This window comes from Pinus tabuliformis, chromosome Q, assembly GCF_031772625.1.
Source record: "Pinus tabuliformis cultivar Carrire ecotype Pingquan chromosome Q, CPIR1, whole genome shotgun sequence".
NCBI lineage: Eukaryota > Viridiplantae > Streptophyta > Pinopsida > Pinales > Pinaceae > Pinus > Pinus tabuliformis.
In genome coordinates this window covers 1,031,301,020-1,031,373,108 of record NC_142296.1, presented here as the reverse complement: position 1 = coordinate 1,031,373,108, position 72,089 = coordinate 1,031,301,020, and the positions used below count along the sequence as shown (strand labels likewise).

Below are 72,089 nucleotides of genomic sequence, written 5' to 3'. Positions count from 1 at the left end.
AACACTAGTTGAAAATGAGACACAAATCACCAATTTATAGAATCACTTTATGAATGATTGCACAAATAGTGGCACAGAGTTTCAGGTTTTTATATCAATTAGAGATTATATTGATGTTAGGATGAAACATAGATCCCGAAACATAGACCCCGCACAAGTGATAGAGCACAAAATTATGGTTTTAAGAAGAAAGTGGGAAAATTGACTCTCCCATATTATGATGGTTGAGGGAAGCCTTCAACGCACACATGGGTTCATAAGGTTGACGCCTATTTCTAACTCAAACCAATGCCGGAGGAAGAGGCCATGAAATATGCGGCTATACACCTTGATGGCATAGCACATGAGTGGTGGCATCATAGGATTATCACGATGGGACATGATAGGATCACTTCATACATAGATTTTACATAGAGGTTGAGTGAGAGATTTGATAAGAAGGATCCAAGGCTTCATTTCAAAGAGTTGACACAACTTAAGAAATGCGGTTTACTTGACACTTATATTGTAGATTTTTAGAGGCTTGCAGTGTTAGTCACTGATATTTCAAAAAGAAGATTCATGGTGTTATTTATGGATGGTTTGAGAAAACCTTTGAGAGGTTGGATTAAGGTCCTCAATCCACCTACCTTACAGGAAGCCATAAAAAATCAAAGGACATGGAGGCTTCTACTTTTATAAGCAAGTTTCCATGGAAATGGTTTGCATGGAATGGGTATAAAGACAAAAAGTAATTTCAAAGAGAATCACAATAGCCATGAAATGATTCTAATAGGTTAGATAGTGAGCAGCTAAATGACCTCAAAAGGAAGAACTTGTGATTCTATTGTAGAGAGCCATGGCACCCCTCACATAAATTCAATTTGAAACCAAAAGATACGTAGTTAGAGTACTTTTTGTTGAAGAATCAACATTTGGAAAAAATATAGATCAATAATATGATTTAGAGAATAGTGATGAGGACGACACTTTAGATGAAGAGTCCCAAGACGATAGGGCCATAACATGACTCTCTAGTGCACAAAAGGAAATCATATTCAAGGTAAGAAGTGTAGTTATTGCTTAATTTATACAGGGGAAACTCAAAATTTCATTGATGACAAGCTTGAGACAAAGAGGGGTTTGCAAATAGAAGAACATAGTGGTTTTAAGTTAATGGTAGGTAATGAGTGTAAGACTCCTTGTACCTGTAAGATTTCAAATATAAGTATACATTTGGGTGATTATTAACTGCAAGATTAATTTTATGTGGTACACACGGCGGACAATGATGTTATTCTTGGTATGGCATAGACGATGTTCGTTGTAGAGTTCTCTTTCAATATACAAAAGTTCAAATGAAGTTTGAACATCAAAGTAGGACAGTAGTACTTTGAGGACTTTCATATGGAGGGCCTAGAGTGGTACCACTCAAGAGGATGGAGTGAATAATCATACATGACCAAATAGAGTGGGCGATAGGGTGTCTCATCATGTCAATAGTTCCTATAATGTCAAACCAATAAAAGAACAATTACCATCCTAATATTCAGGGATTGTTGTCCAAACATAGCAAGGTATTCAAGAGTATCCCTCAAGGAGTTCCTCATGAGAGGGGAATCAAACATGTCATTGAGCTATAGGAAGGAACTAAGTCGATGATCACTACTCCTTAAGGAATTCCTAATAGGTACAAGGATGAAATAAAAAGGGAAATTAAGGAGTTGTTGGAGATGGGTCACATAAGACCCATCAAAAGTCCTTTCACATTAGTAGTAGTGTTGATAAAAGAAGAAGGAAGGAACAACATAGATGGGCATTGATTACAGGGACTTGAACCAGAAGAAAATCAAGGACAAGTATCCAATTCCCAGGATAGATGAATTTATCAATGAGCTGCATGGGGAACAATACTTTTCTAATACATATTTGAGGTCAAGGGATCATTAGATTCAGACGAGAGAAGGCGATATTGAGAAGATTTCTTTTAGATTCCATTTTGGGAATTTTGAGTTTTTGGTAATGCCCTTTGGATTAATAAATGCTTTAGCCACTTTTGAAAATTGTATGAATTAGGTGTTTAGGGGACAGTTGAGGATATTTTTTTTGATATTCTTTGGTGACATTATGATTTTTATTAAAACTTGGGAGGATCATATCGAACATATTGAGGAGGTATTGAGCATCTTAGAGAGCGAGTCTTTGTATTCTAAGGAGTTTAAATGTGAATTCAAGATAATATAGCTTCTTTATCTCAGTCATATCATCATTGAAGAGGGAGTAGGAGTAGATCTTGAGAAGATCAAGGCTATTCTAGAATGGGCTACACCTACAAATTTCACCTAGCTTAACGGATTCGTTGGTCTTTATGGTTTCTATAGGAGATTTATTAAGGGATTTTCACAAAATGCGACATCACTTATAGATTTGATTAAGAAGGGTGCCTTTGAGTAGTATGATTCAACATATAAGTTTTTCTATCACTTCAAGTAGTTGATGTCCATATGCCTTGTGTTGGAAATACCATATTTGTCCAAACCCTTTGAGTTGGAGTTTGATGCTTCGAGAGAGGGGATGGGAGCCATTTTGATGTGAGATAAGCACGCAATTGCTTTTGACAACATACAATTTAGAGGCGTGGAGAGGAGTTATTAAGTTTATGATAGAGATATATTGGTCATTATGCATGCCTTGGCTAAATTCATATCATACCTAGTTGGATGTAAGTTTATGACTAAAACATATCATAATATTTCAAGCAATAGAAGAGGGTATGGTAACATGAAATATTTCATGAACCAAAAGGATTTAAATTATAAGCAACAAAAGTAGGTCAATATATTGCAAGCATATGATTTTGACATTGTATATGTCAAAGGGAAGAAGAATGTAGTTGTTGATATACTTTCTAGGAGGCCTCACATATGTTCGTTGGTGATTGGAGGGAGTTAATTACAATAGAGTATGCTAAATATTCGTGGTAACAGGGGTTATGGAAGGCACAATTAATGATGGAAGATATATAGTGGTAAATGATTATTTATAGTATAAGAATTATTTGTTGCCTTCTTTATAGCTTAAGGTAAATATATCGAGGACGTTTCATGATGCACCTATGGCTGATCACCCAGGTTTCTTTAAAACATATAGGAATATTATAGAGAGATTCACACATAAATGACTTAAAAATGAAATCCTTAAGTATGTTAGAGAGTGTCCTCGTCAATTGAGTTTTGACTAGTTGTTATCCTCTCGTATGTTGACATGTTTATTCTCTGGAATAGAGTAACTTGTTGCACTCTTAAGTGAGTCTATATTGAGGGCTAGCCTAGTACCAGCAACCTCTCTCTTTCCTTCAGGCTAAGAGGGAGGCTAAATTTCTTCCTCGGGCGGTACCCAATGCCCAAAAATGTTAGAGAGTGTCCTACTTTCCAACAAAACAAGAATGAGCATACTTATCTAATGGGTCTGCTTCAACCCCTACCCATTCCGAATCATAAATGGGAATCTCTCTCTATGGTTTTCATCCTAGGGCTACCAAAGGTATCAGGTAAATATTGCATCTACGTGGTGGTTGATAGGTTGATTAAGTTTGCACACTTATTTGTCATTTCAACCACTTATACAACATAATAGGTAGCTAATTTGTTTTTCAAAGTGATTTTCAAGTTGCACAAGATGCCCAAGAATATTGTTAATGATAGGGAAAACAAGTTCTTGAGTATGTTTTGGCAGGAGCTCTTCAGATTGACTAAGACCAAACTCACTCCTAGCACTAGCTACCACCCATAGACAGATGGTCAAATGGAGATAATGGAAAGATGGGTGGAGGGCTATTTAAGGAAATATGTTTCTGGATAATAAAGAGCTTGGATCAAATGGGTAAATTTTGGTGGGTATTTCTATATTACTACTTATCACACGCTCCCAACTTCATGGATCTATTGTTTGGGGATAGTAGAGTGCCCAAGAAAAAGGACTTACAGTGAGAGAGTCAATACATTATGAATTCACTAAAGGAAAATTTGCAATAGGCACAAAATCAATAGAAATTGTATGCTAATCAACGTTGGATATAGAGTAATTTTGTGGTTGGGGACATGGCTTATTTGAGATTGTAGCCATATAGATAATCTACTCTCAATAAAAGTGGAGTGTAGAAATTAAAGCCCAAGTTTTATGGACCATTCAAAGTATCTTAGAGGGTTGGAGAGATTGCTTATGAACTTGAGCTACCAACTAGTAGTAGGGTTCATAATGTATTTCATGTATCTTGGCTCAAGAGGGAACTTGGTCATAACTTGGTTCCGACATCCGAGTTACCACCATTGGATGAGGATGGGAAGTTAATATTGATTCAAGTGGCCACCAATGGTATTAAAGAGATGACTCTTTGTAAGATGGTCATCAAAGAGCTTATGGTCAAATGGAAGAACTTTCCAGTAGAGGATGCCACAAGGGAAAAGAAACAGATATTGTAGCATCTAGATTTGGGATTGCTTGAGGATAAGCAATTTTGGGAAGGGAAAAATATAATTTATACTTCCTAACTAGTGGAGTTGGTTTCGAAAACTAGGCAATTACTAAGAAGGTGGGGAGGGGGTGTGAATAAATAATTGTGTCTTTTAAATAACTAATTTCAAATTATTTTAACAACCTTTTAACCTATTATTTTACAATTAGCAAAGTTATACAGGTGTTCAACAATTAATCATGAATTCAAAAGAAAACACACAAGCAACACGTTCAACACATTCAACACATGACACCAAATATAAGTGGAAACCCATAAAGGGAGAAAACCATGTTTTTGTTGTGATGTAAAGACAAGCACCAACTCCATCTTTTACATCAATTTTTGTAGGCTTCAACCTCTATTTTCTTTTGCAAGCTAGAACTTTCTATGAGAACCCATTCCCTCTTCTTATAGGATCCTATCTGTTCTTTTTCAAGCTACAACAAAAAAGGAGACACCAATCCCTTAACAAGATTACAAATTTACTTTGTTGGTTTACCTAGTCTTTAAATTCTGAATTTCTCTCTCTTTGTTTCTGTTTTATACTCTATCTCTACCCTCTTTATAGTTGCTTATCTCCTCTGCTCCTCTTCCTCAATTTTGCTTCACTTTTTCTCCTCTTCCTCAAGTATTTCTGTACATTTCTCTTTACAAGGCCATTCACAAACTAAGCCTCATGAAATTAAAAAACTAGCAACCCTTCCATCCAAAAATACATCTTTTTATATACATCACTAATTGGTTGTTTGTATTCTTATGCAGGGATTTGAAGTGTTTGGGTGGTCCAATTTGTTTCACTTTCTTCCAAAATTTTAAATATAAGTCAAGACAAATGGACCTTGAAATATTAAAAGAATTATAGTAATATAAGCTAACAACAATGATTTCATAAGACAAGGCCCAAAATTTTCTTTATCCATGCTACAAGACACAGACATTGATTCCCCATTGGTAATTTGGGTTGTGGATGCTAATTTTCCACTGGCAGTATGCTCTGCAAATGCAATTAGTTAAGCTTTAATCTGTGTATATTCCCTGAATTAGGGAAAAATAAAAGTTATTTTCCTAGATCTTCAACCATCTGCATCACAACAACTTCAAGCACTATTACAACACCTTCAGCACCAACAAAATGATTATGTGAATTTGATTGCAAGTTGGGTACTAATCAGATAATTCATGACTCGAATATAAGCGAGGAGAGTGCACTTATTGGAAATGTTAATTCAACATATAGCATATTGTAAGCTGATGATAATATTCATGTTCAATGGAAATAAAAAATTCTCAGGACCTTTTATGCCATGTATTTACTTTGCTTATGATAAAAAAAACATCACAAAAGTTGCTTATGAAACAAACACCATAACAAACATTACTTATGAAACAAACAATATCACAAACTATTGGTTTGAGTTTAATTTTCTTCCAAGTCGTGATTCTTCATTGGGACTTCACCTTGAAGTGTATTCATTTATGTTGACCTTCATAACCATTTGACATTAATGCGAACACTATTAACATTAGTGTGATTGTCACAAACAGACTGATAAGACATGCTTATGCCCAAAAATGGTTACATACCTATGAGATTTCCCTTTTTTTGGGTTCTTGATCATACTGTTCACTAGCCTTATAACAAACAACAAATGTTTCTTCCATCCTAGTTAATAATTCCCTAAACCTCTGTAATGTTTGCATTTCAATTTTATCTTGTTCAACATTCTAGAGGATGTAGTCTCTGCTATGGTATTAACGCCAATTATGTCACTAGGGAGATGCCATGTCTTCAAGGAACACTATTAGAGTTGCTCTCCCCCTGATGTGCTTCACACTATATGACTGCTACTCCAATAAAAACACTGACTAGATTCATCTTTTCTCATGGTTATCTTCATTTCCTTGAGTAGTTCCCCCTGGGCTTATGCATTTTGCCTTATCCTGCAAACCTGCCTTTGGCTTTTAAACACTAAGACACACCATGCCTCTACTAAAAAAGTCATCTCAAATGATTCCTCATGCTACTTAAGAAGTTGCTACATGCTCCCCCTAAGACCGTTTTGACTTCAATTTTTCATTGAAGTCACTTGCTGCTCTTCCTTCCTTTTCCAAGCCTAGGTAAGTTGTTTCCTGATAAGAGCATCTTATTTTCTCTTGCATACTTTAGTGGGATGCTTTCTAATATGTGCACATCCTTTTGGCTTCTTGTTTAGTCTGCTTTGAATGACCTCCTCCATTTTTCTGGTTTGCTTTAAAGAATTGGATAACTTGCAGCCTTTGGCCATATGGCCAAGATTGTCACATATATAGTATCTTATGTGATCGAGAAAGGGGAAAATGACTTGTGTCTTCTTGTATTATTATCCACATATGAATTTCCCTTTACATGCAATGCATTCCTACTTTTCTTTGCCTAAGATTTGCAATCAATAGCCTTATGGCCAAATATATTGTTTGAATAACAATAGGCATAAAAAGAACTTGTGTACCTGCTGGTATATGATTTTCGTGAGAGGAGTGATCTTCCTTCATTGCTTGCTTGAGAGAAATTCCTTTTCAGCTACATATTTTGCTGCGTATATTGTTGATAAACCCTAATTTGACTGTTCCTACAATTAGTTGCAAAATGCTCAAGTGTATGGCAATTGAAGCACTTAACATCTTCTAATAGAGAAGAAAACAAGTTGTTATTCCTCCTTTGTAATATTTCAGGCTTTCTAAATTCATCTCTAGAAGCAGATGGCATTCTTGCAAAAAAAAAATTCTTTGATTCATTCCTCATATGTTGGTTTTGTTGCTTGTTCTTGCTTCCTTCCTTCCTAATCATGTTGCTATCATCTTCGAATGCATGCCTTTTAGATACCGCTCCATTATCTCCCATAGTTTCTTTTCAGCAAGATTTTCTATTTTATTATTTCTTGTTGAAACTACCTCGACTTATAATGTTTCACATTGTTCCTTTCTTCCCTTCAACTATCTGCCCATTATCTCTTCAACTATCCTTGCCTCCTCTAACTACGTTTTCAATTTAATAATTTATTCTTTAAAATCATGCTCTCTTTCTTCAAGTATTTGAAGAAGTTTCTTCCAGTCTCTTTTTTCCATTGAGAGTGTTTCTATTTCAATCAAGGATAAGTCAACCTTAGCTTGCTATTTATCTGGTTTCTCCTCTTGATAATCAATTGCTTTCACACTAAGAGAATAGATCTCATTCAATTGAACAATTTCTTTCTGAGAGGGATTTTTTATCTTCCTTTGGGCACATATTAGAGGGTTGCTTGTGAAATTCTATGGGCATTTTTTTGGCATCATGTGGATGATATACTAGCAAATATAGCCTCCATCATGACCTACAAACATTGAGCAAACCATGATAATAAGAAAAGGCTATTGAAGTGTCTTTTATGGAACAATTATGGACATATTTTGAAGAGTTTTCAATAAGTAAAAACCCTAGCATTGTCCCTTCCTTAGGTTCATGCAAAAAAATAAGTAAACTCAACAATATTAGGTGTTGAACCCAAGGGAAGTGCTAAAGGAATATTGTGGCAGCTTGCAACCATTTCCAACATTTGTACCTAGGCAAGTTTGAATCAATGAATAAGAAGTATGTAGAAGCATGTACCACTGTTTGTTCCAACATAAATACATGTTTAAATACATGTTTTTCTTAACATAATTTTGGGCCTAGATTACAAAACAATGCAAAAACATTAGGGCACATTATTAGGGCATGGATTGTGAGCAGTTCTATGGAAGTAGAATAACCCTAGCACAGGGTTGAAGAAAAGGGGTTTCTTTGGAGGAGTCATCATTTGATTTTTTTCCCCAGAAACTGTGCATCCACTCTTATAAACTGAGGATGAAGCCTTACGGTAAAGAGGCTCGGTAGATGAATCCAAGCAAACCACCCTTTTGGAGAGAATTTTTTCACATGTTCAGTACCCACAATATGTAATGCATTAACTTGTTGAAGGGCCTCAAATAAAACCTTATACATCCCCCATAATGAACAAATTTTGGTGACATACATCATGTTCTCATCCAGTGCAATAAAGAAAATCATAAGATTGACAATCCACATGTCACAAAGAAATGGCTTTGGAGCATGACTCATTTTTATGGAGCTTAAGTGGCAAATGGAAATTTCAAACAATGAGCAACAAATTGAAGCATAATAACCTCAAAAAGTAATAGTCAACACCAATAAGAATGAAAATTCATGTAAGAGGTAGATAGATAAAATCACCACACAGTTGGGCCATAAGAGTATAGTAGTAAGGATAAATTACAAAGACGGTGAACTCATGGAGATTGTTCAAATCTCAATGATGCTTTGAGAATTGCAAATCTAGGAAGACAAGAAAAGAAAGAAGGGTTTTAGACCAGTGATGACAAACTCAACCAATACTAGTGTTGTCAAGCTTAACTATAGAGGGTGACTAACAATCAAATACAAATATACATAGCGATAAATAAGCAAATGAACATGGTGCCTCCATGTAGGGGGAGTTGCATGAATAAACAATAATGAATGAAAAACAATGAAAAAGTTTTCCCCATGCAAAGAATGAAAGAGTCAAATTAATGAATAGCCAAAGGAAAAGATGTTGCCTTGACGCAAAAATGACAAAGTGTCCAAGATAATTGGCTCACATGATCAATGGTACAATAATTAGTGGTCAACTAACAGCAAATAGGGGAAGTGTAAATATGACTCGGGCAATGGGGCATCCTCAACAAATAGTACAGTAGAAAGGACATGGAGCATTCTTGGAACATATTTATCTTACTAATAGATAAAAAGCATAAATGGAGCTAACCAAATTGCAAAAATAGTTTAAATGAAAAATTTATAATATGAAGGTAGATTTGAAAGTTCATGCATAAAAACTACACATTAACCAGAGTGCCCACATCTATACAATTCTCTGGTAGGAGAGAACATAACTTCCATGGAAACAGAAATAAAAAATACAACAACCCATGCAAGGAGGGAGCAGTCAAGATGTAAAGGAATGCATACCACCCTACTCAGAGGAATACATCCAATCATAAAAATAATGTTAGTTTGAAGAATTGCAAATATGCAAACTGAATATTCTAGGAGCAAGAGTAATGTGTTTCTAACATTAATCCATTTGTTGTGATCCATTATATAGTCTGCGAATGTGGTGTCTCTATTATCAATAAATAACTTTTTGTAATCAATGAATCAAGTGCAGATGGTGCGGTGAATGTGGACATGACTAAATAGGAACATACATATGTCTGTTACATAGCCTGAAGAGGACTTGAGGGTATGCAAACTTGATGCATACCTTATGATAATGGGAGTGTCATTGTAGTATAAATTTAATTAGAGGATTCTACGAATCTTTTGCCAAGTCTTAGCAATTGATGCCAATTGTGAACCTAAGGTAGTATGCGTTACAATTCATTGAACCCGATGTGCACCTCATGACACATCATTACTTAGTCAAGGAATCCAGTCGTTATAAGGATGGATGTTAAGTCACTTGTGTTACATGGATGCCAGAGTAGTTACAAAATGCCAATAACTACAACTATGTGGATGCTAGATAAGAGAATCTCAGACCTGAGGGCATTAATGTTAAAGGGTGAGGTGTAATAGATCAAATTAGTGTTGCCATTAATGCCAAAAAGGGGGATAATGTTAAAGTTTTTTGCATTGATGTCAAAGGTTTTAGCTAGATGTCACAATGTCAGTAAGGTGAACCAACTCAGGGTCATGAAGAAACTTTCACTGATAAAACTTCTCTTGGAATATATTGTTTCGAGCCCAATAACTTACCAATCTTTATAAATTCATTAGTAGTTGGTTTAACTATGAGATTGCCTTCATCATTAGTGTGTAAACAAAAAGCGAGTGATCATGTTCATCCTAAATAATTTACACATGGAGGGCATGTAGTCTTTGTTGAAGGCCAATTTTCAATAAGATTAAAAAGAGATACATAGATCTTTGATGTTTCTCACAAAGGGTTTATCTATGGTTGCATAGGAGGCATGCATATAAAAACCACTTGAAATGCATAGTTGTGGAGTAAGATGCTTGAATACACAATTTTTTGTTGGGAAGAGATTGGCAATGTTGGGTTGCAAGATGCCTTGGTTGTTGCGGCGAACACTGGCTCTATTGATAGATGTTAGAAAAAAAAGATATGGATACTAAGAGGTGACAAAATATGATCATTGACTTATTGAAAATAGACATGAAAACACATATTTGGTGAGTTCCAAATAAGGTCATCTAAGATAACATGCATAAATAATGCAAAGAAAGTAGAAAAAGATTCTTCTATATTATAGTTCTAGTGACGCAAGAAATTTAGTCCCGGAGTCTTTCTAATTGCAACAGTGAGTCAAAATATTGATGAATAGGGTGCAAATATTTCCTTCATCCAATGTTTAACACTATTTCAACCTTGAGGCTTTGCAACTTTTTTGTTATGACATTTTTTTTGGTGGTTCACTATACTGGAGATTAATACTAGCTACAACCATGGAAAACCCACCTGTCTCTAGATGAGATGATTATCTTTCATGTAGATATGACTCCCAAGGAGCAAGCATGTCAATCTCGGTGGGACTAGAACCTAGGTGGGGAGGATAATAACGAGTCATCCCTACCACCTGAGCTACACCCACTTGACTGCTGTTATGACTTGTTGCTAGAAATGTATCTTCTTTGCCTTTTTTCCTCTATAGATACATTTATGGTATCATGTAAAGGGTTTCTCTATGGGCAGTGATGCAATTTGAATGAGCTCATTTTATCTAATTCAAGGACAGAACAATTATTTGTTTTCTTTGATGATGCCCATAATTCAGAAATGAATAATGATCATCCATAACCAAAGGATGAACTGAGGTTGCAGAGGAGAGACATGATGTATGTTTGGTTGGAAACAAAACTTGTACAAAATGGTCTTGTAAAGCCTCAACCTAAACAACAAAGTGGTTCATTGTTGCAAATTGGAAGTGGCATACTAAGTATGTGATGCCTCGATACCTTACAATTGTACAAGGAGAGTTTGTGCTCAGGGGATTGATGAGAACGACCTCAGGACTAAGCTCAAAGAGAATCATTTGCAACCTATTATAACTCTTATTCTAATAGAAATAACAAAATTTTTATGCAATGGTTTCCTTATAGGAGAAGCAACTCTGTAAATCTGCATTAATGGTGGCAAAGGAACATATATGCAACTTGTGTCAAGTGCAAAAGTGGCTCAAGATTTTGTTGCAAAAGTGTCCTATAATTTATTAGTGTAGTATACCATGCCCAATTGAAAGTGATCTTAGAATTGTTTTGTGGAACCAAACTTTGAAAGAAAGTGTTGAAATGTGAATGGGACTGGAAGAAACTTGAAAAACTTGAGATGGCTAAAGTATCATCATAGTTCATCAAGATGTTAGTAATATATTCATTCAAAGCATGCAAATTGTATGGTGATTGTATCTTTTGTGAGAGGAGTTTTGAAATTTCAGACTTAATTTTGTGTGTATATTCTTGAGTAAGAGGTGATGAATTGCATAACATGAAAATCCTTAACGAAAAAGGCTTATCGCTAACTCCAAAGGCTAAAGACTATTCATTTTCATGCTAGGCATTTGGAATACAAACAAACTTTTGGAATATTATTCAATTGGAAGACCATTCATTCCCTTGCTAAGAATTTTGGTTATGCAAATGTCAATTCCAATTTTTAGAAGAATGTGAAACAAATGAGTATACCACCTTTTCATTTCAAATCCCTGCATAAGAATACAAATAGGAAACAAATTATATAAGATGGGCTTTTGGAATGCAAAATAACTAGTGAATTGAATTTTGTGAGATCTAGTTTGTGAATTTCCTAGCAAAGAGAGAAAGAGGAAGAGGAGAAGAAGTGGAACATAATTGACAAAGAGGAGTAGAGGAGATAAACAACTATAAAGGGGGCAAAGACAAAGTACACAGCTGAGGTAAACAGAAGGAAGAACTCAAAATTTAAAGACCAAGTAAACCAACAAGGTAAATTTTTAATTTGTTAGGGGATTGGTGTCTCCTTTTAGGCAGTAGCCTGAAAAAGATAGGTTGGAGCATATAAGAAATGGGAGTGGGTGCTTCCAGCTAGTTGTAGCTTGCAAAAAAAAAAATTAGGTTAAATTTTCTTGTAGGTGGGCGCCTACAAAAGTTGATGTAAAAAACGAGTGGGTGCTCGCATATCTCACAAGTCGGTGCTTGCATACTGGTTGGTGCCAATATATTGTAAAAGAAGATTGATAAGAATAATAAGAAGACAAAATGTTCAGTGGTTTTTATCCCTGAAGAGTTTCCACCTAAAATCTCTGGTGTTCATATGTTATGATTATACTGCTTATGTGGTTTGAGTTTTCCTTTTTATGTATTGTGTTTTTGATATGCTGTTCATATGTTCTATTGGTTTATTAATGGATAAATTAATTGTTTAAATGAATTAAAAAGTGTTTAATGACGATCCAATCAATGTTATACCGATTCACCCCCCTCTTAGTGTAAATACATTTCCAATAGTTGGTGGACCTCTAGCTTATTAGTTGGTTCATGTAGACTATTGGGTTAGGGTTAGAGAACCTTAGAGGTGATTAATCCAACAATTTGACAATGTTTGATGGTTAGTTAAGGTCTCATCAAGATTATGAGCATGATGCTTTTTTTTAGAATGATTTTGGGATAATTTTCCAATACTTACTATTTTTATTAAGTCAGTTTTGAGCGCTGACTAGGCTAGTTGGTAGGGTTACTATTTTTAGTATTGTTGGTGGGTTCAGTTTTGATTACTATCTCAACATTTTATATAGTCCGATGGTTTTAAATAAATAACAATAAGTTATTAACTGCTAAATTTAAATCAAAGATTTAAGTTTAACATTATTTTCATATTTTTAATGAAGGGACTATGAGGACCAATTATAAAGTGAGATATTTTATTTAAAAAAAGAAAAGAAAAAGAAGAATGAAGCCTTTAATTAAGAGACTAAAATTAATTTTGTTTAGTCCCACATGGCTTGATGAAGAGGGTCAAACTTCTTGGGAGAGTATAACAACAAATTTGTGGAGTTCATTACATATGTTGGTTTTGATATTTGATATGGCCATTATTTGGAGGAGATTACTTCTTCTTGGTTTGTAAGGATGAAACCCCTTGTAGGCGACATTCTTCATTCTTCATGTTATTGAGAGATTTTCATGTAAAGATCATAGTTGGCTTGATATCTATAGTCTAGAGTAGATATTTGTGGTAGACAAAAAAGATTTTAGAGCTTTGTGGTAGACAAAAAAGATTTTAGAGCTCACTACTGCTACAATACCATGCTACAATACTACTACTATAGTAACAGTGCTACAATGATTTTGTTGATTTCAATTAAAAATCAGAATTATGCATTTCCAATAAATTTGTGGTAGGCAAAAAAGATTTTAGAGCTCGCTACAGTGCCATGCTACAATACCATGCTACATTACTGCTACTATAGTAACATTGCTACAATTATTTTGTTGATTTCAATTCAAAATCAGACTTATGCATTTCTATATTTATTGGGTATGCTTGAATTGTGTCTTTGAAGCATTTTGGTTATCTGGGTATTGTTCGTTTTGGTCATACGTTGTAATCCAAAATCTAAAAATAAATCTGAGTTATATCAGTTTGTGAGTTCCTAAATGTTATTTTATGAGTTATTTCATTGTTGCCAATACTACCATTGTCAAACAAATCCTTTGCACATCTCTATTTTATAAACACGTTCAAACAGAAAACAAAAAGGAAAAAGAAAAAAATGGAGTATGTTATAGGGCTTAATGGTTAAGAGGATGCATTGCCTCCTAAAAGGTCACAAGTTCAAATCCAAAGGGGATACAATATGTATGCCTTCATAAAATTTAGTAGTCACATCGTTGCGTGAAGATGGGTCCCTTATCCCACAAATAAAGAAGTGTTATAAACCAATTTGGTATCTAGCTTAATCGTGACTTTAAAATTGAACTATAATTATTATTAAAACTAAACAAATAAAAAATTTAAAAAAATTACACATCATCCCAAACCAATAAAAAATTTATGTAAAAAACATATATCATTATCATAAAAAATGTTTTGGTAATTTATGTAATCTCCACTTTCATATTCTAAAATCCCTTTTTCAATCCTAATTGCATTACTCTCACATTTCTATATTTTATTTATATCATGATTAATTTTTATCACTTTTATTTTTTACCACTTAAAGGTCTTAATTCCTTGAATTGTGAAATAAAATCATGCATGTGATTTCATTCTCTATGGACCTTCACTTTAATCACCCATCACCATGTAGTTATAAGGAGTATATACAAATATTTACAGTATGCAAGTGTTCAATTCCTAAGGATATTTTATGTAATATATACATCCTAATAATGTACTAAAACCAATTTAGATCCATCTTAACTCTGGGTCTCTTACCCCACAAATTAAAAAGTGTTATACACCAATTTAATATCTAACTTAACCGTGACTTTAAAATTAAATTATTATTATTATAAAAACTAAACAAATAAAAGATTTACACATCATAGCAAACCAATAAAAAATTAAAAAATAAACATATATCATTATCATAAAAAATATTTTTGTAATTTATATAATCTCCCATTGTAATATTCTAAAATCCCCTTTTCAATCCTAATGGCATTACTCTCACATTTCTATATTTTATTTATATCAAGATTATTTTTTATCACTTTCATTTTTTACAACTTAAAGGTCTTAATTCCTTGAATTGTGAAATAAAATCATGCATGTGATTTCATTCCCTATGGACCTTCACTTTAATCACCCATCATTATGTAGTTATAAGGAGTATATACAAATATTTACAATATGCAAGTGTTCAATTACAAAGGATATTTTATGCAATATATACATCCTAGTAATGTATTAAAACCAGTTTAGATCCATCTTAACTCCGTAGAGAGGGATCAAATCTCTCAAGGTGAAAACCTCTTTAAGAAAGGTTTGCACCTGCAGAAATTTGATCCCTCTAGAAGTTAAGATGGATCTAGATAGTTTTAATTATTAATTTTATTTTTTTAGTTTAATTTTTATTTTTATATAATTTCATTAAGTCAAAATGTTTTAATTAATATTTTTATTTTTATGTAATTTGACCCGGTCAAAATGTTTAGATAACATAATATAATTGGACATTACAACAACTCTTCCATACTAGGATGGAGAGTGTCTCTTGGCCCAAAAATGTAATAAAATTATATATATATATATATATATATATATATATATATATGATTGCTAAATGAGAATGGATTTTGACCATGTGGTATTGATGGCCCATGGTAAGATTTGGTTAATAATATCCATGGTAAAGTGGGGTGAGTATCTATGGTTAAAAGTCTTGTTAATTGTAAGTATTATTTTGATTATAAAATAAGGGGCCCATGGTATGGTATTCATGGTAAAGTGGTGGTGAATATCCATGGTTAAAAATATTGTAATATTGTAAGTATAAGTTTTTTTTGTGCTTAGGAATGAAATTTAAATATGGTTACAAAATTATTATTTTAATTTATATGGTGGAATGAACCTTAATTTATAGCACTATTTATATCTTATATATTTTCATGTGATAGAGGTATAGATATATCTTAAAAGTAATTATAATTTTTTTCCTTTTAAATTTAATAAAAACATATAAAATTAAATTTAAATAAATTATTTATAAAATATTTTGAGTGTGAAATGAGAGATGGTTTTTAGGCATGTTGTATTTATGAGTCATGGTATTGGCCCATGGTATTGTAACAATGCCTATTTATAAGGGGGTTGTCTTTAGTGCGACTTTTTGGAAGCTTTTCTGGTGGATTTTTCTGGTCTAATTTTTGTAAAATCTGGGAGAAATTCATTAAAATCACAAACTTGATGGGTAACCCCTGCACAATAGAAGTGCCCTAGGGATTTTAAACGCCAAAAAATCGCACTAAAGACAACTCCATTTACAAGTTAATAATATCTATGCAAAGTGGACGTGAATATCTAGGTTAAAAATATTGTTATATTGTAAGTTTATGTGCTTATTAATTAACTTTAAATATAGTTACATAATTAGTATTCTATTTTATAAGGTAAAATAGATCTTATTTTATTTTATAAGGTAAAATGGATCTTAACTTATTGTTGCTATTTATATATATATATATATATATATATATATATATATATAATGAATTTTTAAAATCTAAAAAGTTATTCATAATTTTATTAATAAAAACAAAATTACAATATAACAAATTTGAATTTTATTATTTTGATTATTTTTAATATTTTAAGGACACTATAACATCTCCTTTGAACTCTATATTAATTTTAACAGATATATAAATATTTACCAATTTAAATATTATAAATTAGACATATTAATATAAATTCAATATATTAAACTGACATATAAACTTTTTTGGAAATTTTCTTACATTAACCTATACTAAACTGTAAAAATTATTACATTTACCAATTACAAAACTTGTGAATTACTATTCTTGAATAATGTAACACTCATATATCAAGGAAAACGATAGTAAAAATGACTTCATTATGGTAATGTCAAGTTTCCCCTGTGTTAACAATGTATAACGCAATGCACCCAGACATAACAATGTACCAAGCCAAAGTAATGTTAATGGCAATGATGCATTAGAGCATTACCACAAAAAACATGTTGCATCAAAACGCACTTGACTTGTGACATGTCGATAACACATGTCACACAATTTTCACTCATGGTTGAAATAGGCCTTTCAAGGAAGCTTCTAAAACTTTTAGAGAACCTCTCTTATCCCTAAGGCAAAAATCTCATCCGAATGATTTGGGTAAGTTACCATCCACGCGAATGTACTTGTCTAAAATTATAAACAGGGCTTTAGATTTTATGGTGGCATAGCATGATAATAGTGTGAGGGGCATAGAGAACTACAAGATATCTCTCATAGACAACTTTCCATGTATCTTTTTGTGAGACTTTGGAAATTGTTGTGGAGAATCCCAGACTGAAACATCTTTTTAGTGCTTCTTCTATCTTGCTCATTGTTTTTTAGACAAAATCTGTATATCCAATCAAGTGGACATCATTCTTCCTATCATTATTTTAGGTAGTAGTGGATTGTTTCTTGCAGATATCTCAGAATATGCTTGGCTGTTATCCAATGAGCATGCTTTAGCTCCACTTGGAACTAGGTGCTTAATATAATTTAACTTTTATGAAATCCTAGTTTGTTATCCAATAATAATGGTTGGTTAAATATATTATCAAATAATGATTGTTCGCTATATTCTATTAACATTATATTATGAATTATAGAAGTATCTAATTTGAGAGTGATTATTATTATTATTATTTTTTTTTAATTGAGAAATTTGTAAAATTAGTTTATTATAATAATAGAGTTGTTTTTAGTGTGATTTTTTGGACTTTTTGTGCTGGAAAAATTTGAGGTGAAATATTGATTTGTTTTTTTTCTTTTTGTGATCCATAATGAATTAAGCAAAGTCTTTCGGTGGAAGTGGTTCATCATCCAACAATGTGGATGAACCACACTTGTTAGTTCGAAACACCTCTGCCAATAATTTCTCTTATACACCTTAGCCAATAATTTCTCTTATGTGATTTCTACAAAAAGACTTTGCTTAATCTTGATTTGTGTTATTTAAACTAGTTTTTTTGACTGTATACATGGATTCAACATCCTGGACAAACCTCTAAGCACTTTGATTGTGCAGTGTTAACCCATCAAACTTGTGATTTCAATAAAGTCTTCCTAGATTTTAGAGAAATGTATATATGGATTCAACATCCTAGAAAAACCCCTAGGCACAATGTATATATAGATTCAACATCTTATCAAACTTGTGATTTCAATAAAGTCTTCCTAGATTTTAGAGAAATGTATATATGGATTCAACATCCTAGAAAAACCCCTAGGCACAATGTATATATAGATTCAACATCTTGGAAAAACCCCTAGGCACTTCGATTGTGCAGGGTTACCCATCAAACTTGTGATTCCAATAAATTCCTCCTGGATTTTAGAGAAATTAGACCGGAAAACCCCACTAAATTTTTTTCCAAAAATTCTTATTAAAAACAACTCCTACAATAATTTAGGATTATATTATTGCTATTTAATTTTTTTAACATTAAAAAATTTCTAAAATTAATTCATTACAAGATTATGTTATTGTTATTATTAAGTTCATAAAACTTTGTTTCTATTTTTTTTTGTAACCTATGGTAGTTCCTTCTTTTTTCTATTTATAAAAGCAAGTTGTTCTAGATACAGAATCTTGGTGGCCTCAACTTGCCCACTTGGGAAACCAAGTCTATTGGCCACCTTAGTCTGTTATAAGCCATCCAGTAGCAAAATTTTACAAGTCTTTCAACCCAGGCTAGATACACTTCACAACTAGATACACATTTTAAGGTCTGAACTAACATACAAAGACAAGAAAAGTAAAGGCTATCCGCTAAAAAGACTAGTAAAACCTGGAAGGTAAAAAGCTATTCCTTGCTATCATCTTGTTTGGAGTCCATGATAGCCGATGCTGCAGTAGAGTCTCCCGACACCGGTGCCAGCTCCATCATTCGTTGTTGGATCCTATCCAGCTTGCTATCTTGCATAAACATTATCATTTGCAGATTCTTCATTTCCTTTTTGAGGTTGGGCATGCCTTGGGCGATTTCCGCCATCTCCCCCGCCACCTGTTCTAGAGCTCTGGCCAACAAGCGTTTCATGACCCAGTAAATGTGCAGGGTTTGTTTGAATAGAGTCATCCTGCCCCTGGTATGCCCTGGGTCAGGAACAAGGTCCCCCCATTCCTCCATTTCCGGCTCTGAGTCTTCCTCCATGATGCTATCCTCCATTTCCTAGATCAGTTTATGAATGTCAGCATCCGTTCCATCATTGTATGCTCTTGCTGCTTCATTGACTGCCACCTCTATGGGTTTCCTCCCCTTTCTGGGCCCTGCATTCTCCCCTCGGCCCCCTCGTCCCCTGCCTCTGCCTAGGCGAGCCATCTCTTCGTTTTCAGACTCCTGGAAATACCCCAGCGTTTGCGCAGCCCTGCTCCCGTCTTCCCTTCTCCGCGTTCTGTTCTCTCTCCCTGCTCTTGCCATCCTCATGTATCCCGTCCCACCTACCCCACATCCCATCCGTCTACCACCATCGTTCTTGCCAGCCTCTCTCCTCATGATCGTGCCACTTCGCTCCATCGGTGCTCCCACGTTCATGCAGGACGCCACCACGCCCTGCTGTTCAAGCATGAGGACTGTGGTCGGCCATCCTTGTCGTCCTCTCATAATGCCTGTGCCCTCTTCTTCGTCACCCCGATCCAGGGAACTTTGTTTCTATTTTTATTAAAGTGTATTAGTGTCATTAAATACAAATATATATGGTTGAGAATCTATTTACTATTTACTAGATTTGTCGATATCTTTATTAATTTTAGTTTAGTGATTATTTTTTTCTCCATGAATTAAAATATGAACATGTTTTAATATTTTATGTTTTTGATGTTTAAAAAAAATTATTGTTAAAATTTAGTTATTGGATTATTGAAGAAATCATATTTTTTTATTATTTAAATTGTATTTTTGAATATTTAATTTGTTAAAAATTTTAATTTTTTCTTTAAAAAATTCATAAAATTTGATCTTATTAATTAAAATATATGATTCTAATTATTTTTCTAAAATTTTAACTAAATTTTAAATAAAACTATGAAAATACAATTAAAATATAAAACATTTAAAAAACACATAAAAATAATGATAATGTAAAGTGTAAATTTTTTTCATCTTTTTTTTGTACAGTGGTAAAACTTATTATCACTCAGTTGTCAAACCATCAGTGGGAACAATTTCATCGGATGCTATTTGCTAATGCAAACTGTCTCATCAATACTATTCAAGGAAAACCACACCACCTAGAATTATCCCACCGCTGTTTTGTAAAGGGTAAACTTTCACTCTTACCAGATACCTTTTAATCTTGGCTATTAACTTTTTTTTTCCTTAACCTAAAAAAAACACCTCTTAACCAAACATAAACCATTTTAAAATATATTCTAAACTTATAATTTTTATTTCAATTTCATTACTTCAGAGGAAATAAATAACTTAAAAATTTGAAAACACACTTCACCTAAAAGATGCAATATGATGTGTAAAGTGAATTGTTCCCTTTTAGAAATCACATATTATGTGTAAAGTGAACTGATGTATAAAGTGAATTGTTCCCCTTTGAGAGATCACATATTGAAATTTAGAAAAAGATAACCACTGTAAACAATGTATAAAATCCAGACGTGGAAAGGTGCCTTATCTCACAAGAAGGAGATTTCAATTATTTAATTATTCCTTTGTTGACACCACATGATAAATAATAAATAAAAATGATTAAATATTTATGTTAAAAATCATCAAATATTTTATTTATTGGAAAAATCATTAAATACGGCGTGAACATGACGAAACTTGCGTAAAATCGAACTACATTCCTTCCAGCCTTTCCCACCCATAACATGCCGCCACGTACTCGACGACCTTAATGTGGAATCCCCAAGGGAAAAAGTAATGTCCAATGGAATAATAACACGTCCAGAGTCGTGGGATTCCGCTCCACTGGGGAAAACGGACAGTTTCCGGTTTCGTCTCTCCCAACCCTCCCTCAACGGCTATCATCTGTCGTTGGCAGGACCGGCTGAGCCCGTTGACTTGTCCCCAACTTCAGAGACTATATAGACTGACTTCATCCTTACAGCCCCTTTCTCCTTTTCTTTCTCTCTGTCACATGCGTTTGCACTACATTGACTCCCCTTAGCAGGTAAATTCAAACACTGGAAGCTCATTCATTCAATATGAATACCCTTTAACTATGCTTAAGTCTGGTAAATTTTATCTCACCCATGGTTTATTTATAGACAGCTTGAGCTGGTTAATACGAGGCTCAGATCGTTTTTTTCCTTATCGAATGAGCGTCTTCTTCTTCATCGTCTCAGTAAGTGGCTTAACCAACCTTAATTTAAGAACATGCACATGTTCCTGCAGCGTTTTGGGTTTTTAATTTTCTGCTGGTAAAGGGCTGCTTTTGTATTAGTATAGGTTAGATCTATATTAAAATCAGATAATATTACCAAAATTGGGGTGGGCATCAGATCAAATTAATTGCGTCAGGCTATGCCAGATTGTGTTCGCATTTCCTTATCTTGGTTGTTGTCTGTCAGTTATTTTGAGCTGCAAATTCTAATGCCCATAATTTTTTACTACCCTACTTGACGTGGGTTTTGCCTCATTTTTCTATATATCGGCCCTTAAGCTCATTGAAATAAATAATTTCACTTCCAATTATAAGCTTAGCTTTGCTCCCTTAAGCTCAATGAAATAAATAATTTCACTTCCAATTATAAGCTTAGCTTTGCTCCCAAAGTAATTTATGGTGATTTCGAGTCTTTACTGGGGTATTTCATCTTAGATCACATTGAATTTTTACTGATGGATGTCCTTGACGGGGAGATCTGGGTATTTCATCCATCTGTGATCACTAAGGCTGGGTGCCCTTTGACAATCGATTGAATTCATACTGGGATTTGTACATCTCTTTTCAAATGGATATGATCAATTTTTGATGCAATCCCTTTTGGAACTTAAGCCAGAGGGTTGGACTGATCTCAGAACCGATCAGTCTGTTAACCTGTTGGCTAGTACAATGTGAAGCAACTTTATGATAAAGCAATAGACCATGCTCTGCCATGGTATAGCAAGGAGGTTGGTACTTTGTATTGCCTTGTGTAAATTACCCGGGATGGTGTTTCCATGCCAAGGTGCAACAGATGGCCCCCACGTTTGCTTGTTCATCAATCAAAATGTTTTGAAAACATGGAATGAACGCATCACTTATGAATGACTGTTTCAGTGGGAGTTCCCTATCTTTGGGAGATGACATGCAGTGCCCGGTTTTCAAAATTTGCAATCGTATAATTTTCACTGATTTGGACATTTTTAGCAATATACAGTGAGAACCTCGGATAATAATGTCTTGAGAGCTGAATGCTCTATTTTTAGCCAAATATTCTTGCAAGTTTACAAGGTGTTTTCTTAAACGCGCCTTCTCTTGAAGAAGCCCTAGTTTGTCCTACCTAAAGCATTCAGAGGACGCTGCAGGTTCTACTCTTTGGTATTGTTCTCAGATAGAAATGCACCTGTTGTATGGTCCCAAAACATTCTATAATTGACCAAGTTTATATACTTTTTTTTCAAATGAAGCAAGTCTACTTCTTTTGTTGTTAAAATAAAGTAGTATATTTTCAGTGGCTGTTTGACTAATTTAGAAGTTGATAAAAGACATACAAAATTTAAATAAACAGTAGTTCCATAAGGGTCAAAAGATTGTCTGAGCGTAAACGGAACTGATATCTTAGTCTTGGACATTTCGAAGAGTGCTGCTGAAGACTAGAAGGTTTTAGTTGGTGTATTTGAGGAGAAAGGACTTGGTTAATAGGCTTCATGATGTGTTGTGGGCCTATTGGACAACAAGGAAACAAGCTACATGTTGAACACAGTTCAAATTGATGTTCATAAAGGAAGCTATTACATTGATAGCATTTAGGTCTCCTCTTTTAAGGTTGATGTGGAATAGAGGTGGTAGATATTAAAGTCGTTGAAGAACAAGTCGGAAGAGCTTGAGAGATTGGAAGAGGATAGGTTATGGTCCAAGTTCCATTATGGCAAAAGCCAAAATGAAGCAATATTGTGAGAGCATGCTCTCTTTTGAGGAAGGATAATTAGTTTTGCTATATGATAATCATAGAAAGGATAAGATAAAGAATCTCAAGCACAAGTTACCTAGACCATACAAGTTGAAATGGTTGTTTGAGAATGAGTGAACCGAGTTAGAGACATTGTACGGTTTGCCATACTTTAGTAGCTTTTTAAATGTCTCTTAGTAGAGGACATTTCAGTAGAAGGAAGACGTGGGGCTGGCATGAGAAGCCCCACTAGAAGAATAAGAAGGAAAAACTGAGAGAGTGAAATCCCAATATGGGTTGGGGGGAGGATCTAGGATCATCGAGGGACAAGAAGCATTAATCCTTGCAACACAGTAGGGGCTAGGTAGCAACCGAGGAGTCAACTGACGTGTAAGGGTTGCAAGGTCAAACTAAGAATTGAGATTTTGACTTAGTTCACCATCTAGGGGAACCATTGGTAGTGGATAGGGACAAGAACAATAGAATGGAAATCGATGGGGAAGAGATGAGGGTGGATGAAAAAGTGCCATAGCGAAAGAGCCCAAGTATCGATTGGTTTCCAACTTTCCATGGGATTAGCTCATTAGGAATTGTAGCAAGCATTAGCTTGTTTGGATTCATAATGATGAGGTTTTAGTGGAAGAAGAAGAGAAGTTTTAGACAAAAGGGAAATAATTGGTTGAGGAGTCTTGGTCATTCAACAACATAGATAATGATTGCAAAACATAGATGAAGGGGTTAGTTAGAGTTTTTTAGATGGAAATTTTTTTGATAATTGAAATCAGTTTTGTGGAAGGATGAGTATGTGGGAGTTTGGAGATGGTCTATAGGGTTGTCATTTGGGCAAGCTGAGCAAGTGACATTTGAGAAAATAAATATATGAGACTTGAAATCGATGAAAGGGGCTCCAATGGTGACATTGAGAAAATTTGGTCGAGGATAGCAGTGCATACTTTTTTCTATTGACTAGGATGTTGGATTGGGTAAGGATAGAGCTATAGAGATATTGAGAGTTCTGAAGGACAAAAGGATCTCAAGATTTTCAATAGAGGGATTTTGAGTGATTTGATGCAAGTTGAAGTAGATAAGTAGAAATGATAATGGTAGATTTTGAATATGGTCTAGTGAAGACAAAGGACATGTGTTAAGAATGGGAAATGATGCAAGGCCATTAATAGTTCTAATAGGGTGAACCCGATGGACACTGATATGCGGACTTTACCACTGGTGGACAAAAATGGGAGCTCAGGTAAGTTCTTGAAAGAGGGCAAGGTATAAGCATAAAAAATGGAAATGGGTACCAAGGCCATTGAAATTTTTGAGAAGGGAATCCAAGGGACATTGATAGCAGGGAAAAGCTAGGGAATTGGGATTCTCTAGAAAAGGATTCAAGATACAATGAAATTGTGGAAGAAGGAGAGGAGTTCTTGGATATCTTGGGAAGATGTAAATCACTCTTAATGCCTTGCACCTATGGGTGAATGCAATGTTATTCCAGAACATGATATTTTTGAAATACAATCAGATGTTAGAGTAGCTATTTGGAAAGAATGGAGATGGAGTTCTAATGAGTCCATCTTCTATTATGAGTCTAAAAATTTATATAAAATGGTTAAAGCTAATCCCCCAATAGAGGAAAGGCACAAAAAGGGACGAATCCTCATGTTGCAAAAGATATGTGGATTTAAATATGTGATATGGATAGAAAGAGTTGCTTTCATATCCTGAGTTGGTGCATGGTTGATAATCAATCAAAGTATATTTGTCAATTCCAAACTTCATAAGTTGGGCATAACCAATAGAATGTGCATAATTTGACAGGAGGTCTATCAAACATGTTTTTTGGAGTTGTATAGTTACTGAAGTTATGTGGGAAGGGATCTTTTAACAATATGGAAAGGGATTCTTTGGACAATTATGCATGGTCAAATATGGTAATGAAATTTGGTGTACACTATATGATCAAGAGCGATAGCTTTTTCTGGAAGAGAAGATTTTAAGCAATTTTTGATGATGACTATGCTAATCTTTATCTTGGAAACTTGACATATAAAACTGATCTAGAGGTACAAATGGCAGGCATAATGAACATGTTTGGTAAAGATGTAGATTCTCTGAAGTTAGGTGCCATGGAAGATGCTTTGGCTGATGTGATATTCGGTAGCAACAAAACACCAAAAGTAAAGAATTTTGGAAAACCACATCAACAAGATTACAAGGAGCTATAAAATAAAAGAAGAGGAGCCAAAACTACACAAAAGTACAAGAAGCTATAATGTACAGAATGTGTTGGATAGGCATGCCAGCACGACTTCAAAATCAGTAGCATATCTTCAAGACATCAAGAAAATTTAGATACAAATAGAAGAAACCTGGAACTTCTTCATTGTTAAAGACCCATTAGCCTGAACCTGAGCATGATGATGCTGATTATTTTAATACTTTCTTCCAACTACCCTTCACTAACTTGATCAATGCTATAAGTTAAGGAGGGGCAACGTAACCCTAGACGATAATATCATTTGATTTTTCTTACCAACAAATTTTAAATGTAGGACTAACAAGTCAGGACATAAAATTCAATGATATGGGAAATCATGTTTGACAAAATAATTCCCCTTCATTGACTTTGGTTGCCTATTTTGGATGAGAGAGTTAATTGCAGTATCTTTTTTTTTGCTTAAGCAAGAGTAGTGCCTTCTATTTCATTATAACAAGTATAATTTACAAAATTTACGCCAAGCCACCAAACAGAGTGGTAAAGGGCTTGGAAGGATCGGACTCGACAGAACCTAAGACGTCATACCCCCAAAAAATACCTTCCCCTCCAATGGGAACTCACAAAAATAAACCATGGGACCCACAGGTTCCGCGGACCCTACCCTCAAAATCCACTTCATGAACAACCTAATCCTACCTTGAAATCTCCACCATCTAAACTTCTCAAGAGATCAGGAAGAAACCCGAAGGAAAACCCCCCGACCCTCACAAAACCTTTCGATTAATTCCGACCATTGATCTGCTTGATCCCATCGGACGACTGAACTGTGACATCGCACGGCCGAAGTGATCGCTCTTTAGCGTGCGATGAGGGTGGTTTTCAGACCCTGTCCACATCCACGCGTCAAGAGTTGTATGGAATCGTTGCCCGAAGTTCAAAACTGCCTTCCGTATGTAAGTGGTGCGATCGCACCTAAACCGCTTTGGAAGCGGTTTAGTGACCCGCCACTGAAACTTGTGAAAAGTTTCCCGCCAACTATTGTTCCATTCTTCCTCCCTGCTGAAAGAGATAACCCTGCTCCTGACCCCGGGACTGTGCAGGGATGAGATTCCCCCAGAAGCAGAGATCGACTCTGATCGATCTTCCTCCGATCGATCTTCCTCCATAGGTTTGCAGACCTGGAAAGAGAAGCGTGCCTAAAACTGATCATTGCTAATTAGCTCCCTGTGTTTTGTTCCTATACACCTCTTTGTCCTCTTCCTCCTGATTATAGCAGAGCCTTTTTAGGTTGCTCGGTGGCATTGCAAGCCAATCCATCCAAACTCTGCTATCCTTACACCTGACACCTTGGTTGGCCAGAATATCAGCCAACTTGTTGGCATTTCGACGCACATGGATGAATTCAAGAGTGCGCAGTCCCTGAAGATGTCCTTGAATTTTCTGGAGAACCTGTATTAGCCTCCAATGTTTTGAAACTTTCTTCGGCCCTGTTCCATGACTGATTCTTTTGGCTGCGTTGATGACTAACACTGAATCGACTTCTATTATTACATTTTGGCAATTGTTCTGTTTCAGAAATTCCAGGCCTTGTTCCAATGCCATTAATTCAGCCATGTTGTTGGTGGCTTTTCCTAGATGCCCATAGAAGAGGGAGATAATGCTTTCGTTTTCATCCCTAAGCGCCCCTCCAAAGCCTGCTATGCCCGGGTTGCCCTTTGAAGCCCCATCAATATTATACTTTAAAAAGCCTTCCGGGGGAGGATTCCAGAACTCCTTACCCGGTTCCCTCATGTTTATTTTCCTGTCTATACCTTGTCGACTCAGCCCCTGCATGCCTAACTGCCTGAGAATTGCAAACTCTGCATCTGAGGGAGGATTTTTAGGGAGATCCCTAACTGTAGTGCTGACTGTCTCCTTAAGTTGTTTTGAGATTTTCTCCAACACTCGAAGAGCGGACCTCTTCTCTTCTTTGAATATTCTTTTGTTTTGCTCTTTCCACACATTCCATATGATGAAACTTGGTAACAGAGCCCAGGCAGAGTTAAGAACTTCATATTCCGAGAAATTATTCCTCCAGTTGGTCAAGGTATTTGTGATGCTGTCTTTGTCTCTATCCGACTGTTTGAAGATGGTGGCAAAGAAATCCCATAACGTGGAAGTGAAAATGCAGCTATTGAGAAGATGTTCGAAGGTCTCCTCTTGGACTTCGCAGAGCTGGCATCTGGAGGGTCCCAGAATACCTTTCTTCCTGATATTATCCTAGGTTAAGATTTTTCTATGGTGAACCAGCCACATAAAGAGTTTGATCTTCATCCAGCCCTTGTGCCTCCATAGCTTCTGCCAAGTTCTATCTGTAGCTTGGGATTCCATCCCAAGGAGAATCCCTTTTGCTTCCTTAATGTTAAAGTTGCCTTCATTGTTAATGCCCCATCTTAGTTGATCCTGCCCTTTAGTAACTAGTATCATCCTCTGATCCAACAACCTCTTAAGGGTCTCTGCTTTACTGTTCAGGGTTCTATTATCTCTAACTTCTATTTCCTTCCATGTTCTCCATTTTTCTGTGTTGTGAGAATGCTCCCAAAAGTCCTTAACTTTCCTTAATCTTTGGTTGTCTGTCTCCTGTTTGAGGCCCGTAAAATCTTCTGTCAAAAGAGTTGGTTCTTGTTGCCATTTGTCCTCCCAGAATAGTGCCAGATCTCCATCTCTGATTTCCCAGAAACAGTTTTCTTGGACAACCTCTCTGTTCTCCCAGGCCTTATTCCATATGGGCGAGCCCTTTATATATCCAGACATTCTTATGATATCATGAGGAAGCCAGGCACTAGCATATTTTTCCTTCCAGATGCTTGCCCATTGTGCGTTAGGATCCTTAACCCATCTCCACCAAAGTTTGGCCCTAAGAACCTTACTTAGAATCTCTATATCATCCAATCCGAGGCCCCCTTGTTTCTTGGGTTTACAAATCTTATCCCATGAGACTAAAGCCCATTTTTTCCTAGTTTCCTCTTTGCCCCAGAGAAAATCTCTTTGGATGTTTCTAAATTGCTGTAAAACTCCTTTTGGCGTTGGGAGAGCTGATAACATGAAGACAGGGATAGCTTGTAGCATTGCCTTTGTGAGAACCAATCTACCCGCTAGATTTAGAGACCTGTTTGCCCATTTCCTGACCTTGTCTTGCATCTTGATGATTAACGGTTCCCATATGCTTTTGAGCATAGGTTTAGCTGTTAGAGGAACTCCCAAATACTTAGAGGGGAGAGAGTCTCTTTGAAATCCAAGGATTCTAGAGACATTCCTTTGGATGGCTATATGCGTATTAAAGAATTTTTTTTTTGATTTGGAAAGATTAACTTCCATACCTGAAGCCGAAGCAAAGTCTTTCAAAATTTGTTTGTAAGCTAGCGCTTCTTTGACCGTGGGAATCCCTTGTAACATGGTATCATCTACAAACTGTTGATGCGTCAGTGCTTGTCCCTTCTCCGAAAGTTGTAGTCCTTGAATTTTTCCGGTAGCTCTAGCATATTTGATGGACCGCCCCAGCCCTTCCATCATGAGGATGAAGAGAAAAGGCGAGAGCGGATCTCCCTGTCTGAGACCACGAGAAGGCAGAAAAAGTTCAGAGGGAGAGCCATTAATTAAAATTGAAAAGCTGGAGGAAGTCACCAGGGCCATGACCCATCTGATCCAATTATGGTCAAAACCAAACGCACCAAGTACTTTCCTGATATATGTCCAACTTACTTTATCATAAGCTTTGGCAATGTCCAATTGCATTATCATGCCTGATTTCCTTTCACTGGTTAACGAGTGTACCACCTCGTGTGCTTGTATGATGTTGTCTAGAATTTGTCTGCCCTCCACATAACCTGATTGTTCCCCCGAAACCAGCAAAGGCAATAAAGGTTTGAGTCTGTTGGCCACAACTTTGGAAATTATCTTATAAACAACATTGCATAAAGCTATAGGTCTGTACTTCTCTGGAGTTTGTGCATTATCCTGCTTCGGAATAAGGGAGATAAAGGAGGTATTGAGAGCTCTCAAAATGGTTCTGTTCAGCCTGGAGTCTTCCACAACCCTTATAATATCCTCTTTGACAATACTCCAACAAGCTTTGAAGAAATCTACATTGAAACCATCCGGACCTGGAGCCTTACCATTTTTCATTTCCTTGAGGACCTCACAGACCTCCTTTTCTGTAACCGGTCTGTTGAGATTACTGTTATCCTCTCTGGACACCAACTTGGGGATATGCTTTATGAGGTCCTTGATGAAAGGATCCCTGTCTAAAGTGTTTTCTTGAGCAATACCTCAGAAGTGCTTAACTAACACTGCTTCTATCTTCTCATGAGATTGATGTATCTGCCCTTCCTCATCCTTGATCGAAGAGATTCTGTTGTAAGTCCTGTTTGCTATAGTGGATTTATGGAAAAATTTAGTATTTCTCTCTCCTTCTTTTAGCCATTGAACTCTTGATTTCTGTTTCCAAAAAATTTCCTCTTGATGGCACAACTTTTCCCACTCCTGGTGATGTTTCTCAACTTGGTCATTTTTGTCCTTGTCAAAACCTTCCTTGATCAAAGCTTGATTGAGCTCCATTATTTTATTTTCCACCTCTTTCTTTCCTGCAAAAATATTACCAAATTCATTCTTATTCCAGGCTTTAAGCTTCAGTTTGATGTACTTTAATCTTTTGTGAAGCAGGAACATTGTTGATCCTTGGGTTTGCAGATCCTCGACCCACCATTCTTCGATGTTACTGAGGAATTCTGGGTGAGAAAGCCACATATTTTCAAATCTGAAAGGTCTATTTCTTGGGGTGCCTATTCCCTTGATTTCCATTTGAACCGGCCAGTGATCTGAGCCTCCGAAGGGAAGAATTCCAGCTATTATTTCCTTATCTATAAGCATGAGATCCTCAGAGATCATGAATCTATCTAACTTGGAGGCTACCTGAGAGTCACCTCCTCGTTTATTGTTCCAAGTGCAGTGTCCATTGTTTGTCTCAATATCAACAAGGTCCATGTTTTCTGAAAAGATTTGGAAGGCTAAGGAATCTTTATTTAGAGTTCTTGTGCCTCCTTTTTTCTTCGATAGAGATCTGATCATATTGAAGTCTCCTCCTAGGACCCAAGGTAGTCCTGCATGTCTGGCTCTTAGATCCACCAGGGAGTCTATGAACTTGATTTTGTCATCTAACCTTTGAGGGCCATAAACATTCGTGACTAGGTAAGTGTCCCTATCTCCTACTGGCTGTATAACAACTGATAAATAATTCCTTGATGCCTCCGCATCAATTATACCCATTTTTTGGGGATTCCAAAGAGTGAGGATGCCCCCTGCTGTATTTTCTGCTTTTACTTCTAGAAACTCAAATCTACTGAGCCATTTACTATGGATTTGCCTTAGTTTCTGAATGGAACATTTTGTCTCTTGGACAAAAATTATGTCCAGAGCTGCCTGTTTCATTCTATTATTCATCATTCTCTGTTTTCTCTTGCTACCCAGACCTCTAATGTTCCAAGTTGTGAACTTCATAATTAAAGATTGGTAAAGGAGTAACTGGTTAGGTCTTTCATCTTACCTGAGTTCACCATAAGCTTTCCACATTCCATTAGTAGCTCGTTTTGTTTTTTCCGACCTCTTTTTTTCCCTGGATTTCTCGGTGCTAGCCCCAGAGTCATTTTCGCTGCTTTCATCTCGTCACTGCTCTGTCTTTCAATGTTATTAACTCCCTCTAAACCCTTTGCCTGGGTTTTCCATAAGAATAGCTGCTGTATCCGATTGAGCTCTTCTTGTGGTAGTGATTCTACCCCTCCAGTAGTCCCCTGAGCCAAGAATCCTTCTAGATCCAGGTTTTCTTTGTCCAGAATCTCCTGAAGCTCATTGTCCTCCATATCCATATCACTCTGGGTCATATCCTGATCCATTTCCAGCTCTGATTCATTCAACATAATCCCCTTCTGTTTTTCGTTTTCCTGTGTCTGATCTCTTTCTTTATTCTTTTCCTTCTTCTCATTCTCTTCATTCATAGCTTGATCTTCTACTGTTATTTCTTCCTCCTCTTCAAGAACTTGGAACTGGTTCTGGCTACCCGTTTTACCTTCAGCATGATGTTGCTTTGTCCCTTTTTTTCCGCTTTTTCCTTTATGAACTACTTTGTGAAAGCTTTCTGTGTCTTTCTTTGCGTTCATCTTGCTTTTGTTCTCTGCTAGACTGAGGGGGCAGTCTCTTAGAAGGTGCCCATGTTCATGGCATCTACGACATCTAAAAGGAATATGTTCATAGTCCACTGTTTGCACCCATTCCTCATCAAACACCTCCAAGATGACTTCATCCGGGAGAGCTCCGGATAGGTCCATTTCAACACAAATCCTAGCAAAAGAAGTGTATTTTCCCCTTCTTGTGGCTTCAGAGGCTTTAATAAATCTTCCTAATTTATTGCCTATGGCCGCAAGGGACTCAGCTTGCCAGTAGTCAAGAGGTAGAGAATAGAGTCTAACCTAAACCGGAACCGAAGTAAAAGTTTCCCGCTCTGGTACAAAGTTCATCGTCCAAGGTCTCATATAGAGCCCTGCTGCTGCATAGAAGTAGGGCCCGCCTTCAAACACGCTGTCCTTATCTTCAATGTTAGTGAACACCACAGTGAAAAAACCTTTGGACCCCAGATGTAGATCAATGCTACCTTTGGGCTTCCAGTGGTATCTTATCCATGTTTGTAAAGCTTTTTCAGTGGGCCATAGTCCCATAAATTTGCATATGATTGCGTAAGTCTGCATGTGCTCTCTGTGCTCCTGCAGCGCTGGATTATTTAAAACTACTCTAGGAGTAATTTCAGCTCTGGGTTTGCACTGACTCTTCTGATTTTTGTCTTTTGTTTCCTGTATTTTGTCATTTTCTTCCTTGTCTTTTGTGCCATCCTTCTCCTTCGCTTTGGTGTTTTCTGATTCCTTTTCCCTGTTAGTTCTACCTTCCTCCGCCTCACTGTTTCCTTTCTCCAGAGGCCTCTTACCCTTGTTGGCCACTGCTTCCTTGTAGGAGGGAGTGGAGCTCCCTCCTCTGCGCCGATCCATGGCGAGAAACTCGCTGTAGAAGTCATAAACCCTGGTTGCCTCTACCTCTGCTTTGCCTCTAAACCCTGGTCGCACCCACTATCCACCGTAGACATCAACGAATGCCGTTTTTCATCCAATCTCAGAGTTAATTGCAGTATCATCTAGCCAATTGATGGACTTAATAATGTTATCATATTTATCTTTTACTTGTTTCTAATAATCCTGGCATGGCAATTTTTCCCTTCCTGGAGAGCTTACGTTTACTATAGCCAACTTAATGTTGAATTTTCTACAAGATGCACAGTAGAAACCGATATTCTGATATGATAATTACTACCTAATGATCTTCAAAAATTAATCTCATGCCATTGATACCATTGAACAATTATACACAGAAAATCTCAACAGTAAATGTAGCAGAAACAGTGAAGATCATAAAGAGACAAGTTACAACCACGCACAATAGAGACAATATTTTTCCCCTGGGAAACCCAAACTTGGGAGAAAAGCCAATAACTTTTCTTAGGAGAAATTATTCTTCAGTAAGGTTTACAAATCAATAATTTGTCTAGAAATCTGTGCCAATACCCAAGTCAAAATACCAGACAAATTTGGTCAAACTCTAGCCAAGTCAAGGCTATTCAAACTGTCCAAAATAGTCAGAAGTCAATGCTGGTCAAACTACCCAAAATCTGTGGTCAAACCAGCCTGGTCAAACTCGGACCTGCAGTCAGCTTTGCAGTGAAATTCAGTGTTGTGCCTCTTGTGGCCAACTGTGGTTGACTGTGGTCAAATTTGGCCTCCTGCAGCTCAGTCCACTGTTGTCAAACTTGACCTCCTGTAGCTTGGTCAACTATTGTCAAACTCAGCCCAAAACAAACTTGCTGCAACTTGGGCAAATGTGGTCAAACTTCCCTCCTACAACTTGGTCAAACTCCAATCAACTTGGCCTCTTTCTGTCACATGTGTGGCGGCTCCATGAGAGAGAAGATGTGATGAATGAATTGAGCAAAAGGAAGTGTCACATCATGTATATATAATGATTGAATGTGTGTGAATTTGCTCAACTCAAGTGACACACCCTTTTATCGTGGGGCTGAGTAGTCCTTTTGAGCCTACGTGATGCTCCAAATTTTTTATTTTTTTTTTGTTCTTCTTTGTTTTAATTAGTTGTGTTTTATCTATTCTTGTTATATATTTAATTTCTCTTACGTCGACTTGGAGATTTCCTTTAGCAAGGCGGGAATACCTCTCGATGCTACACAAAAAATCAACACTTACAACCTAAATCACCTGACACGGGGACACATGACACGCAGGACATGAAAATTTGAGTGTCTGACACGGACATGTTGACCTCCCAGAATAGGACACATTATATATTTTTTATTATATATATATATATATATATATATATTAAAAATTAATACTAAATATATATTTCTTACACAAATACTCATTCATGATGCTAATTCAGATATAGATCTAGATTCTATAGTGTAACTTTAAAATTTGTAAGTTTTACAAAGTAACGTTATGCATACAAATACAATTGTGACAGATTCATCAATGATCCAAATTTCCAGTAGGAGAAAGACAAGAAACTGCAGTTTTCTCATTCAATCATCAAAATAAAAATGTGTTACATAGGGAGTAGAAATGCCAATGGCAAATAGAAATAGCAAATACAAAACAACTACAAGGCTCAAGGTAGTAGGTAGCCCATGACTCATGAGCCATCAATCATCATCATCAAAATCAACATCACTGTCATGGTCACCACTGCTCTCCTCTGCTGCATCGTCCTCCTCTGTATCAACAATATCTCCATCATCAAAAGTGACAGGGTCTAGCACTTGGGTCATTAATATCCAAGTTGGCCAATGCCAACTCAACACTGCTGTCTAAAACCATATCATCAGGAAAGACATATCCCACATCTTTGTCTTTCCCTTCAACAACCATCCCTCTGCTTGTAAATAAGATGAAGGTTGGTGTGCACATACACCATTGTCTCTGCCTTAGACTGCTTAAGCCTGCTCTTCTTGACACTATACAAATTCCCATATGTACTCCAATTCCTCTCGCAACATGACGATCAAGTCACGTGAGAGAGGAGTCTCATGGCTAATTGATGTAAAGGAGGGCTTGTTGCCCCATGAGTTTCCCACCAAGAATAGGGCTTCTTAGCCCCCCTATCTCTAGAGTCTAATCACATCATAGCCTGCAAATCACTAAGTGCCAGTGGACAACCTTGGAAAGGCATCCTCCACCTCATCAAGGGATTCTCTATCATGAAATATCCTCCTCAATGCATCCTTCCTCCCCTATGAAACAAGTCACGTGAAAGAGAAGCCTCATGGCTAACTGCTATAAAGGAGGGCTTGTTGCCCCATGAGTTGCCCACCAAGAGTAGGGCTTCTTAGCCCCCTATCTCTAACCACATCATAGCCTGAAAATCGCCAAGTGCCAGTGAAAAACTCTGCAAAGGCATCCGCCACCTTATCAAGGGATGCTCTATCATGAAATATCCTCCTCAATGCATCCTTCCTCCCCTGTGAAAGGTCACCATCCATGTGAGGAGGGAATTTGCGGGAAGGTCCACCATTCAGCCACTCATGGTTGTAGTACTTTGGGTTCAATGAGTGAGCCAAACAATGCATAGATGTGCAACTGATAAGAATATCATTTATGGTGGTGAAGAAGGCCTTTGATAATATCTCATACTCAGGGCACTCGCTCTGTAAAATAATGGCCCTCACAGACTCAATCATGGAATCCCATCCCTCATAAACCTCTCTTAAGATGAGTTGGTCTATATTTGAAAATCGTAGCAAAGCAATGATAGGGTCCACGATCTTATTAGTGAGATCTACCCTCTCCCACCAAGCATAATCTAACACTGTGTCCTTGACTCTTTTTGGGGCTGATTGATCTTGTTACACAGACATGGCAGCAACAGAATATTAAAGATAAGCAGGAGAGTTCATCTATTATTTGACAATGATATACATTTATAGTACATTCGTGTGACCGTTGGGTTCCACATCCGAAGGTCTTTTGGACTCTCATGGCTGTTCACATTCTACACCAACCCATAGAGGATTAGGTGTCCAACATTCCCCCCCTTAATCCGAAGGGTTATGTATGAGTTTAAGAAGAGAGCTGTAATACAAAACGTGCAAAAAATGCATGGCAGCACTAGGCTGAATGTGCTCTCTGAAATGTTGGTATAAAGGGCGATGGTTTAAGGATGACCACCAACAATGGAACGCTTAGTGCAGTTCCCGAATCTCTTCCAAGTTTGGCATGAAGCTCAGGTCTTCTGCTAGAGGAAGTTCTCCTGATGCTTTGAAGAGGGAAACCTTCAACCAATAAAGGGAGGTCTCACCTCGCATAAAAGGGAGAATCTCAACCTGAAAAGGGAGGTCTCAACCTGTGATGGTTTAAGGATTACCACCAACTCATGAATGCTTAATGCAATTCCTGGAACTCTTCCAAAACTGGCAAGAAGATGAAGTCTTCTGCTAGAGGCAGTGTTCCCAATTCTTTGAAGAGGCATCACCAACTGAAGGCATGCTCAGGGGCATCTTTGTCTTTGGCTACGACTCTGAATCTGGTATGGCAGGTTGTGGCTCAGGCTCGCTTGATGTGGCTTTGAGGCTTGTAGATGACCATCATTTCCCCCCCTGTCAATACATTAGAACAAGTTCGGACATATGACTGAAATATCTTCTTGGCTGTTGATGCCCATTGCCAAGATGCAATCCATCCAAGATGAATCTTTGTTCTTGCAGGAGGTTTGTTTCTGAAGCATTTGTTTGAAGAATGACTGGTTTTATGACAATGCTTACATGGATGAAGATCAAAACAGTGATCTTTCAGATGGCCGACTCGGTCACAGTGTTGGCATTTCACAATCTGTTGTTGTTGCTGTGGAAGAGGAACAAAATCTGGAACAGCTAAAGGTGAACCATCATGAAGGAATCCAACACTTTGAAACTGGATGGGCGTTAAGTAATCTGGAATATGAAAGGACACATCCTTGTCATATCCAAGACCAGTTCTGTGCTTGTTGTGGACAAGATCTTCCCAAGGTCTAATGACCGACTTGGGAAGTGCAGGCTGAATTTCTGCATCTGCATGTACAATTGCTGCTTCATTTGGTACTAGATCAATATTATTGATTTGTTGTTGATGGGTGTCATGATGCTTATACTACTGCAACTCCTCTTGTTGTAGCTTTGTCTCAAGTTGCAAAAACTCAATATTCTCCTGTGCATTTTGCAGACACATTTTAATATTGGAAAGAGAGGTTTTGTTGATCTTAACCATCTCATCAATAGTGGAATGTATTAGAGAATTTAACAACTCTAATGCATTATCAAGTTTGGTCATTTTCTTCACTATCAAACTTACACTTTAAAGAAACCAATCACAACTATTTAACCAATGAGGAAGATACCATACCTTACATTCTAAAGACTTATCCTACATTATCATAGTCATCTTACATGCATCTCTTAAATCAATGTAATTGGGTCATATACAAACACTCGTTTGAATTCAGCTGTTCTAAACAATTTAAAATAGTCTTTGACAGAATTGCAGCCTTGAACTAAATTACCGAATCTATTGACTGACGTTCATTTGAACTCAGTGTTATCATAGGCCTTTTGGAATGTAATCCCTCAAAATTGCACTGTTATCTAAATTCCTCACCTAAGGAGTCCAGACAAAGGATTTGATATAGGATCCACATAGCCTTGGCTCGTCTTCTTCTAATTAGCATCCGGGAATTTTAATACATCACTAGCTTGCATTGCAGCAGTTCATAAGGCATCATCGGTTCCCTCTCACTTGTCTAATTTGCAGTGTTGTTGCCTATTGGACAATGCTTCCGGTGTAATGCTTAATGAGTGCGCATAGCTTTAAATCATACCAGTCTTCACACTATAACAGAGTGAAAGTATCTAGAGTGGAAATATCCATAGTCTTCACATGATGAATTGACCCAAATGTGTGAGGACCAACTACAAGAGAAGGAATGGTTTCTCTGTCGAGTGGTTCCAAGCCTAATCCACAATCACAATGTTTCCATTTCCAACGTCAATACAACTCTAATGCATCACATAAAATCTAGCAAATCTTGCAACCACAAACCAACGCTCGGTGCTTCTCACTTCTCGGAATTATTTTCAAAGTTGCAACACAAGGAGTGATTTTGGAATCACAACACATTCGATTGCTTTTTGGAATCGCAGCATAGTCCAAACGATGTTGAAATCGCAGCAACGATGTTGGATCAGAGAGAAAATATAGTATATGCAAAGATAACTCTTCGCCACATAGGGATATTTGATGGCTTCCCTGGTTTCGAAGGAATAGTATCTTGGATCTCTAAGAAGGCATTATGTCTGGCTGGAATGTCCCACCGGGCGTGCCAGAAGAATGGTATCAGAGGCTCGAGGCGTTCAGTCTTAGCAGTAGTTTGATCCTCAGTATTGGTTCGAGCTCTCACAACGTCGACTTCGCCCTGCTCTCCCTCGACTTTGGTTATTATAGAAGGGGCCAGTACATCCCACTCCTTTTCACGACCATTTACTTCTTGGAGTTATGTAGCACTTGGCAATGATTTAATCTCTCAGAGCGACGAGGAGATTAACTGCGAGAAACCACGTCAGAGTGCTTCTGTAAAATATTTTGAAGGTGACGAGCAGTTTAATTCCAAAAGAGGAAGTCAAACTGTTTCAGAAAAATCTTGTTTTTAGGGCGACGAGCTAATAAACTCTGCGATGCCAAATTCTGAAACAAAAACTAGGATCTGGTTTCAACGTTGTTGGTCTTGAAAATCCAGTGAGTACTCAAAGCGGGTACTCAGTTTCAAATAGTGGCAATGATTTAATATCTCATGGTTGAAATCACCGCATCCAATGGCAGAGTGCAAAACACGGCCCATGACATCCTTGAGCGGTCTTTGTGCACCACGCTACTGTTGTCAATGCTCCGGTATTTCCCATTGCTCAATATCTCGAGTTGATGGCCGATATTGACAACCAGAGCACTGGGAATGAATTGGAAATCAATCCAGGCTCCCAATGATGATAATGGATTAATGCTCTCACACTAGACAAAAAGCGTTACCAATTCTAAGAGAAAACAAAGGGCGTTATTATGCATAGGAAAAATGTTGATACAGAAAACATTCGTAGAAAATAACATAGAGTAACAGAGCTCGTAAATGATATGAGCCGTTTTTGAATTGCTTTTCAGAACTATATGCAGCAGGGGCATTAAAATCGTCAAAGAGTCAGGTGTAGCATATATAGTGCCAGAGGTCACGAAACACAGGAGAGAGGCTTATGGAATTCGTCTACACAGACAATGGTTTAGCAGAGAAACATTGAAACCATTTGCATTTCCAGAGGAGCGTTATGCAATCATGGCAAACTTGAAAAATGGAAGGAATTAGCGTGTGTCAGTGTTGAGCGTTAAGGACTGAGAAGCACTCATGGCCACATAATTTATATGTCAGTGCTGGCAGGCTCACCAAAATGGCGTTTCTGAGCAGCGTAGGTCTGATAGTAGAATAGACATAAAGGCCACAAAAACAAGTGGCTCACTTAAGATTGAGCAAGTTAGGAACGTAGTAGCTTTGATACCATGTTAAACACCCACATGGTAGCAATAGAATATTAAGGATAAGCAAGAGAGTTCATCTATTATTTGACAATGATATACATTTATAGTACATTCGTGTGACTGTTGGGTTCCACATCCCAAGGTCTCTTGGACTCTCATGGCTGTTCACATTCTACACCAACCCATAGAGGATTAGGTGTCCAAAAAATCTGTCTTTCTCCAAAAAGACCAAAACTCTGAAATAAGCATGGTCCCAAGAGCGATCTTGACCTCCCTCAATCTCTTCAACATGATGAATAAAGAGGCAAACTGTGTATCAACATTCTTCAACAATGATAGATGGGTGTACTCCTTGTAGATTGTGAGGGCATTTGTATGATTTTGTACAAAGTTGCGGATATGTCGTGCATCCTCAATAATACTTCCAATCCAAGGCACATCAGAAGCAATAGATTTAAGTGCTAAATTCAAGGAATGGACAATGCAAGGTGTCCAAAATACTTGTGGATATTTAGCTTCCATAATCATGCCAACAACCTTGCAAACAAGTGCATTATCTGTAATGATTTTCACACACGGATCAACACCTACATATTCAATAACTTTAATGAAAGACTCACCAATATATTGTGCATCCTTGTATTGTCCAAGTGCATCCACTGATTTCAAGGAACATGGTCCAGTCAAGGAAGACACCATGAAGTTGATGAGTGGGTGGCGTGCTGGATCTGTCCGTCCATCATAAACAATACTAACCCCAGATGTTGCCCATGCTGATTTAATAGGCTCAAGCATTTTGTCCACCTTTTTCTTTGCCTTAGTCAACAATGTGGTTCTAAGCTTCTCTGACCCAGGAGGCACATACCTTGATGGAGCCCCTTGAGTTAGAGCTTGGCACATCTCAAGAAATAAAGGTGAACGTGCAACATTAAAGTATATGAAGTTTTGATAGAAAAAGAATGCAATGGTGAGATCAAGCTCTTCTCGTCTCTCTTCTTGAAAAATCTTGTCCATTAGACCAAGTGCCACTGCCTTTCTTTTTGTTGCTTGACCCACACCCCCACCAAAACTCTCAAATGGAAATTTGTTGCTTCTTTTCCTCAAGAATGGAAGGGGATCATCATTCTTGTTTCTTTTAGATGATGCAACCACCCTTACCACATCGACATTGGTCTCTTTTTCTATTTCTTTCCTCCTAGCTAAAGACCCTTGTGTACATGCTGCAATTCCACAACTTGGTAAGGCCAACAAATGAGCTTTCACATGGTAATAAGTGCTCTTGAAATGATTGTTGCAATAGTTGCATTTCCAAGCAACATTGTCTCCTCCCTTCAACTTGTTGCTTGGCCCTTGCTCTCTTGTGACATACTTCCACAAGGGATATTTGTTTTCTTGAGCCTGTTGTCTTTCTAAATTCATTCTACCCTCAACATTTGAAGTTGTTGTTGCAGCCCCACTTCCAATAGAGGGAACACTTGCAGACCCTAATGAAATTGGAACAGGAGGGGCATTACCAATGGGGACATTCTTCCCCTTCCTTTGCCCCTTCCTTGCTGCCATTGATTGACCCATGAATGCTGTAAAAAGATAAAGGAAAAATGCACAAACTTGTAAAAAAAATGCACATGCAAACTGGTGTAGTAAAAATACAAAAAAAAATAGAATCAAAATGCACTTGTTGCTTGAATCACCTCCAAAATGCTCCCAAACCCTTTGCTAGAAGCTCCCACACACTCACAACAGAAGACACACTCAAGAATGAGTGTCAAATGAACCCAAATCGGGCTTTATTGGCCGCGTGACATGCTTTTTTAGGGGACACATGTCCCAAAATTGGGATACACTGGGCACGTTCTTGGGATTCGCGTGTCCGTCGAATCCCACGATCTAGGACACATCGGACATGCTCACAGGACACATGTCCTAGCGAATCGTGTCCGATTCGTGGGATTAGGGACACAGAGAGGGTTTGGACGAATCTGGTTTCTTAGCTTACAAGTTACAACATTCAAATTGGAGTCCTTTAGCTAAGGAGCCACTATTCTACAAGTCCCTCAGGTTTTGCACCGTATGTCACAAGGTTTGGTGAACTTCAACCTTGAGGTTCGAAATTCGGCGAACCAATTTTTTTTTGATGTTCGGCAAACCTCATCGGACCTCATGAACATTGGTCAAATTCATGACTCATGTCGCAAGTCAAGCTAGTAATCTATCCTTGCAATTTCCATGTTTATGATAGTATTTTTTATTTTTGTTTTTATCCTATATTTCATTTTAAAATTTATAATATATATATTTATATATATAGAAAATGTATATAGATGAACCTAATGGCAAACCTCATAAAAAAATTCGAACTCGAACTGAACCAAATCATTGCCGAACCCAAACTCGAACCACGTGACTTAGTGTGCACCTGGCCCCACCTGCTATCGGAAGTGTAGATGCACAACAAGCACAAACATTTTGGAGAGACTTGTAGTTTGGTGGGAGCGAGTGAAACACCAGGCTTTCACCAATCTGGAAAGCCACTGTTGACATAATGTTATCATTTGTTTTTGAACTCTGATATAAGATCAATTCGTCTTTTAGAAATACCTCTCTTTTCAGTGCACAATGTTCACTGCATGACTGAAAACCTTGAATGTGTTGGGACTATGGACACCACATATCTCCACAATGGTATGATATTGTCCACTTTGGGCCTAAGCCCTCATGGGTTTGTTTTTGGGCTTTACCCCAAAAAGGCCTCATACCAATGGAGATATTTGTTCATCCTTATATACCCATGATCCTTCCCACTTCTACCACTTCTAATCAATGTGGGACTTTGTTCGTATACCCAACAATCCTCCCCTCGAACAAAGGACCATCGAGCCTCCCCTCAAACCATCCGCAAGATTCTCCCCTCTCTACCAACCAGGATTCTCCGCTCCAATGCGTTGGAAGCACACGCCTTACATGGTAGCACCACCTGTCTCGAGAGCTTGCTCCATCCCAGGCCAACTCCTCTTCACCGTGTTGGAGAACAAGACACGTCCATGAAGAATCCGGAGCACACCGCCTGTTTAACCGAGCTCATCCACAGGCTTATGGGGGCTCACCATCTTTGTTCGGCATTCCGAGGATTCATCCACTTGGGTAACCTCGAACTTGGCTCTGATACCACTTGTTGGGACTATGGACACCACATATCTCCACAATGGTATGATATTGTCCACTTTGAGCCTAAGCCCTCATGGGTTTGTTTTTGGGCTTTACCCCAAAAAGGCCTCATACCAATGGAGATATTTGTTCATCCTTATATACCCATGATCCTTCCCACTTCTACCACTTCTAATCAATGTGGGACTTTGTTCGTATACCCAACAATCCTCCCCTCGAACAAAGGACCATCGAGCCTCCCCTCAAACCATCCGCAGGATTCTCCCCTCTCTACCAACCGGGATTCTCCGCTCCAATGCGTTGGAAGCACACGCCTTACATGGTAGCACCACCTGTCTCGAGAGCTTGCTCCATCCCAGGTCAACTCCTCTTCACCGTGTTGGAGAACAAGACACGTCCATGAATAATCCGGAGCACACCGCCTGTTTAACCGAGTTCATCCATAGGCTTACGGGGTCTCACCATCTTTGTTCGGCATTCCGAGGATTCATCCACTTGGGTAACCTCGAACTTGGCTCTGATACCACTTGTTGGGACTATGGACACCACATATCTCCACAATGGTATGATATTGTCCACTTTGGGCCTAAGCCCTCATGGGTTTGTTTTTGGGCTTTACCCCAAAAAGGCCTCATACCAATGGAGATATTTGTTCATCCTTATATACCCATGATCCTTCCCACTTCTACCACTTCTAATCAATGTGGGACTTTGTTCGTATACCCAACAGAATGAAGCCTAGTTCTTTTAATCCTTACATGCAATGCTTTTTTCATGAGTATTTTAGCCCATTCAAATAGTAATTACTGGCCATTAGAAATCCTTTACAATTGCAGAAAGGTTCTGCACATATTTAATAAATATATTTTGATCTGTCTTGGAAAAATAGTTTTATGCTTTATGAAATTAAAATTTTCCCGTCACAGCATAAATCTGTGCCGTTACGATTTTATTGAAAATCAACGGACCTGACTATGTGACTGTCTGTCCATTGCTTGATCTGTGTCTGAACCTTTTACTACAATCCATCCAGACTCCTACTAGGATCTGTCCCAATCTAGTGTCTCCTAGATCCAATGAAGGAGATAGATCTAGAATGGGTCCTGTATGCTGTGCTTGGCTTGCACCAGATAGATCAAGCTTTGACAAGATGAAGAACCAGATCCCGGCATCAAATTAAATAGATGTAGTGAAATATTATCTAGCTGTTAGAATATAATAGCTAGTTTTGACTAAAAAATTATTATTGATTAATAAATAATATTTTAATATAAAGAAAGTAGCTGTTAGAAAATAGTTGTTAATATTGAATTAAGAACAAAAAAAAACAGAAAAGAAAAATTATCAAAAGGAAAGTCCTAATGAAATATAAATAACTAAAATTAAATAATAATAGTTCAAACTTAAATAATCCAAACAAATTTAGAAATAAAAAATAAAAATAAGTTTTATTGTTTGGATTATTTAAGTTTGAACTATTATTATTTAATTTTAGTTATTTCTATTTCATTAGGACTTTCCTTTTGATATATATATATATTTTTTTGCCCCTGAATTCAATATTAACAACTATTTTCTGACAGCTACTTTCTTATATTAAAAAATTCTTTATTAATAAATAATAATTCTTTAGTCAAAACTAGCTGTGTTATATTTTAATGGCTAGATAATATTTCTTTACATCTATATAATTTGATGCCAAGATCTGGTTCTTCATCTTGTCCTGACGATAAACCACACTAGATGGTTCCAAAAGCGTCGACTAAATGTTTCTTATGTGATTTTTACCAAAAGATCTCTCAATATTCATAATTTTGTAAACATTCAAACTTATTTCAACCTAAAGAAAAAAAATCTTAACAGATGCTTTAAGATCGCTGTTATGTGTTCAATTTATCGATCTACATTTGCAACTGTATATTTTTATCTTTATCTTCTTCAAATTATTCCATTCATGTATTTATAATATATATACTTTTTATATATGTTTGGAAATCCTGATTTTGGCCAATCCTATTATCCTAAAATTATGAGAATTTGCTAGTCAGAGAATGCTTTATACCATCTTTGAGTACGCATGCACATGATAATCTTAGTTTTTTGGTTGAGAGATGATATGTTATTAAGAAAGTAATGTTGAACACTTCCAAGCATGGTTTTTTGTCAATCAGGGTTTCTCTTTTTCTCCGTAATCTGGTGAGTTGCAAAGCACAACTCCTCAAGAAATGAATACCAAAAGCTAGTTCTAATGGTGGTGTTTGCAAATTGTTGGTGCTGCAGTGTAGATGGATGATGAGGACAGAAAAGGGGTGCACCCTGCCCTGAATGATGAACCTTTGGATGAAAAGTGTTTTAAAGATTATGCAATGCTAAGACTGATATCCGCTAAAACTGAAAGAGATGCAGTTATTCGTGAGAGAGATAAAGCAATTGCAGAAAAGAAGATTGCTCTTGCAGAGAAGGAAGCAGCTTACGCACAAAGAGATGCTGCTTTTGCTCAGAGAGATGAAGCGATAATGGAACGAGATGCTGCATTTGCAGCTCTAGAGAATGCGAGGGATGAAAGAAATCGTGGATGGCAGGCTTACAAAGTTCAATTAGCACAAATGGCTGCTTCTCCCCATTTAACTCAAATAGGTGCATGTAGTAGGGATCCAAGAATATTTCAAACGATCAATATTCAACATGATTGTACATATGCAATAGGAGCTACTGAATTTCCTGCCTTGACAACTGGAACTTCTGAATTAGGACCTGTCTTGGAATGTGAGGCAGCTCCGAAGTCCAGTAACGAGATAGTTACAAGGGAACCTAAAAAGGGAAGAAGGTCAAAGAAAAACTCCCATGATGTGGATGGAAGTATTCCCCAAGTACCAAAGTCACCTTCCAAGAAGAGGCGGGTACGAGGGCAGCAATCTGAAGCTCCAAATGGGGTGGAAGTTGGTTCAGAGGGAAAAGATCATGAAAACAACTCTGGTAATGCTTGTGCTATTTATAACCCTTCTTTGCCAATACCCTACTGTTCGTGTACTGGGGCAAACCAACCGTGTTACAGATGGGGAAATGGAGGTTGGCAGTCAGCTTGCTGTACTACAATGATGTCGATGTATCCATTACCTATGAATCCTAATAAGAAAGGCTATCGATTTCCAGGTCGAAAAATGAGTGCAGGTGCATTCAAGAAGCTATTGGTAAGGCTTTCGTTACAGGGAATTGATGTGACCAAGTCAATCGATTTGAAAGAACACTGGGCAAAACATGGAACAAATAGGTATGTAACTATAAAGTAAGCATTACTGGATATGTTGGATGTTGTCAAGTTCGTCTGTAAGAAGATAGCAAAATCACCCACAAAGCACAATAACAACGGTTAAATAAACTATCATGCTTTAACACCTGGGTTTATTGGATGAGCTTATGAAGCTTGGCAATAGTTTTCTGGAGCCATTGATTCTTCCATCTTCATATTGTTACAGCCAGACCGTTTTTACATTGATGATTAATGTGTTAGCATTTGTAGAGTGGAAAACTTAGTATCATAAGCAGGAAGGGAATTTTCTTCTAAAGTGAGTGGCAAGAGTTCGAGATCACAAATCTAATGCTGATGATGTTCCTGTGAAAAGGTTTAGACGACAAGCGTTCCTGCATGGAAAGCATCTGATAACATTTGTATTGTATATATAACTGTTGCCTCTGTATGACGTGTTAGATATATTTATATTAATATATCATGTCATCATGCCTTTATTTTCCATATAGGTTCTTAACTCTACTTGTATTTTCTATTCACAAAGAGATGACCAATGTGTAGGGATCCCTGTTAGTGTGAAATAAAAGTATGACAATGGGTGATTCATTTCTTTTGTTATATATACTATTGAATTGGAATGGTTCTTGTATCCATTATTTTTTAATCCTAATTTTTGTCACTTGTTGTTAGACTGGAAGGAGCCAAATTTTGAGGCTCAGAGCTGACATTTTCTAAAAATGGCATATTAAAAAAATTACAAGAATATATAAAGAAAATGTATTTGGAGGGGTAAATGTAGTTTGCCAAAAACATAATTTTTTTTTTTCAGGCCTAGGTTTACGCAGAAAATTTGTTATTCTGACTCCTGAGGGCGCTTTTAAATGAGTTTAGCTGACTGCAGTAGCACAAATGAAATTTATTCAAAATTTATAGGGAAATTCGTTCTATTAACAACCAATGTTTCTTGCCATGGGATCTCCCTCTGTAATTTCTTGTATGGGTGTTGAGAACGTAATTTTCCGTAGTTTTAACTTAGGTCATGATTGCCAATATGGAATATTTATCATTTTCGATATGCCTTGATGAGTGGGACATCTGGAATAAGATCAGCCTTGGAACTTTGGACCAACTCCAAAATCCAGTACCCTGATAGTTACAAACGAACCTAAAATGGCAACAAGTTTTAAACTGTCAAAATAAAATTCCCAGGTACAGGATGAACGCATTCCCCAAGCAGCAATATGTCACCTTCTGAGAAGAGGTAGGTATGAAGGCATTGGGCATCAATCTGAAGCTTGTGTTGTTTATAACTTACATGTCTATGACTCTATACTCCACTGTCCATTTACTGGGGTGAATCAACTGTGTTACAAATGAGGAAATAGAGGTTAGCAATCAGCTTGCTGCACTATAATGATGTCTATGTATTCATTAACCTTGACTCCTAATAAGAAAGGTTATCAATTTCCGGGTGAAAAAATGAATGCAATGCATTCCAGGAGCAATTAATATGCTTCTCTTATTACAAATTATTGATGTAACTCAGTGAGTTGATATGCTGGGAGAAACATGGCACACATATGCATGGAACCATAAAGTTGCCATAACTTCATTCTGTGGATGAGCTTGTTAAGTTTAACTGTCTGGGGATTTGCAAGATCACTTCACAAATTATGTTACAATTTACAAACTCTTCCATCACTTTATTTAATTCACTGGACGGGCTTATTAAACTTGGCAATGCTTTTTATCTAGACATGGCTTTTCTAGATTGTTTTAGAAAGGTCAAATTCAATATTAATGTTACTGTGAGTGAACATTTTAGAGCGGTGAGTGTAATTTCATGACCTGGAGGGTAGTTTTTCTCATGGTTAAAGGGGCATGAGCTTGTTAACTGTCTGGAGATTTGCAAGGTCACTTTACAATTATGTTACAATTTACAAACTCTTACATCACTTTATTTAATTCACTGGATGGGCTTATTAAAATTGGAAATGCTTTTTATTGTGACATTGATTTTATAGATTGTTTTAGAAAGGCCAATTCTATATTAATATTAGTGTGAGCATTTTAGAGTGGTGAATGTAATTTCAAAGCTGGAGGGTAGTTTTTCTCATGGTTAAGTGACACGAGCTTCTTAAGCTTAACCGTCTGGCGATTTGCAAGATCACTTTACAAATTATGTTACAATTTATGAACTCTTACATCACTTTATTTATCAATATGTGGATTCACTGGATGAGGTTATTAAACTTGGCAATGCTTTTTATCGAGACATTGCTTTTATAGATTGTCTTAGAAAAGGCCACTTCTATATTAACGTTAGTGTGAGTGAGCATTTTAGAGTGGTGAGTGTAATTTCATAAGCTGGAAGGTTTTCTCATGGTTAGAGTGGCATGAGTTTGGGATAACAAACCTAATGGCTAGTGAGCTTGCCGTGAAAATGGTTTTGAACTATAAACCCAATGGCTAGTCCCAAAGGAAACCTGGCGAATTTTCTCACAGTACAAGTGGCACCGGTTTGGGATAACAAACCTAATGGTGTTAGTCAGCTTTCAGTGAAAAGGTCTTTAACCAGAAGCCTAATGGCTAGTTCTGAAGGAGAGGTGTTTAACACTACATTGCACATGATTTTTGTACCCTCAGTCACATGCTAGATATATCGTGTCATCTTCACTTCATATAATCATGCCTGAATTTCAACTTATGTTCTAAACAAGAATTTTACTTCTACTCACAAAGAGAACACTCTTTAACATAGATTCCTGTTAGTTTGAAATAAAATCATCAGAATAGGTCTTCATTTCTTGTATTACATGTATGATTGAAGTGAGACTGTTCAGTGTTCTTGTATCCATTATTTTCATTGGGTTGTTCTGGGCATGAAAGACACCGATTTAGATGATGAGAGAAACTTTCTTGAATTATGTCTGATTGAAGTGAGGTTGTTCTTGTATCCATTAATTTTCTTGGGGTGTTGTCAATAAGAAAGGCACTGAATTTCGATGCAGACAGCAGAAAATATCTGAAAATGGCCTGTTGAGAAAAACATCAATAACATTTAAGGAATATGTTTAGAGGATGGGACAAATTGTGGCAATAAATAGACTATAAAAAGTTCATTTAGGCAGAAGATCTGTCTTCTGAGAGCCGTTAAACTAGTTAAGCTTAATGCAGTTGCTTATATGCATTATTCAAATCTTATAGGGAGATGGTTCTGTAAGCAATCAAGCCATGGGGCAATCTCTCACATGGGTATCGATGATTCTAGTACGTTATATATCTATCTATATATATATATATATATATAAACAAGCATGTTTTATATGAACAGCCAATATATCTACCCACCGGTCTTTCTGTAATTTCTGATCTGGCTATGAATATACTAATGACTAGATGAGTGGTCAATTTTCCAACGATCTTCATGCTGCTATTTTTGAATGTGATCTTTAAGGAAAGTTATATTGTGAGGGACTCAGGACTGGTGCCTGAGTATGGAACCAAGTATATTTTCTTCCCATATCAGGAAGTTTTGTTTACTGAACGCAGGGTATCTAGCCTGAAAGACTGAACAGCTGTTGATGTTGGTCTTCATCATAATTTATTATATGCCTTGAACAATTTCTTGCAAAAATAGGAATGACACTATGCTAAGCTGTCTTTGAAGATTGAATTTCTTTTTCATAGTGATGAGTGCAAAGTACCAAATGCCGTTCCTGAATTGATGGAATGCTAGCCAGGACAGGGGCAATCATATTCTGTTACTTTGTTCAAGCTGATCATAGGAATAGAATTGAGTTGGAAGTTAAACTGGGATTTTTCTTTGTTAAGTTTGTCACGATGAAAATATTCACGATACATTATGGTCCAAATTTTCTTTTGAATATTTCATATTCTATATTAAGAAAGAGTTACGACGATATATCACCTGGCTTAAAATGATAGCCGACTTTTGTCGGGTGGATGTGTAAGCAAGATTATTTTTCAAGGCAAGCATTACTCACCCTGGAATCGAAGCATTTATGACCATATACCTTGGTATATAGACCTTATATGTGGAGGCATCGCATATATAACCGTGTATATGCCAGGATATAATGTTTGCCCTTTGGGAACAGGGGTTCATACATCCCTCTATAGTTGACTACTTTAAACCACTTTGCGATGTCACTACGTGTCATTGTGTGATTGTCCACTACTCGAATTGCCTTTGAACATTAGTGCCTCTCATGAAATCCTCTAAATACTGCTCCCTTGATGTCCATGCTGCTGCTGCAGTGACCAAACCTTCACTAAGGAGGTCACTTGATTAACCAATGTTGCTGCTGCTGCCTTCTACTACCGTGGCAACTCAACTGTCAAATGTTGCTGTTGCTGCCTACTGTTGCAGCAACTCAACTGAATAATGTTGTTGCATCAGTGACTTAATTGTCCAATGTTGTTGTGGCTGCCTATTGTTGCTGCTTCTGCAACTTATATTTCACTAAGAACGTCACCACTATCTAATGTTGCATTACAGCTACTTTAGTACTTACTTCTACCTTAGTACTTCGACCAATTTGGCATGCTTCTATACACTGGATCCTCTCAAGTCTTGAACTAGTTGGGTGATCCGTCCAATTGTTACTATCGCTGTTGTAATTATACTGTTGCGGCAGTTACCTACAGTTGACATTGCAATTCATCTTTCACAGGGGATGCACAATTGTCCAAAGTTGCACTTTTCAAAGTCACTGTTGCCTTGGTACTTCGACCAATTTGCAATCCTTCTGTACATTGGATTCACTCATGTCTTCATTGACTTGGGTGATCAGTGCAACTGTCCAATCCATGATGATGCAAATTTTCATGCCCAAACAGTGAGTTCCATTCACACTTCAATCTGCGATACAACTCTGTTGAATAAAGGGAAAGATCTCCACCCATTCCTGAAAGCTGTCAAAGTCACCTCCCACAATTCAATGAAATCTTCCAATGCATTGGTGCCTCCATGCCTATTGTTCCACTCCTTAGGCAATAGGTTGCCTAAAACAGCCTCAATGCTGTTGAAAATTTGATGTTCTATGCTGAAACAATTACTTATTATGAAACTTCTTTCTGCTGCAATATCAGTGAAACAATTGTAGATAGAACATAAACCATATGGATCAAAAGAAGACAGCCAAGAACACAATGACACAGAATTTTGGTCCAATGACCACGACAAAACCCACAAAGGGAAAACCCAACTAGATTCTTCTTCTATTGAAATCAATTGCTCAACAGAGAAACATAATACAGTGAGATATCAAGAGAATGAGTAAGTTCATCCGAATCTGAAATATTTATAGCAAGATCTCTGATAGCAGCTGTTGATGCAAACACTGAATCACTTTATCTTACCAAGTTCTGCTCTTACTCTCCAAGTCTCTCTCTCTCTCTCTCTCAATCCTTCTCTAGTCTCTCCAAATTTCTCTTCCACAAGTTTGAATTCTCTTTTCACAATGCGCAAGTGAGTAGAGAGGATATGAGACACACATATATAGGAGGAGCAAGGAGTTCGAGTCATAAAGGAGGAGTAACTTGCATGCCTTGAGGGAGAGTTTGTATATGCTGATTTAAGGAGAGGTACACATGCCTTGTAACTCATGCCATACAAGAGAGAGTCAGGCCTGCCTTGTAACTCAAGCCATAAAGGACAGAGAAGGGTGCACATGCCTTGGAGAGAGTGTAACATATGCATTGAAGAGTGCAAAAGAGGAATCTTTTATGACGGATCTTTAAAGCGTGTAAGAGAGTGTAAGAGGAATGGAATGAATCCATTAATAGAGAGAGGGAGTAACACATCATTAAGTGAGAGAGGTACAAATGCCATTAAGGAGAGAGAGAGGTACGAAGTGGCATGATTGAGTGCCAAGTAGGAAAGGTGACATGTATTTCGATTTAGATAATAATATTATAGTATCATAAGGATGATAATAATATTAATGATTAGATAAAAACAATTGAACAATTAAGATTGATTATTGATAAGTTAAGTGATTTTCCATCATCTATACTTGATTACCAATTGAAACAAGGGGATTTACTATTTTTGGAAAGTCATGTTGAAATGATAGGCATGATTCTATTTTTAGAAAGTCACTCTAGAATAGTCAGAAATGAAATTTTATTCAAGGAAATTCATCCCTTAGCTACCAATTTTCAACATTCCGTCTCAGTGAGGGAGGAATTTCTTTCTGAAACAAAGGTTTCTGCTTTGGAACAATGATGTTACAATCTAATGAAGAAGAATCATCATAGAGGAGATTCATCCATCACCCTATATTCACTTGGGGGAATTACCACTTGCCAACACATGACAAGGATCTGGCACAACCAAATCTGATCTTTGCTTGGGAGGATTACCACTTGTCAAGGATCACACACAACTAAGTCTCATCTCTACTTGGGGGGATTACCACTTGACAAGGATCACTCACAACCAAGTCTTGCCTATGCTTGGGGGGATTACCACTTGACAAGGATCACACGCAACCAAGTCTCATCTCTGTCATCCATGAGCCTCCCCCTCCCCCCCTCTAGGAAGGGTCACATCCATCAATCCGAGCTGCTCTCTAAAAACTAAGAACTTTCCTTTTGGCAAAAGGCTTGGTAAGTATGTTAGCTATTTGATCACCAGTCACAATATGATGGAGTCTCACTGCTCCTCTCTGCACCATATCTTGGATATAGTGATATTTGATCTCATTGTGCTTGGACTTGTCATGGAACACACAATTTTCAGTGAGTCAAATCCTACTCTTATTGTCATAGTAAATTATCGTTGCATCCAATACATGCTTAAACAACTCTCCAAAGAGTTTCCTTAGCCATACTACCTCATAACTAGCCATGCTACCCGCAAGGTACTCGGTTTCAGCTGTGCTAAGGGCTACAAACTTTTGTTTTCTGCTCATCCAAGATATCATGGCAGTTCTCAAGCTGAAGCAACACCCAATGTGCTCTTTTTGTCAATAAAGTTATTGACCCAATCAACATAAGAGTACCCAAGTAGTCTTACTTCTCTGACAATATATTTCACTCCAAGATTGATGGTCCCATGCAGGTATCTCAACACATGTTTTGCAACAATCCAGTGTGCATGTGATGGCTTAATCTTATATTGACTTAGAGTATCGACAACAAAACATATGTTCGGTCTAGTGTTTACTAAGAACTTCAGTGACCCAATCAGTTGTTGATACTAGAAGCATTATCCAAATCAGGTCCCACAACTTCACCACATAGCTTCTTGAAATTCATCTCTTTTGGAGTATTCATGGACTTACATTTTGTCATGCCAAATATTTCTAGTAGCTTGACAACATATTTTCCTTGAGAAAGGAAAATTTCAATAGGTCTTTGCCATACTTCTAAACCCAAAAAGTAGTGCATCAAGTGAAGACCTTTCGTTTAAAATTCAGAAGCTAACTCCCTCTTACATTGGAGGATAAGAGGTTCACCACCAGTCAAAAATAAATTATCAACATATAATACTAAAATCAAAAGCATACCTTGGATTGTTTTGAAGTAAATATTTGGATCAACATTGCTTCTTGTAAAACCAAGCTTCATCAAGAAGCTATCAATGCGAGCATACCAAGCTTCATCAAGAAGCTATCATGTGAGCATACCAAGCTCTTGGAATTTGCTTCAAACCATTGAGGGCTTTCTTTAGTCTACACACGAGTTTTCCGGTCATGTACTTCAAAGCCTTGTGGTTGCTCCACAAATACTTCTTCCTTGAGAAAACCATGTAGAAGCGCAGTCTTGACATCCATTTGGTGAAGAGTCCATCCCTGGCCAATAGCTAGAGCCATAATAGATCGAATGGTGGTGTATCGGGCAACAGTTGCAAAAATCTCATCATAGGCTATTCCCTCTTTTTGAGAGAAACCTCTAGACACAAATCTAGTTTTATACTTTTCAATACTGCCATAAAAAACATGCAAATTTTATACAACCATTTACAAGACACAACAAACTTACCATGGGGTCCAGGAACTACTTCCCATACATCATTATGAATGATGGACTCATATTTTTCAACCATTGCATCTTTCCATACTTGATCTTTCACAACTTCTTCAAAAGTGCATGGTTTTGCTTGAATAATGTTGCTCATGGCTACAACATATCCTTGGAACCGACATGGTTTCTTGCTTTCTCTGAAGGTTTCTTTGGGGGTAGCATGTTTATCAACATCTTGTAAAGTGTCACGAAGCCATAATGGTGTCTTTCTAGCAAGAGGATCACATTGAGGAGGATCCAAGGGCTCCATGGGTTCATCATTAAGATCAATTTTAGTCTCAAGATCTTCTTGTATTTCAAATACATTATCTTGTCTATCAACATTAGCAGGAGGAAGAGTGTCTCTTTCCTTACAAAGATCTGCATCTTCATCAAATGTTACATCCTTGCTATACTCTATATTTCTTTGTCCAGGTATGTATATTCTATAAGTTTAGAATTCTCACAATAACCAACCAACATACTTTTCTTACCTGAAGCTTCCAACTTGTTCTTCTTTTCTTTTGGCACATGAAAGTAGATAGGACAACCAAATATTCTCAAGTGTCCCACCATGGGCTTTTCACCAGTGAAGACTTCAAGAGTCTTGTTGTTTAGGGCACAGTGAGGGGATCTATTTTGAACACAAACAACTATGTTAGCAACTTCTCCCCATAGGAACTTTGGTAATTTATGATCATGCAACATAGCTTTGACTGCTTCCATGATAGTTCTATTCTTTCTTTCGGCCACATCATTTTTTTTAGGTTGTATGGTAAGATGGTCTTTTTCCTTCTTCCAACTTCTTTGTAGAAGTCAAGGAAATCATTGGAAGTGAACTCTCCTCCATTGTCAGATCTGAAAATTTTTGATTTGCTTTCTAGTTTGTTTTTCTACTAGAGCTTTATAGTCTTTAAACATGTTAAGTGTTTGACTTTTATTCTTCAAATAATAAATCCACGCCTTATGAGAAAAATCATCTACAAAGATTATATAATACAAATAACCACCAAGAGAAGTTACAGGCACAGGTCCACATAAATCAAAATGTACAAAATGAAGTACCTGATTGGTTTTGCTTTTGCTTTAAGGAAATGGTCCCTTTATTTGCTTTCCACTTGTGCACCCTTTTCAAACTCTATCAGGATCTGCTCTAATCTCCGACATTCTAGAAACCATCTTTTCACATGAGGTAATGCTTTATAGTGTAGATGAGCGAACCTTTGGTGCCAAAGTTCACTTTAATGATTACTATCATGGATCAATGTATAGATTGGTCTACCATTGACTTTATACAAACCTCACATGTTGATCCCAGAGTTAAGGCATCTCTCAGGCTCGATCTCATCGACCAAGTGAGAACTTTACCATTTATGAAAACAATTTTTATTCTTTTATCTTCTAAAGCAGATATGGATACAAAATTCTTCTTTAAACTAGGTACATATAAAACTTCCTGAAGTGCCATAGTTTTACCTTGATCTAGATGGAAAGAAACAAAACCAGATCCCTTTATAAGATATGTAGAGTTATCTCCAAGGATGATTTTCAAATATGTCTCCCTTTCAACTAGATACAAGAGAAATTCCTTATACCCAGTTCTCTTGAGGCACCACTATCAATCAACCCACTATCACAAGAATATGTAGGAGAGGAACTAGAAAGCACCGAAACAAGAAAGTATTTTGATTGTGTTTCAACTGCATTGTTATCATACCTTGGGTTCCTTGAAGAATGATAGTTTTCTTTACGAGTCGAAGGAGTTTCTCTTCTTCTTACATAATTAGATTTGTTGGTATGATTGTTGTAGTTGGATCTCGATGCTCTTTTGCTTTCTAATAATTCATAAGCATAATGACCATGCTTATGGGAATTGTAGCATTGGAACTTTGATAAGTCTTTGTTCCATTTGAAAGAACTGTTGGATTTGGGAGCAAGATTTCTTGAGCAATGACGACCTCTTCTTACTTTCTGCTTCTTGCTTTGGACAACAATGGCAATATGTTCTCCTGTTAATCAATGTTGTCATTGATGTCAATATGGCATTGGTCGAGATGGAAAATATTCTTGAGATGCCTAATGAATATCATGAAACCCTAGAATGCGATTATAAGGTTGAAGACAATAGATGCCTGGTTCAAGATGATGATGTCATAACTCTTGTTTGATAAGAATGTCATCAATTAATATGTCAAGTCACTCATGAGAAGTCTTAAGAAGTCCCAAGTGCCAAGTACTTAGAAGCCCTTGATGACATATGGAGGACTACATTTGATGATGTCATACTCTTGACGAATGACCACAATTGATGAGGTCTTGATAACATAGTTGGAAGGCTATTTTGGAGTACTCCTAATGATGTTGCACTATGATTGCACTAGTATATGATGACATTGTTGATGCATCATGCTACATGGATGCTACACTCCTTCATAATGACTCTATGATCCTATGATGACATTGATAACAATGAAGAAGCCAAAGAGTGAAGAAGTCACGCTGTCCCAAACATTCCTCATGCTGTCCCAAACTTTTTATGCATAAAATTTAAGGACAGTCACAAAGATAAATTATTTTGGACACCTTGGAGGCATCCTTTCAAAATGGATCCTAAACCATCTTAAAGATGATTTTTTCCTCTTTCTAACGAGCCTTTATTTTCCCCGAAACTCCCAATAGTTTGCGAGATATTGAATTTTTAAGTTAAGGAAATTATTCCTAGCAGTGAGATGATTTACACCCGATCATACAAGTCGGCCTCACTTCAAATAGACATGTCCCTTCAGCTATAAACGAAATCACTATAAATGTAAACCTAAATTCGTCCATTCAAGCTCAGATTTTTTGGTGAAGACAAGAGAAGAGGTAGAGAAGAATCCAAAACCTAGAAAAGCAAGGAAGACAAGTTTGTGGAATTGTTCTCGGGTTAAATTGTCTCCCACAGGTTCGAGCTAGGAGCAGATAAGTTGTCAATTTCCGTGGTTCAAGCTGCCATAATTGCGGTGGTCGCAGCTGCCATAGTTGAAGCTGTCGTAGTTTCCGTGGTTGAAGTTGCTATAGTTGTTGTGGTCGAAGTTCTCACAATTGCCATAGTTGAAGCTGCCGTAGTTGAAGCTACTGTGGTTGAAATTGCCGTGGTTGAAGTTGTCGTAGTCGCCGTGGTCGAAGCTGTCGTAGTTGCCTTGGTTGAAGTTGCTGTGGTCGAAGTTGTCATAGTTGTCGTGGTCTAAGTGTTGATTTTTTGGAATTGGACAAATAGAGCTTGTTGAAGTCTTCTCTTGAGAACATAAGAGGGCAGAGTTGGAGAACTTTGTGAAGCAACATATTGAAGATTTGTGGAGATCATTGAAGACCATGATGCATTGAAGCAATCATGAGGTGACCTTCAAGAAGTTTTGTTTGGGTAACATGAAGAGCAGTGGTGACACCTTCATGTGAAGAACAAGGCTGTCATTGATGATGTGACGTGGAGACTAAGTAAAGGCATAGCTGAAGATTGACAGGGCTTGTTGAAGAAGACATTGGGAGCCGTGAAGTATAACCAAATACATCTTGACGAAGTAAAGTGAGGGTCGGAGTCCTCAAGAAACCAGGCCAGAGCTTGAACTAGATATAGGGTTGGAGCCCTTGGGGTTGGGTTGGTGCCTCAAAATTGACAAGGTTGGAGCCTTGGAAGTCCAATTTGGTGCTTGGAAGATACAGGTTGGAGCGTGGAAGATTGAATATTAGTGTCTTCATCTACGGTTGAAGCCCTACATATATTTTACTTGATTCATTGTAAAGAAGAAATTATTAAAACCATTTATTCTTATTGTTTATTTTGTGTTCTAAATATAAGTGACCTAACTGGTAAAAATAACAATTGAAAAGAAACACTGATTCATCCCCTCTCTCAGTATTTCCAACATCTCCTTCTTCATGCTTGGGAATTCCTCCTCTGGAAATCATTCAGGTCTCTTCTTGACTATACTTTCCCAGGAGCTCATCAAATGTAGGAAACTTTTCATTGTTGTTGATGGTGGTAATAAAAGTTTTCCAAGTTGGAGAAAGTCCTCCAAGTGTAATCAACACAAGCTCCTTCACCAACTATAGACAACTGTTTTTTAATTCTAGAGATCCTCATGAAGTATGCTTGAATGGTCTCTCCTCTGTTCATCTTGATATCCTTGAGTTAATTTTTCAAAGCAAGAATTTGGCTCAAGTTATTCACTTGATACATTCCAATCAACTTATCATACATTTATTTGGATTTCTTCAAGTTGGAGACACAGGTGATGAGATGGTCTTCAAGAGAATCAAGTATAATTTTTTTAGCCTTGACTTCTCCTTTCTTGTATCTGGGCTTGGTAACAACATTGGAGTTTTTGTTGATTATGCTATCTCTCATTCCACATACTCAAATACAATGTTTCTCAAGAGTAATATCCAATTTGGCCTTCCAAGGGAAGAAATTCGACGCATCAACCAACTTCTCTTCATCCTTAGTAAGAGGAAGACATCTTGATATGCTCAAACAAATTTCAGTAGTGAATAGAATGGACAACAAGAGAAATTTCAGCACAAAATGAGCTACAAATAGAAGGGACAAGAAGAAGAATTTCAGCAGAAAATGAACTGCAAATAGAAGGGACAACAAATGACATTTCAGTAGAAAATGAGCTGAGACAGTGAGTGATATTTCTGCAGAAAACGAGAAGGGAGAAACTCTTGACTTCTTGGACTTGTCTTCACCAAAACTCTGATACCATCTTGAAAATTTGATGTTCTATGCTGAAACAATTACTTATTATGAAACTTCTTTCTGCTGCAATATTAGTTAAGCAATTGTAGATATAACATAAACCATATAGATCAAAAGAAGACAACTAAGAACACAATGAGACAAAAATCATTTAGGTTCAATGATCGGGGCAAAACCAACAAGGGGAAAACCCAACTAGATTCTTCTTCTATTAGAAATCAATTGTTCAACAGCGAAATAGAATACAATGAGATATCAAGAGAATGCGTAAGTTCACCAAAATATGAAATAGTAGTATCAAGAAGTTCTCTGATAGCAACAATTGATACAAACACCGAATCACTTTGTCTCACCAAATTCTGCTCTTACTCTCTAAGTCTCTCTCTCTCTCAATCCTTTTCTAGTATCTCCAACTCTCTCTTCCACAAGTTTGAATTTTCCTTTCACAATGCACGAGTAGAGAGGATATGAGGCACATATATATAGGAGCAAGGAGTTTGAGCCAAAAGGAGAAGTAACTCGCATGCCTTGAGGGAGAGTTACATATGCCAATTTAGGGAGAGGAGGTATGCATGCCTTGTAACTCATGCCATAAAGGAGAGAGAGGGGTACACACCTTGAAGGAGAGAGTGTAACATATGCATAGAAGAGTGCGCAAGAGGAATCTTTTATGACGAAGCTTTAACGCAGGTAAGACTGTAAGAGGAATGCAGTGAATCCATTAATAGAGAGAGAGTAACACATCATTAAGTAAGAGCGAGAGGTATGGGTGCCATCAAGGAGAGAGAGAGAGGTACAAAGTGTTGGAAAATGTAACTAGGTTCGATCATCATTTAATGTATTTGAGAAATCTTGTAATGTATTTGTCAAAAGAATAAAGAAAATAATAATTATTATTATTGCTGTGACTTATTAAAGCATGGGTTTCATGCTTGGGTCAACCTGTTTTAGGTCAAAGTCCCCATTGATGACTTCTAGGATTTATTCTGAGTCAATTGAGTCATTGTACTTTTAAAGGACCCTTCTCGGGCTTTTGAATCATGTAAAAAGGTTAAGTATTGAGTCAAATGTAATTTATGTATCCTCCACATCAAGTCGGCCTAAGGACATCAATTCGACCTCCCTTGAAGCCTATAAATAGAAGCAAGTCAAATTCATTTGGAGCACTTCATCTCAAGCAAGTTCGATATCTCTAAGGAAGCTGGGAAGTGTGAAGTATGAAGCCGAGAAGCCAAAGGAAGTGCGAGTTGGGTGGAGTCTAAGGAGAAGAAGAAAAACGAAATTTTGGTGCCTCTCTCTCTTTGTTTCATGCCCTAGATTGGGAGATCGAAGTTTTCCAAGTTTTGCTGATGTTGGAAGCTACTACATAGTCAAAATTGTTGGAAGACAGGTCGAAGATCTGGGAGGTTGACTTGGTGTGGAGGGAAGGTTTGGTCTTTGTATAGGGTGAAGAGTCTCAAAGAATACTATTGAAAGGAAGAGATTTTTCACTAGGTTTTCCCCTCGAGGGGGGTTTCGCCCTGGCATAGTGCCTACATATGGTGTCCATTGTTTTATGTGCTATTGCTTTGGTAATTGCTTGATGAACTAAAATAAAGAAGATATAAAAAATCGTAATAAAAAATCAAGAACAACATAAGTAATTATCAAGAATAAGAAAATCTTTTTGCCTTTCTGATTTTCTAACATGGTATTAGAGTTGTGGTGAAGAAAGAGGAAAAAGGCAGTCTCAAGAACTTGATCAAGGAACCATTCAAAAGGACTATCTCAAGGAAAGAGTCTACTATATTCAAGGAAGATGTCTAACACAATCAAGGGAGAGAACAAACCCGAAGGAGCCTCAAACTACAGATCTTGGAAGAAGAGGATTGACCTCATCCTTGAAAAGAATAAGGTACTAGACTTGGTCAAAGGAAAAGTAAAGAAGCCTACAGATGAATCCAGTGATGCTGATAAAGTGAAATTCAGGGAACTAGAATTGGTGGCCTAATGGTAGAAGGAATAAAGGACAACCTTGTCCCATTCATAACCAACATCATTCATGCTCAAGAAATGTATGAAGCCTTGCCAAATCTATTCACTATTAAGAACATTGGTCAAGTAGCAAGTTTGAAGAATGAGCTAAGGACCACAAAGATGAATAAATAAGACACAGTGCCCCCCTTCTTTGTGAAGATATCAAGAATCAAGGATGATATTTTGACCATTGATGAAATTGTTCCAGACAAAGAACTCGTGATCACTGCTCTATTAGGATTGCCACCTACTTGGAGTGCATTTGCTGCAGGACTTAACAGTTGGAAGGAAGCTCCCACTTTTGAAGTACTATGGAATGCCTACAGTGAAGAAGAATTGAGGATCTCTCTAGTTGCCAATCGTAAAGGAGTATCAAATGGCTACATTGCTCAACATAAAGGAAATAAATCGAAAGGACCAAGGAAGAAAGTTGACATGTCTAAGGTAGAATGCTATCAATGTCATAAGAAGTGTCACTACAGGAGTGACTGTCCCAACAATCCAAGAAACAAGAAGAGAGAGAGATCAAGCCAATGTTGCTGAAGAAGAAGATCCAAAGAAAGTCAAACCCGAAGAATTTGACATAAGGGACTTACACTACTAAGTCCTTTGCTTTAAGTCTTAGATATTGTAGTGCCCACTCTAGTTTCCTGACCCTGATACGACATTATCTTAGACACTCTATTCTTCGAGGACCTCAGATTGAGGATCTGGACCCATGACACTATTATTAGCGATTGAGATATTCATGGTTGTGATGTTTATGAATGCTTTCCATTGATATTATGGTAGCATGAATGGTTATGTATCTTATCTATCAGTATTCTGATGATTGCAATATTAATAGTTAAGTTGGTCTCTATTTGAAATTATGATGAGGGTAGTAAAGAATATGTATGCGCTCTCTAAAAGCATAATGAGGACAAATTTTATGGATAGGTATATTTCTACGATGTTACGATGTTGATAGCTTAATGAATATGTATGTCTCCATTGATGATTATTGATGATAGCCATTAGGGATGTGTCCCCTATAGTTCAGACTTACAATGGACAATGATGTGAATGACCAGGAATTGTTAATGTTGCTATTATGATAATTGACTAACATTGAGAAACTGTGTTACTGATGATTATTGAGTATGGCGGGGAACCATCAGAGGCACTCGCATATGACGAGTTGATGACCCCTGGTTTGACGAAAATTCATATTATTTTATCTTTGAAAGTCTAAGTTGATCTTAGAATCTGCCATATATGTTTAACTATATTCTGATGATATATTAATGGTTGCAGGCACAGATTAGTTGCTTGACCGAATGACTCACATATGGGTGATGGGGTTGTACAAGTGGATGGAACTACATGGGAGGGGTGGGACAGAGTCCCTGATCCCACCCACTAGCACTCCCGCCGTGACTTGGGCTGGAAGGGTTGAAGCACCTTCGCCTTGAAGATCACGATGCCATGAGGGCAGGTTCCAAAGTTGGGTCGCTCATGAGGACTTTACCGGGGGGCGTGCATCAAGGCAGATTCCTTGATCCCCGACAGCATTAGTCTCACTATAGTAGGCAACATAAGAGATGATAGTGGTCTATGACGTTGCACTATATTTTCCCCTCGTAATCACTGGATGCTTGAAGGGCAAGTGGTGTGGCACCCTTGGAACTTCAGGGGAATTTCTTGAAGGGCACGACCAACTTGGCACCCTTGGCATCACAAATAAACTATTAGGTGTAGCACCCTTGGAACTTCTAGGGAAGTTCTTGAAGGGCACAACTAACTGGCACCCTTGACATCACAAATAAGCTATTAGGTGTGGCACCCTTGGAACTTCTAGGGAAGTTCTTGAAGGGCACAACCAAACTTGGCATCCTTGGAATCATTAAAAATAAATAATAATAAATAAATATAAGCAAGGAATGAAAACTAGGTAAATTTACATCAAGGGTAAATGATGATTAGAAACCAATGTAATTAAATCAAAATAAAACTTGGAATAAGGAGGATCATAGGAAGAATTAAAATAGAGTACCTTAAAAACTCTACCCTTCCCATTTTGGAAAATACTAGGAAGATTATGTGGTTTAATTAGGAAAAAGGGGAAAGACAAACATAATGGTAAGGATAAAGATTAATCCTAAACTAATTTAAACCTAATTAAGAAAAGGAGAAGGTGAATTAAAATGAGAATAATAAATTAAATTTAGAGAAATGTAGAGAAGCTCCATGTGTCAACAACCAACATAAGAATATCCATCTAGGAGATAACCCGAGTTAAATTAGGGAGTAGATTGGGGATAAAATCTTGACTCATTAATTGACTTCAAGTAATGAACACAAATTAAGGAATAAAAGGAGGGAATAAAGAGACAACTAAGAGAAGAAATAGGAATCTTGTTGAGGTGAGGAAAATATTAGTTTTAAATAAAAATTTAAGTAAATAATTTTGGGAGACCCTTGATGTGAGAATGACACATGGGTGGGTGAATAATCAAGCTATTGAATTATAAAAAAAATAATTAATTATGCATGACATGACAAGTGTCACCTATGAGGACTCCTATAAAAGAAGGGGCAAGCCATGGAAGAAGGGACTTTTTGGGAACCCTATTGTTGGATGGATGAGATGTTGTGAGAGCAGTGATTACGAAGCTATAGTGAGTTTGGTGAGGTAGAGGATTTAGAGAGGGGACTCTTGAGCCAAGGCGTGCTCTCCTCTACTAGCTAGTGCTTGTCTCCATTGTACAACCCCATTGCAGCTCGGGGGTCTGCGGGGAAGAAGAGTACCCAAGGAGTACGCTGGGAGGTTAATCGGTGAGTCTTCGCATTCGGATCAAGTGCGTCATCATTCACTCGCGGAGGTGACCAGCTACAAGGGAATACCAGCAACAACAGAGCAAGCGGAGTCTCGCCTTCTGGTGAACGGTACACATGTATTTCATTACTATTGATCTTAGTTAAACATATGTAAATGTTATGATATGTTTTCCTGAAATGAGTGTCAGGAATGTGTGTGCTAAATAAATTTGAAATTTCAATGCGTTTCTTTTCTTAGTCTGAATCGTGGTCCTTACACTTGGTATCAGAGCCCAAGTTGAACCCTTGAGGCCTATGGGCCCATGCATGCATAACTAGTTTTGTTTGCTATGTGGGTATTTCTCTAAAATCAAATTACTCAAGTTTAAAAAAAAAAAAATTGTTAATTTTACCCAGCTAATTACACAAAACTGTTCCTATTGATATGCGACTCGACTCTGCTTCTACATTGTTTGAAATGGTCTGGCATTCTCTCATATTTTTGATCTGGGCATGAATAAGTCAAATGTAGTTTGTCGCGAGTTAAACGGATGAATCTCCGTCACAGTCTACGTGTCGATTTCTTCTGCAACAATCGCAGAGATTCATATATAGATTATTGTATCGTGAATGGTAAAGAAGTTTCCACGGACTAAGGCTGTTCTTGATCACTTAGAATTGAAAGCTGGGGCGTGTTTAGTCCGGGATCATGCCAACCGGGGTCATGCCAACTTGTGAACGTTATTAGAATCTCAACTTGCCGAATCTTAACTTGTTAATAACATAGGTTCCATTCCCGATCAAAAAAAAAATATAACGGCGAACCAAATGTCTCCATCAAACTCTGAGAGTCAATATCTTGTTTGAAATTCGATACAATAGGTGGCGTCAAAAGACACCAATAAATTCAATTCACAGAAAAATACCAAATTTAAGCGCTGGTAAACTTGGTAACAGCCTTTGTACCCTCTGAAACAGCGTGCTTCGCGAGCTCCCCTGGAAGAGCAAGCCTTACGGCGGTCTGAATCTCCCGAGAGGTAATAGTAGGCTTCTTGTTGTAGCGGGCGAGCTTCGATGCCTCGCTCGCCAATTTCTCAAAAATATCATTAATGAAGGAGTTCATGATTCCCATGGCCTTGCTGGAAATTCCGATATCAGGATGAACCTGCTTCAAGACCTTAAAGATATAGATCTTGTAGGTCTCAATGTTCTTCTTATGCCTCTTCTTTCCCTTCTTGTCTCCGCTTTCCTTAGGCAGCTTTTTCTCCGCCTTTGGAGCGGGTTTCTTTTCTGCTGCTGGAGATTTCTCTGCAACAGGCTTCTTCTCAGCTGGTTTCTTATCTGCCTTGGGAGCCATTGTTAGAGTTCGAATCTAACGAGACCAAAGCTTGAAGCTTTAAGTTCTTTGCAAAACTATCTGGAAAACTGAAGGTACTGCTTTCCACTATTTGGCATGCATGCTCCACGCTTTTTCGAGTTTCAACAAACAGCTTTTCGGTTGGATACAGAGCAGCAGTTTCCCACAATATAATATCTGGATTTAACTGTATCAGGATCATAATAAAGGAATGCTTTATAAGGCTATAAATGATCATGGACACTGTTCTTCTGTTCAAGCTTCACTGCAGAATTACTTGAAAACCACATTTGAGAAATATCACTCTCAAAGATGAGCTTTGCAATGTCCTTTCCTCCTCTAGAAATGCAAACAATACCATGATCTCGACAAATAGCCCTCACCTGCTCAGGGATCTTTATGTGTCCTGATACCACCGGTTTGCCATGAAGACTCACAAGGGTTCCTACACCACATCAGGAAGCCAAGAGAACAGTGCTCTAGCCTTTCAACACGTGAGACTTCTTTTACATTGATCAACTATATTAGTCTGCTCCAGCTGACAGTTCATGATCTCCTATACACACATCTAGGGTTCAGCTACTATCATGTTTTCATCCCTTAAAAGGACAAGCAGTTCTTCCATTGTTTATGTGTTTCATGCAATGACAATTATCCCTTTTGCAGTCCAAGTCATCACTCTTGGTGTCCACATCACTGAGATTTTGCCAATCCCTGACATTTTCAGATGGCCAAATCCTCCTCTCTATGCAGTTCAAGACTCAAAATGGTATGCTATTTCTTACAATGCTTTTCAAGTTCATGGCATATTTCAGGGTTTGGAAGGACAGCAAGAATGCTTTCAATCTAAACATGGAACATGAGGGCACAACACCCCTCCTCTGAGGACACATTTTCCCAAATACTTAGCTGCATTCATTATTAGTTAGTTGCATATTTTTAGCCCTTGAACACAGTTCATTCTTGTTTATTTTTCTGTTTGGCAGTTAGTTTAAAGTGGACCCACTGTAAAACTACAAGCCCTTTGGCCAAGTGAATTAAGCAATTGGTTCTGAGCTATTATTTCTTTCTTGATTTTCTTGCTTGTACTTCAATTCAAGTTCCAAGTCAGAACTGTTTTGTATCAATTTCTCAATGGTATTTTTTCATAGCCTGCTCTATAAAAACTAAACCATAACCATTTTATTTTTAGACCATTAGGTTATAGGGCCACGTAATCCAAGGTACGAAACATGGAATAAATCTACCCTACAAGAGAATGCACTTAGAGATACATTTATATGCAAAATGTCCATATACAAGTGTTGGGTAGCTATTTCCACCATTTCCATAGTCAATTAATATTTCATAGATAAGGATTTGGGGGTTTTTTTTTTAATTATTAACTAATATTTATAGTCAGCTAATACGTCCATGCAAAGAGATTCAGGATTTTCTTTTGTTTAAATTTTTAATTATTAACTACTTTTAGGTTTTCTAAAGGCAAATTGGAAACTTGGGGAGTCAGCTTAGTGATTGCACACAAAAATAGAACATCTGCATTCCTGTTTCAGCACACTGATTGGGCCCATGTATGCAGGAGCTTTGAGAAGTTTCCATCATGTGGAGGGCAACACTTCAAGAACACTGCCAAGAACACCACATGAGTGACACCCAAAATGAGGGATTGTAAATGCCCCCAACACACTCCTGAATCCTGATGTCTTCCTGGTCAAAATAGGAGCATTTCGTACCAGTTTCCCTGCTCTGAAAAAAAGGGGAACCAAGCAATGGGTTCCCCCATTCTTGGGAGCAGCAGTTCCTCTACTTTGTAGCTTCAAACTAGAGATATAGTCTTCGTGAAACCAAAATTCAGGCAAATTGGTGTTGGCTAAACTTGAATACATAGGATAATTTTCCAGACAACAGCAATGCACACAAAATACGTCCTGAATTTCCTAATGAATAAAGGAGAATTAAATCCATTATTAATTCAACTTTAAGAAAAGACGTACAAATCTAATATTTAGAAAAATTAAAGGTAGCATGACTCTTAAAGACTCTGTATTCACAAGCCCTCTAGCACGCAAGGAAGACTCCACTCTCCTAAGAACTACCAAAGTCCGTTGGTAGCTGCTTTGCTTTGCCTCCCATGGGTCCACCATTATAAATGATGAATCTTCAGATGCAAGCTGACTTAAATTAATTCTATGCTCCGCAGATGCCAGGCCCTTTTTGCCATATGCATCATTGACAGGGGATATGTAACCCCCAAGAACCACATATCCATCTGATAGCAATTGATCCCTAGCCAGTTCAACCATGCGCAAGTGCATATAAGTTGGTGGATTGAAACTGCCTGGTAATAGAAGAACCACTTGCATTCGTTTTTGTTCCAAAGGATCTGTTGTGCATTTTGTATTCAGCTGACGAGAAAGTTTTTCCAATGGCAGAGGAACATCCATAGAACCTGAAATTGCTGCAGCAGTCCCACAACAGTCAGAATTGTCAGATGTTGATTTGAGAAACTTCCACTTCCTCTGACTTGAAGACAACAAAACTTGCCTACTGGGCCACATACCTAAATGAAAAATCTGTTTGAATTAGGAAGAGGACGTCAATTGAAAGCGAATAATGTAACAAATGTCAATGCATTTAATAAACATGACAAGATTCAGTTTAATAATACTGTTGGATATTTACATTGTGGAAACGTGGTTGCCGAACAAGCATGTAGTTATGTTTGAATGTTGGTGCTTCTAGCTTAAATTCAAAATCAATAGTACAAGGTCTAAGTAATCAAATAATCATGTAGTTACGTTCGAGTCTTGAATCGGATTTTGACGATTCATTATGTCAAGGTGTCTTCTGTTCCATCATGGCTGAAACAGCAAGATCATTAAATGTTAGCATTTATAATCTGGCCTTAGCAGTTATAGTCGTTTCCTGACTTCAGAAATTGCTAAATGTTCCCAAATGTCAACCAGAATAACCAAAAGTTTGTGCATACGCACCACCAGTAAAATGAGCTGGGTTATATGATGATTTTGTTCATGAAGTATCTCACAATAACTGTTCAAATATGTTACAGCTTCACTAATAAAAAATAAAAATAAAATTTAACTGACGTATCACTCTCCCTCTCTTGCTTGTCCAACTGACGTATCACTCGGTCCAATCAATTGTGTATTCACAGGTTTATCTTAAATAGTTTCGAAATATAAAAGAACGTTATCGAACCTCAAGGCAATAATATTAGATTTAGTATTTATTATTGTTATTTATTTATTACTTATTATGGTATTTTATATATATATATATATATATTTTTAATATAAAAGAATGTTATCCAATAATATTAGATTTGGTATTTATTATTGTGATTTATTAGTTATTATGGTATTTTTTTAATATTAAAATTTGGTATTTATTATTGTGATTTATTTATTAGTTATTATGGTAATTTTTTTTAAGTGATTGATTTGATGTTTTGATAAATACTTGTTATAATCTATAAATAAGGATTTAGAGAAAGTATTAGTTACTCTGGTATTATCAAAGATATTATAAACATATAAAGACACTGAAAATGGGTGTCTTTTATAAAAGCAAATAAAAATATGACGTGGGTTTAATATATTTAAAAGGAATGTTGAAATTTATCCGGTTTATTAAAGAATTTTAGTATGTGTATGTAAATTTATTTGAAGAGCATATAGTTAATTTAAGATTGACTTCTGTTACATGAAAATGATAGATTTAAAATTGGCTTTTGTTAAATAAAAGGATTCATGTTTATTTGGCAAGAGATTTATCAATAAATAGTGGTGAAACTAGTAAGACACATAGCAATGCTTCAACATAAAAATAAAAATTATGAAAAGTTATGAAAGGAAATATGTTATTTAAAGCATCTAGCGTAATGAATTATTTAGTTGCAATGTATACTTTGTTATAGATTTTTACTTATTAATTATGTGTATCTACCAAGTGAGCTTATAATGAGAACCACTTATTAGCATGGCTTATAAAGGCATTAACATATGGTGCAAGCCAAGTGTTATAAATGCCCTGAAAGAGGTTTTTAAAGAAATGAGAACAATGAAATTAAAGTCATACTTTAAATTTAAATATTTTGGTCCACAAGACGTAGAGTAGTCAGTTATAAAGGTTAAGATTATTGTTAAGAAATTCCTTGTGTGAGAGGGAATATGTTCCAAGTGCAGACAAACCATTGTATATTATGGAATTTTCTTATAAAATGTATTTGTCGTGAACATTATTTTTGTAATCTCACCTTTTGTGAAAAAAAAATCCTATTGCAAGAGTTCCAAACCCCGAATGAAGACATCCCAATGAAGCAAAAACATTACAAGATATGTTAAGACATATTTTACTAAAATGTGAAGTATTCATACTGAAATTAGAAAACAAAATCATATGACTACTTGTACATTAAGGGAATTATGCCTACCATGAATCTGAGTCCTAACAGTGATGAAATGTTGGAATGACAAGAGTACCCTACTGAGAAACTCTTGTGTTAGCCAAAGTCGTGCAAATTCTATACTTCTCTCAAACTTGTGTAGTACATCAGTTTCTAGAAATTACTTGCATATATCAGCGTCTAGAAATCTTGATTATAGTATTATAAAATACATACTTACAAATTTGTTGTATACCTCATCCAATATCAATATCAGGTTCTCGAAATCCTCTTGTATACCTTGTCCAATATCAATATCAATGTCTCGAAATCCTCATTATCAATATCAGTTTCGACATCACTTTCTGGAAATCTTGATTTTAATTTTATAAAATGCAGGATCACAAATTCTTGGATGCTTCAATCAATATCAGCATCAATGTTTAGATGTCTCGATCAATATCAGCATCCACTTTCCTTTTTGTAGGTTCTCCCATCCATTCAATGAATGAGTATATAGAGGAAAACAATTTGTCTATCTGTTTTTCATTTTTCCATGCTACGCCTTGAAAATTTTTCCCACTCCATTTGATATAGGGAAAAATAGTTCAAATTTTTTTCCAAATTTTCCATTCCTTCGGTGTATCTTTGCACCTTTAGGAGCAATTGCTAGTTTGCATATGATTAGGAAGTAGGGTAGTTGGGTTTGAAGGGATGAAGGTTTGGACTACTCATTCATTGCAAGTGATGATTACGTTCTATGTAGTTAACATTTTTTTATCTCTAGATAGTGTGTACCATTAGGTATCCACGAGAAAGGAGTGGTATGTATTTATTTTAAGTGCTAATGGTAGTCGTACAACATTGAACTTTCAGAACATGGATCATGAAGGTAAATCAAGTCTCTAAGAAGGTGTAGTAGGCATTGTTAGGTCCCCCTAGCAAGCAGTGACATGTTATTTTCAAAGTACTGATTGTAGTTCCTAACAAAATTGAAGATTTAGAACATGGTAAACAAAGGTGGATTACGTCATAGGTGAAATATCAAACAATAATTAACAAAATTATTATTGACCATTACAAATATTGAAGTCCAAGCTTAAGGTGGGTAGTTCCTCCTATGAAAAAGGCATAGGCATCCCCTATGAATTTGAGTTAATACAAAATTATTGCTATCTTAATTGCATGATTGAATGAATAAAACTAGAGAGATTTCTCCTAATTTAGTCAATTTGTAAATTGAAGGAAGGTGGGTGTTATTAATTGTTGCTTTAATTAGTTGTGATTTTGATTATGATGATTTTGTTGGAAAAGTTTATGTATGACGCTTCCTTTAACTATTAATTTCAATAATATCTATAATTTATGTTCTGTACATTTATACAAAAAGTGGGTTGCAATGTTCCCTAGATATAGTCCTTCAGTTATAACGGAATTCGTGTTATAGATACCTTGGGAAAATTTTAACCTGCTCACCAGAAGGTTGGCAGGAGTTTCAGGAAGGGTTCCTGAGATTAGGTGTCGCCATTTCTCCTTTATGTTCTAAGGACTTCGGGACGAAGTCCATTGTTAAGAGGGGGTGTATGTAGTTCCCACTCTAGTTTCCTGACCCTGATACGACATTATCTTAGACACTCTATTCTTCGAGGACCTCAGATTGAGGATCTAGACCCATGACACTATTATTAGCGATTGAGATATTCATGGTTGTGATGTTTATGAATGCTTTCCATTGATATTATGGTAGCATGAATGGTTATGTATCTTATCTATCAGTATTCTGATGATTGCAATATTAATAGTTAAGTTGGTCTCTATTTGAAATTATGATGAGGGTAGTAAAGAATATGTATGCGCTCTCTAAAAGCATAATGAGGACAAATTTTATGGATAGGTATATTTCTACGATGTTACGATGTTGATAGCTTAATGAATATGTATGTCTCCATTGATGATTATTGATGATAGCCATGAGGGATGTGTCCCCTATAGTTCAGACTTACAATGGACAATGATGTGAATGACCAGGAATTGTTAATGATGCTATTATGATAATTGACTAACATTGAGAAACCGTGTTACTGATGATTATTGAGTATGGCAGGGAACCATCAGAGGCACTCGCATATGACGAGTTGATGACACCTGGTTTGACGAAAATTCATATTATTTTATCTTTGAAAGTCTAAGTCGATCTTAGAATCTGCCATATATGTTTAACTATATTCTGATGATATATTAATGGTTGCAGGCACAGATTAGTTGCTTGACCGAATGATTCACATATGGGTGATGGGGTTGTACAAGTGGATGGAACTACATGGGAGGGGTGGGACAGAGTCCCTGATCCCACCCACTAGCACTCCCGCCGTGACTTGGGCTGGAAGGGTTGAAGCACCTTCGCCTTGAAGATCACGATGCCATGAGGGCAGGTTCCAAAGTTGGGTCGCTCATGAGGACTTTACCGGCGGGCGCGCATCAAGGCGGATTCCTTGATCCCCGACAGCATTAGTCTCACTATAGTAGGCAACATAAGAGATGATAGTGGTCTATGAAGTTGCACTATATTTTCCCCTCGTAATCACTGGATGCTTGAAGGGCAAGTGGTGTGGCACCCTTGGAACTTCAGGGGAATTTCTTGAAGGGCACGACCAACTTGGCACCCTTGGCATCACAAATAAACTATTAGGTGTGGCACCCTTGGAACTTCTAGGGAAGTTCTTGAAGGGCACAACCAAACTGGCACTCTTGACATCACAAATAAACTATTAGGTGTGGCACCCTTGGAACTTCTAGGGAAGTTCTTGAAGGGCACAACCAAACTTGGCATCCTTGGAATCATTAAAAATAAATAATAATAAATAAATATAAGCAAGGAATGAAAACTAGGTAAATTTACATCAAGGGTAAATGATGATTAGAAACCAATGTAATTAAATCAAAATAAAACTTGGAATAAGGAGGATCATAGGAAGAATTAAAATAGAGTACCTTAAAAACTCTACCCTTCCCATTTTGGAAAATACTAGGAAGATTATGTGGTTTAATTAGGAAAAAGGGGAAAGACAAA

At 37.1% G+C, this 72,089-nt stretch overlaps 2 protein-coding genes across 4 annotated transcripts; one reads left to right on the top strand and one right to left on the bottom strand.

Annotated features, from left to right (window-relative positions):
- Positions 1-21,342: 21,342 nt before the first annotated feature.
- LOC149223012 (uncharacterized) lies at positions 21,343-46,331 on the top strand. Of its 3 annotated transcripts, none has more exons than XM_089385710.1 (3): positions 21,343-21,416; positions 21,514-21,590; positions 44,698-46,331. In XM_089385710.1, exon 3 carries the CDS (start codon positions 44,703-44,705, stop codon positions 45,705-45,707), a length of 1,005 nt encoding a protein of 334 aa, XP_089241836.1. In that variant the 5' UTR covers positions 21,343-21,416; positions 21,514-21,590; positions 44,698-44,702; the 3' UTR covers positions 45,708-46,331. The 3 variants fall into 3 exon arrangements, with proteins under 3 accessions (XP_089241836.1, XP_089241837.1, XP_089241838.1); XM_089385711.1 differs by having other exon boundaries at positions 21,346-21,416; positions 21,518-21,590; XM_089385712.1 differs by having other exon boundaries at positions 21,364-21,416; positions 44,589-46,331.
- A 17,826-nt stretch (positions 46,332-64,157) lies between these two features.
- Positions 64,158-64,635, bottom strand: LOC149223011 (histone H2B-like). Its single transcript, XM_089385709.1, has one exon. The coding sequence runs from the start codon at positions 64,612-64,614 to the stop codon at positions 64,189-64,191; it is 426 nt and encodes a 141-aa protein (XP_089241835.1). The 5' UTR covers positions 64,615-64,635; the 3' UTR covers positions 64,158-64,188.
- Between the last annotated feature and the right edge of the window lie 7,454 nt (positions 64,636-72,089).

What these genes read in the sequence shown, in the direction of transcription:
- LOC149223012 (XM_089385710.1), top strand. Translation starts at nt 44,703, where the DNA reads ATGGATGATGAGGACAGAAAAGGGGTGCACCCTGCCCTGAATGATGAA.
- LOC149223011 (XM_089385709.1), bottom strand. Translation starts at nt 64,614, where the DNA reads ATGGCTCCCAAGGCAGATAAGAAACCAGCTGAGAAGAAGCCTGTTGCA.